The following is a 72,089-nucleotide window of genomic DNA, read 5'->3' on the forward strand; positions in this document are numbered from 1 at the left end:
ATAATAATGATAATCTGTGTATAATATGATACGAAATCGGACGCACTACTGAATGGTAGGTTGCCAGAGTACGATAATGACAACCTCAGAGTCGTGCGCCGCGACTATGGTAGTAAAGTCCCATCCATGTAAGAGCTGCCTACCATGGGTCGACTGGCATACTGCAGTTATACTCTCTTCTTATGTTCTTAAAACAGTATATGGAAAATTACGTCGTGCTGTATATGAAAATAGTAAACCTTTGAACTCTGAGCTGGCTCAGAGCTAAGAGTTGAGTGATGTACAGTCAGAGAAGCACGTATCTTCCCTAGGTTTGACGAATACATAGCGGAAAAGTCGAACCATACGAAAACACATATTAGCTGAGACAGGACTTTCGTTGTCTCGGCACCTCTAAATTATCTTCAGACAGAAAAGGGAAATTGTTTGTCTTTGCTGTACTGTACAAAAATTAAATACACCACTAACACTGGAGGAGAACAATCCACATTTTAAACTAGGTAGCTTAGATAAAGTAGAGGAACTAGGGACCTTTCTCGACTTATACAAATACACCCCTGAATCAACATATTGTGGGTCGTATTATTGATGGCACAGGGGGCTTCGTAGCACCTTCTTCTTGACGATATAATGTATACGTAACTTCACATTCTCTTGGATGCTATTTTTATTGTTTGAATATCGACATTGTCACCATAAATACCATACAAGAGGATAATATGGTGTAATGTTCAGAATAAATCGTTGAGGAAGAAGTGTTACGAAATCTTCAAATCCACACATTAGAAGGTTTTAGCCAGTTTGTTCTCATCTACCAATACTGGGGTATTCTCAACTCTAGAATACTAAGTCGTGGTTGCGTGAAATTTGCCGAGCTTTATTTATGAGGTAGGGCTTTTAGTTTCCTTGTTTACTAGTCAGATTTAACCTCCAATCTGATTACATATGGCCATCAAGCGAACAGAAAGGCGTTACGGATCCTTGTCAGACCATACTGATTAGCGGGAAGAGTAATATCGATGTAAAGAAGATACTGCTCAGCAGATTATTATTATTATTATTATTACTTGCAGTCAACACATTCGTATTCTAAGTGGCTTTGAGCATTTCGCAACACTTCTTCCTTATCAAATTGCACCTCAGCATCCACTTACTCGTATATTTTATTGAGGCAAATTATGTCCACATTAAAAGAACATAAATGATTTGCGAGAAAATGTTTGAGTGTAATGTGCAAAATGTATCGATAAGTAGCATAAAAAGAGCATGGGAGGCACAGGAGTTTCGTTGCACCTCCTATGCTCTTTTTACTCTACTTTGGCCTAAAACTGCCATCTCTCCATCTTGAATGCCGAGCTGCACTAGTGTTAGTCACGAAGATGTGTTATGGAGAGTATTTTGAGCCGTAGTATTATCGTAATCTGTTGAGTTGCAACAACAGATTTACACTAGGATATGGCGACTGAAGAGGGACGCCTTCACGTGGTGGCACTGATATAACCGAGTGGAGAGCTGCCTGGTTATACGAACGTCCCACAACTCACTCCCTTTCCTCTCAAAAAAAGGTGGTGGATTGAAAGACAAGGGCAGGTTCAGTCTGCAGTACACCTTGTTCACATTACTAATGAACCTAGGGTTAATAACAACAACAACTGCGACTACTACTACTACTACCACCACCATCACCACCACTACTACTAATACTGTTCCCACCGCCACCACCACCATCACCACTACTATAGTACTTAGCTGGAGTCAATCCGGTACAATCCAGTTTTCACCTCGTTCAAGGGTAGCGATACGTTTGCTGTTGACTGTTCTTTTTCTTATTCACTTATTGATTTATATATTTATTAATTTGTTTATTTAAAGGATAATACGCGTTTAAGTATGGCCCTGGTGGCTATCACATTAAGGTTAATGTCACGGCAGTCCATAAGTACCTGTTTGTTGTGATTCCCTGTGTTGTGTTTAGGTGGTAGTGAAGATTTCGGCACACCTCTTCCTCGGCGATTTATTTTGTACATTGGGCATAAAAGTTCCTCTTATATGTTACTGATGCAAACTGTGTCGATATTAAGACGATATTAATAGCATACAGAAGAATATTAAGGTGTAACAAGCAGATTAATCGCCCTGGAGGAGGTGCTACGAAACCTCTTATGCCACCTAGAATACGTCTCTGCTGTATGAGTGACAGACAACTCCGCCATTTTGTATTTCAGATAGTCTTCGCAGTACCTGTTCCTTAGCGTAATACTCTGCTTAATACATCTTAATGATCCTTATGTATATTATTTTATAAATTCTGTGGATATTAGAGACCAAAATGACATACAAGAGAATATCAAGGCGTACTGAGTAAACCACTTAAGAAGATGTATTACGAAACCTTCCAAGCACTTAATTATGCACCCGAATCTACAGCATTTCTGAGTAAATTACAACGGTCATTGCACTGTAATATGAAAATGTATCCTATTATTCGTCTCTGTAAGTAAATGTACCATGCTAAAATGATCCCAGAAAGAATGAATGAATGAACAATCTAGCGTCAGGCAACAAAAGCCATGTGGCACTAGAGCAGAAAAATATGAAGGCTGAAAGGAAAGTGATGATACGAAAGGTTAATTAAATGCGATAAACGAAGGCGATGGGTATCCTAGAGAGAGAGAAAATAAAGCTTACTAAGATCAACCTGAGGAACAAGTGTAATTCAGAACAGTTCAGATAGTCTGCTTGCATCCCTCCCTGCTGTGGTGGGCACACAACATTTGTCTATCTTCCTACTAACACCCTTTCTGTAATGTATGCAACTGTCAACTCGGGAACAGTTTTCCTCAGTCTGTCTTTCCCACTGCCTGTGACCTCATTTCTGATAATCGCACTGCGTCCAGGCTTCTCAGAAATGAATGGATCGTTTTTATATATATATATATATATATATATATATATATATATATATATATATATATATATATAGCTGGGACAAGTTCTGTAGTTTCTCAGCCTTAGGTTTCTCCTGCATAAAAATAAAAACTAATTGGTACCAAAATAAGGGGCATGTCCAGTCTCTCAAACCACAGGGTGTCAAGTCTGTTACTGTTATTGACCACGAATCCGTTCTCAGATCTCGATTTTGGCAGGTATCTGCGAACGGGTAGATGGCTACATTTTGAAAGACGCTTCATCTTACATAAATTAGCGTAAGGATAGTTTATATTAGACTGTATTATAAGGGGGAGAGATCATACTATTTATTTATTTGTGCCACTGTCCCGTCCCTTGTGCCTTGTTCAACGTTGTCTTTCATCGTGTTGTGATTTGTGCTAAAATATATTGTTGATTTTTGCATGACTGTCTTTTAATCTTAATCTTTTCTCATGTACCGTCGCGTTCAGGAGAAATGATACACGTATACTTGTTTGGTGTACTATGGTATTCATTGCTGGTAAGATTTGGAACTAATTCCCTCACTTATTGACGCTACCAGGCAGTAAGTGAAACGGTTCCACTCTTCACCAATTGTAGACTCTACTGTAGATAATGATTATGAGCAGATGTGTATCCCTACTTATGAACACGGCTGTACACTATTAATTTATGATTTTATTTGTCTACATATTCTGGTATTGCATTATATATATATATATACACTCAAGAGAAGACTGTATGATTTAAATGAATACCGGTATGTGATACTGTTCAGCCTTCTACAAGACTGTCCATACAGTTTGAGAATAAAAATATATGAACACTGCTTTGAAAAATAACCAGAAGTAGTCAAGAGATAAAAAAAAATTAACCTCTTTAGTCCGATGACGTATCTTATATTCTATTTTTGTTGCGACAAGAGTATCAAATTCAGTTAAGTTTTTCTCGCACTGAAGGGATTAGTGAAACCTGAGTCTACACCCAATCTGATCTCCAGATTTTAATAGAATTGTCTAGTTAATAATTAAATAAAACTACGTCCTCTGACTGAAGGGTTTAAAAGCGACGATAAATGACAGACTGACTGTTGCCTACTGGGTTTATTTCACCTGATGGAACTGGACCTCTCCCACAACGAATACAAAACTGTTGTTGCATGAAACTCTTTGCGTCTTGGTCATGAGTTAGGTATGAGTGTCCTTGGTTATTAGTCAAATCATCCCACCAATCTGACTACATTTGGTCATCAACTGATCTGAAATGGGTTGGAGATCTTTGTCAGGTTAGAGTAAATGCACTATAGGAGAGTGTATGAGTGAACTGGATGGGCGAAGGATAGGGAGACCGAGAATGAGGTGGAGAGATAATGTGTTGCATTCTAAGTAGCTTTGGAGGATTCGCAACCTCTTCCTTTGCGAATTATTTTGAATATTACACCTCAGAATCATCTTACACGAAACTGGTGCAAACTGCATTGATACTGAAACGATAAAAATGAAATACAATAGAATGTCAAGATGTAGCAATTTATCCTTATTATCTTGTTCGTAGCTGTATTAGTTGTGGCCCAAGGTTCATCTAAGCGTGAACCCGGTGCACTGCAGACTGAAGCTGCCCTCACCCTGCAGTCCACCATTCTCCCTCTGGGGTATAGGGAGGGAGATGAGGAACGTCTGCACAGGGCAGAGGAGTCACTTAGTTGTACAAGTGCCACCACGTGAAGGCGTCCATCTTGTATGTTACTCGTGTTGATGAAAACTGTGTTGATAATAAACGACAGAAGTAGCACACAAGAGAATGTCAAGGTGTAAGATGCAAAGTAAATAGCTAAGGAAGAGGTGCTACTAAGCCTCTTATACCACCTAGAATACGGCTTTGCAATCAAGGGTGGTAGTGCGTAAAACACGAGGACAATAGGTGTAGTGTACAGCATACCATGAATAGTTGTAATATACTCTATGCCACATTTCAATCTACAGTATCTTTGTGTAATGGTGTGGCAGTTGCTACAGTCAAATGCGAACATATGTTCATCTTTCCGGCCTCTCTCTCACCGCTGAATTCATAGACACTTCGATGTGACGTAGTACAGCAAATCAGCTTTCATCTGTGGGTCATAATATACACCTTTGACCACTCCGTAAATAATCAAGCGTTTGTGAATCCAGCAGTGAGAAGTGGCAGGAGAGGTGAACGGACTTCCGCATCTGAAAGTACACTTGACAACCTTGACAGAACCACATTGTTATCAGTAGCAGCTCTCTGAAAGGATGGATTTATTATTATTATTATTATTATTATTATTATTATTATTATTTACTACTACTACTACTGCTACCACCACCACCACCACTACTACTACTACTATTATTATTATTATTATCATCATTATTATTATTATTATTATTATTATCATCATTATTATTATTATTATTATTATTATTATTACTGAAATTAATGTAACATGCGTGAATGTCGATTAGAGTAGCTAAATCTCCACTTCCCACTGATGCCTCCCCAAGTCCAAATATGGCAGACTGCATAATAAATCGCTGAGGAAGAGACGCCACGAAGTCTGCTAAGCCATTACTTTTATACCTGGCATTTTATATATATTTTTTTCTTTCCATATCGCCATTGCTTCTCTTAGTGCTGGGGCTTGTATTGAACTGTGCCATGTAGAATATATTACCGGTATGATGATGATGATAATAATGATACTGATTATGATGATTTGATGACGATGATGATAATAATAATGATACTGATTATGATGATTTGATGATGATGATGATAATAATAATGATACTGATTATGATGATTTGATGATGATGATGATAATAATAATGATACTGATTATGCTGATTACACTAGTGGTAGTAGTAGTAGTAGTAGTAATACATCGCCCTCTCCTTTGATGGCCTTTCAGAAACGTATGGATGTTGATGATGATGATGATACAACAGCAACATGAACACAGCGAGTGTAACACCCGCGACAACCAATGGATCTAAGGGCCGAACATTTGACTTATCCTGTGACCCTGAGCTTCGACAGCTTGGTCTGAAACTCGAATTACTCCATTCTTGCATGACCCTTAATCCTTCCACCAAATTTAGTCTAAATTAGACCGATTGAGTTAACCTTGCCATGTGGCCTCGAATCATCACCCTTCCTTGTCCTTTAACTGATTGTTCTAAAATCAAGTCCATTTATCTTTACCTTTCTCGGAACCCTTCTACGAAGTGTGGTATAGATCGGATAAAAACTGCTGAAGTTGACCTTGGCATGGAACCTTGAACTATAATCAGTTGTGTGTGTGTATTGATTCGTCCACCTTACTGAGAAGAGTGGACACGGGAAGATGGTGGAAGCCCGTCACATATAATCAGTTGTTTTCAAACCAGTAAGTGAACCCCGTGACTGAAGTAGTCACGGTCATCTCTCCATCTTGAAAGCTAAGTTGCATCAAAACATTAACACTAGAATGCGTTGTTAATCATGAAGAACTGTTATGGAATGCATGTAGAGCAGCATGTCTTTTCTGTTATTCAGCTACGTGACACAAGCTGCAGAGACAAAAATCTGGGCCAAGTCAATATAAAAGAACTACGGTAGATCCTTCCCCATTCGCACAAAGTCGCCTGGCAATAACAGCTATGCAGCAGAATATGAAAGTCGTTCTCAAGACGATGGGGTTAACGTTACGTAACTAAAAGTCTTTAGTCGATATGCTCTACGTTTCTTGTGATGGAAACTTTCATTCATGTTCCAGCCTTAATCTACTAACTTAACCTGTCTGGAAGGCACCTCTATATTCCTTATGATGCTGATGCAAAAGACGTGTTGCGCAATCATGTGTTCGGTCTGCTAATTTTCACAGTTACGCAATGGTAAGCATAGTGCAGCAAATACAGCAGTAACCTAACGTAGCAACAAGTAATGTATCTCAGGGGGAGAAAGGCACACTAGTGGCACCACTGATTCAAGGTTAAGACGATACTGGACGAGAGAGAGAGAAAAAAAAAAAAACTCAAGGCCTGATACGTCAACGCGGAGTCGCGGACGCGCGGCCATTCCCAGTTGCGCCGTCGGGGTGGGTGGATGTTAAGGCGAGGTCTCCAAAATTTCCTCACGTTTTCCCACCCAAATACCTGTGTCTGGGGATTCTAAGTGTGTGGTGAGTGACGTGTGGTGTTGGGGCAGCGTATGGCGTCACCCTAGAATGCTGTGAGTTATTGATTGAGAGTGAATTGTGTATTTTTGGCGAGGAAACACTGCATGTATACAAGAATCAACAGTCGATGAGTAAGAAAGAAAACGGTTGTCTCAAATTTCAGTAAAGGGGAAACTACGGTTCCCTTTGAAAATCAAATTTTTGAGTGCAGTGAAGTGTTTGTCGTGTATGTACATACGTACTGTTTTTTATTGACAAGATTACATAATTGTGCATATGGTGACGTCAGAGGTTTAATGTGTACATAGAAGACGTAAAAAGTATATTTTTAGCGTAGAAACTGATGTAAGAGACGTGAAGGCGATCTTGTCGAATCAATTGAATACGAACTCGCCGGCAAAGAAGCACGTCGCAAAGATTTTCTTAAGCAGGGAGTGGAGACGAATGTGGTTTTTTTTTTTTTTTTTTTTTTTAAGTACATATAGCTAACTGTACTTCAGTTTCTGTCACTGAAGGAGCATCGTTTATAGCAACGGTAAATCCAGTGTAAAACTAGGGTCAGTGTCACAATTAACCTCCAAAATTGAGGGGGCCTCGGTAGAACAGAGAGACGGTAAGGTATGGCACACCAGTCTGATCAGCAATGGCCTTACACTTTAGGGGACCCTGGGCATGAGTCACATGGGGCCCCCAACCATAAAGTGATTTTCATATCCTGACATTAATATACCAGTATCTTTTCTGCAAAACAGCCCAGGTTCTGAAATACAGTAATTAACTGCAATGTTAAGTGAAATAAAAACTAAAATCGAATGCAAATATCTTTTATTAATATATTAGCTAAACTTGGGGTCCCCCTTTATGAGAGGGGGGAGGGGCCTGGGCAGTTGCCTATTTGCCCAGCCAGAAGCCGCCACTGAATGACTAAATTTGCTGTATGAGGAGGGGGGCTTAAAGTCACGGGTGTAGCCAGGAAAACGAATTGAGGGGGGGGAGGGAGGGCAAAAAATTTCCACTGGTAACTTTGCAACACTGGATGATTTATTGGCAAAATAAAATGAGAAATACCATATAAGGCTACAGGCGTGAACATTATTTCTAATAAATTTTGCGGAAATAAAAATCTAGATTTAACTCAGGTAGAGACAGCTTCGATAATGTATAGCCTTTACCAGCATTAATGTCGACGGCTGTACATCATGAAATGCACCATTTTACATATATTACACTATCTGTACCATTACGATTAACCAATATAGCCTACCTGCTTTACTGCTCTTTTTTTTTTTTTTTTTTTTTTACCCACTGTAAGCTGCCAGTTTTTACCCAAATATATATAAGATGATCACTAATTAGAAACTGACCCGCCACAGTAGTTCGACAAGAAAAAAATACACAACTTCGATAATTATGTTATCATATTATCGCTGTAGTGCCGAACACTGGTAAAAAGGTTACAATGTGTCCTCCCTGTACTAATCTACGGCTCAGAAAATTGGAGTGTAACAAAATGTCTATAACGTAAGCTTAGGAATGCCCAAAGAGGAACGGCGACGATAAACAGTAAATGCTAGGCATAACTTGGAGGAACAGGAAGAGAGGCTCTTGGATATGAGAGCAAGCAAAAGTAGAAGATAATCACATTCCTATTTAAAAAAAAAAAAAAAAAAAAAAAAAAAAAAGATGGTCCTGGGCACGTCATGTATTTAGAAGGCATGATAACAGATGAACTACTAGAGCAATACAATGGGAACCTAGAGATGGAGCTAGAAGAAGGGGTACACAGAGAACCAGGTGGAGGGATGAGATAAATTTTGCAGGTGTGGGGTGGAACAAGCTAAGGTATGACCAGCTGGTGTGGAAAAGTTTGGGAGATTCAGGCTCTGATCGTTGCTTAGTGGTGTTTTCTTGCATTTGGAAAAAATAAATGGAAATATAAGACTGGATAATTCTTTTCTTTTGCTCTTAGGCTCAGACATCATTAATCTGTCAAAAACAAATGTGAAACGGTGAAATTTGAACATTTTCCTGAATAATATTGATATATAAGCATCAGTTATCTAAATAACCTTAACCTAGCTAACCAAACTTACTCTTAGTATTATTATTGGGGGGATATTATATCAAGTTAGCTTAAAACCAGTATAACAACTTTATAATGGGATTATCCTGTGTAATACAATTGTTGACGTCCAGGCGATTTTATTAAGCTGAAGGTTGATTCGTCAGACTAAGCTGAAGAGTGATTCGTCAAACGAATTTATTGAACCGAGATTGAGCTTGTATGGGGGAATACAGGAATTTTTCTTAAAGGGGTATACGGGCATTTTTAAGTATACAGGCATTTTTCGTAAGGGGATATGTATATGCCTGTATACCTCTTAAAAAATGTCTGCATACTCCCTTAACAAAAATGCCTGTATACTCCAAGAAAAATGCCTGTATACTTAAAATGGGGGCTGCCATAGTCTGCATTTTCTTAGCATTTGAGAGAATAATAATCTCGGCTGGAATGGAAATGTGAAAATTCATGCTCTTAGATACCGGTACGTTGTATTGCATAAAAAGAGCTTCGTAACTGGTCATTTGAGTATAATAGAACAAACTCGTTGGATTATTTGAATAATATCATTGGAAAATAATGCATTTCTGAGTCATTATGTGGTAGCTAATAAATTAAAGAGAACAATTTTAAGAACAAAACAATTGCCGTCCGAAAAAAAATAAAAAATAAAATGACACTCTACTACTAAACCATTAGGCTATATATATTTTAAAATCATTTAGGAGAGTGGATGATGAATTTGGGAGGAACCTGAGTGAGAAGTGGAGGGAATGCACGAAATTGTTTTGGAAGGAGTCTAGAAAGTGAGACAGGGTATTAAGGGAAGTGAGAGATAGGAATGGTAGGGTGTTGGTGGAGAAGAGTGAAAAAGTGAACAGATGGAAAGAACATTTTTAGGAATTGCTGAATGCAAAGAGTGAAAGAAATGCAAGTATCAATGGCTGGGGAATGACTGGGAGAAGGAGAGGTGAGGAGGAAGTAATTAGCAGGATGGAAGTAGTTGAAGCAATGAAGATGATCAAGATGGGGAAAACCCCAGGAACTGATGGAGTTTATGGTGAGATGTTGAAATACGAGGAAGAGTTAGTGGTGGACTGGATGTGGAAAATGTGTAGATTAGCTTGGGAGGAAGGTAGGATTCCAGAGGATTGTAAGTCTGGAATAATTGTCCCCTTATACAAAGGTAAAGGGGAAAGAGAAGTATGTGGTATCATAGGGGTATATGTCTCCTTAGGAAAGATGTATGGCAGGATACTTATTAAGAGAGTGAGAGAAACAACAGAAGAATTGGTTGGAAAAGAACAGAGTGGGTTTAGGAGGGGAAAAGGTTGTGCAGATCAGATAACCGTGTTGAGATGTATAGCTTGGACCCTGCAACTTCTGCAAGGAGGATACAAGTCTAGGGGGATAGCAATGGAAATGAGTTATCTGAGAGGTGCGTGTGGAATTACATGGAGAGACAGACTAACAAATGAGAAAGTGAAAGAGCGTTGTGGTGTTGATGTAGGTGTGACTGAAAAGGTTAAGAGGAATACCGGTACTCTAAGGTGGTTTGGCCGTGTGGGGAGAATGAAGATTAACCAGGAAGGTGTATGTGAGTGAGGTGGATGGGGATAGGGAGAGGGGCAGACCGAGGCTGAGATGGAGGGATGGAGTGGAGAGGTATATGAGAGAGGGGGTTGTGAGGTGGGAGGAGGGCAACCGGATGACGGGGGATATGGTGACATGGAGGCGATTTGTTTGGGGCCACCCCTTACAAGACTGAGGCGTCAGGCAATAGATAGACAGATAGATTTAGCCTACTCAAATTTCAAACGACAGAGGTTACACCATCATGTTCCTTAAATGTATCAATGGCCGAAGTTTATTTCAAAGGCCCCCCACAGACTGTGGACCGTCAAGCATAACTAACAATCATGACCGACATAAAAACATCTACACCTATCTAATACACTGGTCCATTCTGTTGTGCAAATGATAATACGGTAAATTTTTAGAAGTAACCAACGTTTTCGTTTATTATTATTTTTATGGTTTCCAATGCAAAATACCGTGTTTTAATTAGTTTTGACCTTCATTTTTTGGGGAAAATCCCCCTTTTGTAATTCTGAGTAAGATTTCCAAAAGTGGGTTTATCCCCCCAAATCAAGATCAAAATTAATTGAAAACACACTAATCTGCATTAAACTAACCTAACCTAACCTAACCTAACCTAGGGCCTGACATAGACTGAGTCCAAATGCCTGCACCAGCCAATATGGCGCGACATTCATCCGCTACTGAGAGATAACCTAACCAAAGCCACTACATGACAACCCCTACAAAATTAGCTCCCCCAACTCAAACTGGGCTTAAAAGGTAAGTCTTGGTTAGAATAGTTCAGGGACGTAATATAACGAAAATCGGTAACGTTGGTTACTTCTAAAGTTATACCGATAATACAGTACCAATCCACAAGGTCCGAGAAATACCAAGCATGAGCACCGATTTGGAGCCAAAATCAGAGACCAAACAATATAACTGACCGTCTACGGTAACGGTAGATAAATCCGAGACATAAAAGAGTTAATATGTTTACCTCCTCGTCCTAAATTAGGTCTTGATCTCACGCAGCGCCGTCACAGCAACAACAACAATGAAGTATAAACGCTCGTGCCGAACATTTGAATAAGAATAAATTTATAAAAATGATTTAATTGTCTTGTTGGTCTCTTATATAGTAAAGTAATAAGTATCAAAATGCTTTATTATTTACTAATTGGTAAGATGAGATATTATCCAGATATTAACAACATATACAATATTCAAAATTGAAAAAAAAAAAAGTGGTTTTGAAAGAAAACCACCCAGATATAAGGGTAACTATACTGTTTAGGCAATAGTAGATTGGCATGCAAAAATTCCTGAATACTTAAGCAACATTGACATTAATCGTATTACTGTGTGTGTATATATATATATATATATATATATATATATATATATATATATATATATATATACACACCGTAGTGCAACGATGAATTATTTTGATGTAGGAAGTGATTATTGAATTGTATTAGATATCTGGAATTTGCTTGTAATAAGTTGTGAATATGCAAGGAAATTTCAGTGCCGGTAGCAGTTAGTACACACGATAGTACCATATACAAATACTGCTATGAATAAGATAATACAGTATATTTTCTAGAATGCGACGAATTACCATTTTCTTATCAACACCAGGAAGTCCCGAGATTCTGGGGAAAAAAACGTATCCCCCACCCCTCCGAAGTCCCGAGATTTTGAAAACACCCGGGAAGAATAAACCCCCACCAGCACCCCACCACGGATGAGGAAGAGTGGTGACCTCATTCATTTGCCCGCAACTGTGCTGTGCGTCCTCCAGTTGCTGGAGTTAAGGGAAAAAAAAAAATGTAAGTTTTAAACCCCCAGAATGTGAAATGCAGTCGACACTCCAGAATTCAGCAAAGTATAGAAGGAAATATAAAAGAATACTGGCTGTAAAAAAATAAATAAAATAATGTCGCACAAGGTCTCCAACGCCGACTAGCTGATTTAATGGTTGACGTCACTTAAGTGCCCCATCATGAAGTGACGCCACACCCCGCAGTGAATGAATAAAAAGGTGATATAATGGCGAAAGTACCCACTTTTGGTCGCTTTTAAACATAGATACTTTTGGAAATATCTTCGTTCTTCTATCCCCAACAGTGTGAAATCGTTGCAAATACCCTGTCGGTGGTGTGGTAATTTGTAATCGTAAGTCCCCGGTCAGTACTTCCCTGTCAGATTATGGTAGTGTTCTTAGTATGTTTAGAGACGTCGTACCGCCTCTTCCCTAGCGAATTATCCTGCACATTTCACCTCAAAATCCTCTTGTATGGTGTTGATGCAAACTGTGCTGATATTTAAACGATACAATTAACATCAGGAGAATGTTAAGGTGCAATATCAAATAAAGCGCTTAGGAAGAGGTGCTGCGGAGTCTCATACGCCACCCAATATACGATCTCATAGGTCTCTGAAACTCTTACTGGCAGTGGCGGTGGTTAATGGAGTGAGGTGGCTTAGAAATTCGTTGCGGCAGGGAAATGCTGGATAGTTTTAAGATCCTTTCAGCTTAGTTTGGGCCAGAATTCCGCCCTTTTGCTGCTTATTTCATGTAGCTCGATGAGATAAAAAGACAATAATACAACTGTAGATCCATTCACCCAAACCTGGCCATGACTTTCGCCCCTTTGCAGCTTATATCACGTAGCTTAGTAGTAGGAAAAGACAGTTATTCGACTTTGCATTCTTTTCAAAGCATTTCGTAATCAGCTCCAGATTCTGGCGTTAATCTATTGTAAAAACTCGGCATTCAAGATGGAGAGGTGGCAGTTTTTAGGCCAAGTTGGCCAATGGCCAAATATAATTAAGTAATCATCGATGCAGGTATGTATCCTTAAACAGATTTCGAAATATTTGTATTTGATCATAGAATAACATAGGGAACCACAAGCGCAACTCAAGTGTTAAGAATTTAACTTACTGTGTTGCAGGATTAGGCCTATATTCCTGCTTCTGTGTGTGTGTGTGTGTGTGTGTGTGTGTGTGTGTGTGAGAGAGAGAGAGAGAGAGAGAGAGAGAGAGAGAGAGAGAGAGAGAGAGAGATTATTCAGCACGAAGTGACCTTACATCGCTTTAACCTCTCCATCTCTCCTTCACGAGGCAGACAGTGTGGATTGTGAGCTTGTTATTATCTCATTGGTGGCTGGTGACGTCACAGGGCCTCCTCGCACAGTGGTTTGGTGTCTTGGGTATGTGGAGGGACAGGCCACGGTGACGAAGCAGTATTAGTATAGCCATCCACCCTGTAATATAACATTACATGTGATTCACTTTGATCAGCCAGAAATTTCCTACATTTCGCAGCCTGTTTCACTTGTATTATGTTACAGTCAGGTTGTGAAATCAGCCGTTTCGTGGAATGGCTAGTCATGCGATATAAGGTTAGGTTAGGCAGGGTTTATTTAGATTAAGTTAATTCAGAATAAGGTTAGGTTGGGTTCGCTTAGGTTAAAATAGACTAAGTTAGGTAATGTTAGGTCAATTTAGATTGAGGCAAGGTGAAGTTATCCTAAAAGATCGTAATCACAATTAACCAAGCCTCGCCAAACCACCTAGCCTTAATCTAAATTGACCTAACTCGACCTAACACGTGTAACTTAACCTCACCTTATCCTAAACTTAGCTAACCCATATAAAATCAGTCTAAAATAATCGTATTTCACGAAATGACTAGTCATTTTACGAAATGACTCATTTCATAAATGGCCTGTAACATACTGTAATACCTCCGTGAAAGTGAGATAGTACTACGGCTCAGCATCCTTTTCATTGCACCTTTTCTTGACTAGCACTTTAATATAGTGTTGATCTTCTCAAGCTCAGCATTCCAGGCCGAGATGTGACGATTTCAGACGCTGTTAGTGATGAGAGTATAGTAAACATACATATTTTTTGTAATCTAATAATTTTATTTATTGAATTCAGTACTTTAATGCCAGGTCGTTTTACCAGAGATACTTTAACAAAATTATAATAAAATGTATAATATAAGCTTTTGAATAATTAAGTACTACACAAATTGCCAAAGAAAGTCTTCATTTACTGTAATTAGTATACAATGTGTCTCGTACCGGTATACCTCGAAAGGGGTCGATTGTAATTCCTCACAGTTAATCTTTGGGACCTTAAAAATAACTTAGGGAAACTTTGGTGGAGTGGTTTAGTGTGAGGTTAAGAGGATTTGTGGTAGTAGTAATAGTACCGTAGTAGTAGTAGTTGCAGTCCCGGTAGTAGTAGTGGTTGTAGCGGCAGTTGTTGTTTTTCGTTTTTGTTGTTATAGCCCCAGGTTCATCTGAATGTGGAAATAGGGGAGAAATTGAAGGACATTTTTATAACTGGACCGTGGAGCTGCTCGGCTATATCGGTGCCACCACGGGAAGGCGTCTCTCTCCAGCACCATAGGGTTTGATGGGGTGGCTTGTTTGTGTGGGTTAGTGTGCGTGTTGGGGTTAGTGATTATGACAGGCCATGGTGACGGAGCGAAATTTGTGTGTGTGTGTGTGTGTGTGTGTGTGTGTGTGTGTGTGTGTGTGTGTGTGTGTGTGTGTGTGTGTGTTATTGTGAACGCACGAACACATGCAAGGGTATATGAATATGGATAAGTACACGAGGAATGCATACATACGTATACATAATAAGGCGAAAGATACATACACACACAGTGAGAGAGAGAGAGAGAGAGAGAGAGAGAGAGAGAGAGAGAGAGAGAGAGAGAGAGACAGACAGACAGACAGACAGAGACAGAGAGATCCACAGTTACAGCGAGACAAACTCACACAAAGAGGTCCATTGTTACACACACACACACACACACACACACACACACACACACACACACACACACACACGCACGCACGCGCGCGCACGACCCATAACCCTTCCCACCACAAAACACCACCCACCCTACGTCACCTCATTTTCTTCCAACCTCGCCACCCGCTTGCTCAATTTCTGACCCTTCTCCTTCCACTAGTGTTCTCATTACTAGGGTGCTGTTACTCCTTTCGCTTAAACTCGGCATCAAATTGACATCTCTCCACCTTGAGAACCTAGCTGAATCAAAGAGACGCTTAAAGCAATGACTTGAAAGTATGTAATTTCCTGTATTTACCCCTCTAAAGCCATAGCCTCCAGATCTAAAGTCTCTCAGCATACTTCTCAAGACATGAGAGCCCTCTAGCTTGGCAATCAGTCAGATATACACTAATCAGTCAGATATACAGCTGTACCCCCTCCACAATATGTCTACCCCCGATGTATATATGTCCCCCCCAATGCATACATGCCCCCACTAAACTTGCTAGGTCAGCATGCTTTCCCACGCCTGAAGACGGCGTTATTGCATCAGTTGATAGCAGGCAGCCTAGTCGGGCAGACTATTTTACTGTGAGCTTGTAATAAACTCCTTATCTAGCTGTTTGTACACGGAGTTTCTATCACCAAAGTATTGCAAGTTACACAGCTTTCAGTGCTTTTTTCAATGTTTCCATAAAAGCTGATTCATAGATATATATAGGCTATGGGGCCTTCACCATTTATCATCATACGGTGCAGAGTTGGGATTAAATATGATTTTTGGTTATGTTGAAGTCTATACTACGTGATTATAACAAAATAAAATACATTTACATCCATAATTCGGCCTTTGTACGGTACAGGGATATGGTGCCAGTCACGACGGGATTAACACTAGAATATGGTACTAGTCATGAAGAAGTGCTTTGGACTGGATGGGCAGCTTTAGTATTGTCTTATTCTGCTATTAAGTTTCGGGAAATAAGGAGCAAAAAAGACGAAAATCCCCGCCAAGTTAAGGTAAACGAACTGTATTTATTTGATATAGGATTACCAGCAAGCGTGTCAGGTGGCCGAAGCAGTGGTCTGTTGTCAGAAACGAGCACAAGGTCAATCTCAAGCTGTGGCTGGGAATAATTTGATGATCTGACCTTTCTTAAAAACTGACTTCCTTGATCTTCTACAAAACCCACTGATACGACATAACGCCATCGCAGTGCCATCACACCAGTCCTGAATGATGCGGCCTAAGCATGTATTCAGTATGTTGCTTAAATAACGTGTAAATGATTATGTAGCCCACTCCATTGGGGATGCCGTAGATATAGCCCAGTTTCATACTTTCCATGTGTCTAGATCCTACCACACCCCATCCTTAGGTGGGTAAAAGGTAGGCTACAGGATTGTGATGATGATGGCAGTGGTGATGGATCCTAACCTCATCCCATCTTGAAGTGGGAAAATCGTCACGATAATGATGATGATGATGATGGGGATGATGATGATGATGAATCCTAACCTCACCCCATCTTTAGGTGGGAAAATCGGTCATGAGAAAGTTGATGGTGGTGATGACTATGATGATGATGATAATGGATCAGCATCATTACCTCACCCGATTTTGAGATGGAAAGAAAATGGGCCACGATGACGATGATGATGTAACTTTACGGGTGAGCTCTTCACCTCCGCAATCTTTATCTCGTTAAAGTACGACATTGTGCAAGGCGAGCTGAAAGGAGTTACGAAACAGGGTTACTGCTTCTTAAGGGGAATTGCTCTTTGTTATAAGAGAGAGAGAAAGAGAGAGAGAGAGAGTAGATGTAGCCTTCATTACCCTCTCATTTCCACTATGTCATTTATATTCTTGCTACCTCCAGACGATGTTGTACTATTAAAGGGCGACTCATGCACTAGACTAAAGGGACATCATTATATACTCGCAGACTTCAATTATCCCCATCACTATAAGATATACCAATGTTTCTGAAGTTAAATGGTGTTGGGGAGGGACGCCTTCGCGTGGTGGCTGCTTCACTGCCCTATTATACATACGTCCCTCAGCTCCGTCTCCTGAAAGAAGGATGGTGGGCTGCCGGGGACTGACACCTTCAGCCTGCAGTCTACTGGGTTCACGCTTGAGAAGATCCCGAGGTTACATTTACCACTTAATTTGGATAGAATCGACTGAAAGTAGGCATAATTAAAATGACGTTCTCGAGCTGAAAGGATAAATATATAGTTCTCTGGGTCTACCAAGAATAAAATACACTCTCTCTCTCTCTCTCTCTCTCTCAGTCACTGGTAATAGCGGAGTGTAATAAAAGCGAGTGGGCTAAGGAGAGAGCATGACTTGCGTATGTTTTTAACGCTATTAGCCTTATCTCTGTGGCAGCTGACGCACGCGGAATCCCTTAATCTCTCTCTCTCTCTCTCTCTCTCTCTCACACACACACACACACACACACACACACATTGAAATCTTTGTCCGGTGTCGTGTTTAAATTCTTCCATCCGAGGGCGTATTTTCTGTTGTCCTCTCTCTCTCTCTCTCTCTCTCTCTCTCTCTCTCTCTCACACACACACACACACACACACACACATTGAAATCTTTGTCCGGTGTCGTGTTTAAATTCTTCCATCCGAGGGCGTATTTTCTGTTGTCCTATATTTTTTTCGATATCTGCAGACGATTATCTTTTGTCCTGAAGAGATTTTTCGAACTAGGCGGATTAAATATGTATTGCTTTATTATTTTAGAGTGAGAGTTATTTCCTAAGTAGTGTGGTAGTGTGAGGTGTGGTAGTATGTAGGGTGATGTGGTATGTGGGTGGGGTAGTACTGTGAGGTGTGCTGTGGTAGTGTGAAGTGTGATAGTACTATGAGGTGTGGTGTAGTAGTGTGAAGTGTGGTAGTACAGTTAGGTGTGGTGTGGTAGTTTGGAGTGATGTGACAGTTTGAAGTGTGATAGTATGTGGGGTGATGTGGTAATGTGTGGGGACGGTGTGACAGTGTGAGGTGTGATGGTATGTGGGGTGATGTGGTACAGTGAGGTGGTGTGGCAGTGTGAGGTGTGATAGTATGTGGGGTGGGATGGCAGTGTGAGGTGAGGAAGTATGTGGGATGGTGTGGTAGTGTGAGGTGCAGTAGTGTGCGGGGTAGTGTGGTAGTGTGGGGTGATGTGGAAGTATGAGGTGTGGTAGTATGTGGGGTGGTGTGAGGTGTGGTAGTATGTGGTGTGGTGTGGTAGTGTGGAGAAGTGATGTGGCAGTGTGAGGTTTGGTAGTAACGTGCGGTGATGTGGCAGCGTGAGGTGTGGTAGTAACGTGGGGTGATGTGGCAGTGTGAGGTGTGGTAGTATGTGGGATGGTGTGGTAGTATGAGATGATGTAGCATTGTAAAGTGCCTTAGTGTATGAAGTGGTGTAGCAGGGTGAGGTGTAGCTGTGTGTAGGGTGGTGTGGTAGTGTGATATGTAGTGTGTAGGGTGGTATGGCAGTTTGAAATGAAGTGTGTGGGGTTTGACAGTCTGTGTGGAGTTTGACAGTCTGAGGTGTGGTAGTGTGTAGGGTGGAGTGGCAGTGTGAGATGTGGTAGTGTGTGGGGTTGGGTAGCAGTGTGAGATGTGGTAGTGTGTGGGGTTGGGTAGCAGTGTGAGATGTGGTAGTGTGTCGGGTTGGGTAGCAGTGTGAAGGTGATGTGGCTGTGTGAGATGTGGTAGTGTGTCGGGTTGGGTAGCAGAGTAAAGGTGATGTGGCAGTGTGAGATGTGGTAGTGTGAGTGGCAGGGGAGCAGTATGAGGGGTGATGTGGCAGTGTGAAATATGGTAGTGTGTGGGATGTGTGAGTCTGTGGTGTGGTATTGTGTGGGGCGGTATGGCAGTGTGAGGTGCGGTAGTGTGTAGGATGGTGTGGTATTGTGAGGATTGTGAAATGTGGTAGTGTGTGGGGTTGTGTGGTAGTGCGAGGTGTGGTGTGGCAGTGTGAGATGTGGTAGTGTGTGTGGAGAGGTGTGGCACTGTGAGGTGTAGTGTGGGGGGTGGTGGTCTGGCAGCGTGAAGTGTCGCACTGTGGAGGATGATGTGACAGTGTGAGGTGCGGCAGTGTGTGGCACTGTATAGCAGTGTAAGGAGTGTTACCAGTTACTGCACATTGACTACGAAGACCTCTCACATATCAGACCACTTCCAAGCAGTGAATTTGAGTTCGCTGTAAGTTACTTGCAAAGTAGGGGTAGTGCGACGTGCGTTGAAGTGATATTTTTCTTATTTCTTCTAAAGAGGGTAGGGCCAGTAGATGTGTGTGTGTGTGTGTGTGTGTGTGTGTGTGTGTGTGTGTGTGTGTGTGTGTGTGTGTGTGTGTGTGTGTGTGTGTGTGTGTGTGTGTGTGTGTGTGTGTGTGTGTGTGTGTGTGTGTGTGTGTGCGTGCGTGCGTGCGTGCGTGTGTTTAGGTAGGCGATATTGGGAGATGCTTGCCAACATCTACCATACTTGAGCCTAAAATAAAACACTGCAATGCGGTGATGCATTTTATTTCTTATTATTTGCTAGCATCAAATTATTAGATTTAGCTGTTGAGAGATTTTCCCCTTTGGAGGAGTCAGATGTGGCCATGATTACTAGAGGTGCATCCTCAGATCAATAAAAGCGTCTGATGGCAGGAACAGTAAAGTATATAGCTTAGCCTAATAATCACCGGACTGAAGAGTGGAAAATAAAGAAACTGGTCGACAGTAGGTACAGACGCACTCTTTGCATTCTCCTCTCCCCGTTTCTCTTCCATCTCCCGGTCCCTTCTTCCCCACCCCTCTCCTTCTCCTCCTCTTTGTTCCCCGGCCTCTGCCTCCTCTCCTCCCTCTTCCCACCTCTCTCCCCCTCTCTTTCCTCCTCCTACTTCCTCTGTTCCTCCCTCTTCCCCACGGCTTCTCTCTCCTTTTTCCAACTTCCTCTTCCACAGTCTCCACTACTTCTCCCTCTCCCTCATCTTCATCCCCTCTCTCCCTCCCTCTTCTTCCCCCTCCCTCCCTCTTCCCTATTTCCTCTTCCTTCTTCCTCACCCCTACCCACTTTCTTCCCTCCCTCTCTCTCTCTTTCCTTCGTCCCCACCCCTTCTCCATCTTCGTCTTCCACATCCTCTGTTCATTTCCCCTTCCCTCCCTCCCTTTCCCACCCCCTTTCTTCTTCCCAGTTCCCTCTCCCTCCCTCCCTTTCCTACCTCCTTTCTTCCTCCCAGTTCCCCCTCCCTCCCTTCCTTCCCCGCCCCCTCTCTTCCTCCCAGTTCCCCCTCCCTCCCTCTTTCCCTTCCCCAGCTCCTCTCCATCGTAAGCGACGGCCACTTGTAGAGCTGAGAGGGTATAAGGATGTTTGTTTGACCTGTACGCGTCCTTCCCACATCTGATCACCCACACTTGCATGCAGTATCTAAATGAAAGTGGAAAAAAGGGGATTTGTAACAGATTAACCCTCTCGTTCTTCGTCTTTGAATTTCGTCTTTCGCACATCTCATCACCCACGCTTGCCTTCCCATTCTTTGCATATCTCGAGTAGTGTATTCCGACTAACACCACACCACTTTATTTTTTATTAATTTTTTTCATGCAAAGAAGAAAGCTAAAAGCCATATTGCCCTCTCATGGTCTGATCAAGTCTGGTGTTCTGTTCTAGATAACAGCATTCGATTTTATTCTGCTGAAGTATAGGAACTTGAGTGTTAATACTGTCACCACTAACCCTCTCATTCCGTGGACTCTTCAGTGCTGGGGGCTACTGTATTCCGACTAACTGCTGTATGCCAAGTTGGTGTATTCCGACAGACTACTGAATTCCAACTAGGTACTATATTCCAAGCAGCTACTGTACTCCGACTAACTACTGTATTCCAACTAGCTACTGTATTCCAACTAGCCACTGTATTCCAACTAGCCACTGTATTCCGACTGACTAATGTATTCCGACAAGCCTGACACCATGCGATTTCATTCTGCCGAGAGTGAGTTATGGTGCCTGTGAGAGCCAATACCGTCAACATTAACCCTCTCATGGTTGGCACAGCTCTAGCATTCTGTTCGGGTTAACACTCTTTGATTTTATTTTGGTGAGTCCCCGGATCCAGGGTGTTGATTGCGTCACCATTTATCCTCTCATGCTGGGGACAATTTTTTTTTTTTTTTTTTTTTTTTTTTTAAATAAATCACACAGCGGCTTTATTCTGCTGGGAGTGAACTAGTGGAGCGTAAGTGTTAATACCAGGGTTTCATTTCTGGGATCCCGCGGGAAATAATACTATCTTCCTGTCTTGGGAAAACTGACCAGATTCCTTGTACCACTTTCCTTTATGAAGCTTCAAAAATTTTATAATGATTCAGACTAATTCCATATCATTCTCCTCCGAATATCCATCTTGTTCATACTGCATTACGCCTACTGCACCAAGTCTACGCCTTAAACTATCAACCCTCTCATGATCAGGGACAACTTTGGCATTCTATTTCAACTTATGGTAGACGCTTTTATTCAGGCGAGAGTGAGTTAAAGGAGTATGGCTATGGCTGTTAATTTGGACAATCCCAACAGGAGGGAAGTTACTTAGAATTAAAAATAAGAATTAAATAACGGCAGTAGCGTCGAAGACTAAAGAAAAAGTCAGAGAATTTATGTACTGCGAAGAAACTAAAAATGACAGAAAATAAAAGGCTTGCAGCAGATAAGTTGAGGAAAAGGTAGAGGAGGAGAGTTGGTGCAAGACAAAGTGCAGGATCGCTGGGCACCTTGGGAGTTGGATCGTGATACGGGAGGGTGGGTGGAAAGTGATCGTGGAGATGTGATAAAATGCACTATCCTTGCTTCGGTTTAAATAGGGACGCCCTCATGTGATGGCATCAACACAACAGCTGCCCGGTTAGCTTATACCAGTGGTTTCCAACCTTTTTGAGACCACAGCCTGCTGCTGGCGTTCCCAAATACTCATGGCCCACTGCCCTTCAGATTCAGAATAGGATTTTAATAAATTCATAATAATCCAAATTTATGATATTTTATTGCAAAAGGACAACCAAATGTGGTCAATCAAGTATTTCATTATCAAGTACGTTGATAAAATACGTTCTTGAAAACTAACATATTTTACTGACAGCTACGGTACTTACGACAGTTAATATATGCTATGCGCCACACCTTAAACCATACAAATGAAAGGTATGTGCCCCACCTTTACATTCACTCAGCAACTGAAAAACCGGGTTAAAAGAAATCACAAGGCTTGGAGTCACGTGCCCGGAAATGACATCAACAATCATATAAAAATGATCACGCAATCTCCTCTGATAACCACAATAACAAGAAAATAACAAAAAAACATACATTTTGATACAAAAACGTCCCACCAAATCACCAAATACAAGTGCTTGACGGTGGATCATTCAGCGCATCATTGTGCTTCCAAGAGCAGTCTGGAATAAAACCCTGACCTTGAACCTAACATCGCAGATGCCGCGTCGATACACACCACACATATTATCCCACGACAGTCCTTCCGCACTCAAATAGTTAGTTGCCTTCTTCATTATATCTTCACCTTTGGCAGTTTCAAATGGGGAACAAACAAGATATTCTTTAAATCTTCCATCATGAACATACCGAGCAAATACTCGTACAAGGAGCTGTGAACAAGGTGAAACTTAAGTTGACTCGTCTAACTGGAGTGAAAATAACCCGAATGGAGCAGCTTTTATCTCACTGCACGCATGTTCCTTAACATCCCCGGACATTTCAACAATGCGTCGCTCTTCGGTGTTGTCAGGGAGGGATATTTGCTGATTATTTTTTCTCACAGTCACCTCCAAGAACAAGGTTAACCATCTTCAAAGCACAAGGTTTTAACAGAGTTTCGTCAATGCTGTGTGTTTTTTTTCGTTTTAGCTGTTTCAAGTAACACTTCAGATGAAGCTCAGTACATTTTTACTTTGTGTTTGAAACGACCCACTCGAGTCCAGTATTCAAACTCTTCAGACTTTTTTCATGACGCTTGAAGTTCATATCTTATAACCTTGTGTTCAAGATGAGTCTTCAAGATGATTTTTCAGTTTTGAGGGTCTTAAGGATCATTTACGAGCACTCTCTTACACAAAACACACTGACCCTTCACAACTCCATTGTCAGATTACGAAGTAAAACCATAACTTATATAGTTATCACAAAAGGCTCGTTTACTCTTACTCCTACCAGCCACAATATGGAAGCCCCGAGGAGAGAGAAGTGAACAAAGCTTAATACACACACACACACACACACACACACACACACACACACACACACACACACACACACACACACACACAGGAGTAGGTACCAGCATAATGTCGATTCAAAGAAAGCATCTTAGCGGAATAACAGTTGCCGTACAAGGTGGATTATTCATTCTTGAGCCCATTAAAATCTTGTAACTGTGTCGAAAACAAAAATTAACCAATGCACAAGCCTGTCATGCCAGCTTATCATTTTTACAGCTTATATCACCCATTATATTACGAAAAGCAAATTAGCTGAATGCAGAATGGTAAAGTCATTAAAACAATAACTGCACTGTGTAACGAAGAAAACCATTTCTATAACTACTTTCCTACGTAATAGTCACTAGAGGACCATGTGGACCAGTTTCCACCCTCCAGTTTAAAATGATTATTGATGGTATATGCAATTAATTTTACAGGCAAAAAGAGTATGATCTGGTAATTGAATTAAAAGAAAAACGAGTCTAGTATTTCTGAGATGAAAACACAGCAGTAAAGCAATTAGTAAAGATATACATTTTCTCATTTCCCAACATACATCAATATTGACACTCTCTAACCCACCACCTATCTGAAAAATCCCGGTCATGCCCTTCCTCTCCAGTACATAACAAACTGGTATACTGCTTCTTGTTAACACACTTTATCTCTCCTAAAGTTAAAGGTTACGTCCTTCACACCAGCTCTGCTATTAGCTGAGGCTGAGTCAGCTGGCTGCGTAATCGGTGAGCAAGCTGTAACTCTGACATGTAATGACCTTGCGCAGTGGCACGATCCTGTCCTTCAGACTTCGTGGCGCCGATGCTCTCTCTCTCTCTCTCTCTCTCTCTCTCTCTCTCTCGTGGCTACCTAAACTTGTTATCTGTATAAATTTGAGTAATAAAAAGAAGCTGAAATGTTGGAACTGACGTGTTTGATAATAATGTAGCAGGCAGTCTGAGATTTCTTTTTTCTTTTTTTTTTTCTTTTTTTCATTTTACAATTGTGCATTACTTAACCTAAATGTCCCACACGCTGGGAACCATTGGCTTACATAAACGTTCCTCAACTTACTCTATCCTCCGAAAGGATTATGTACCTCAAGAAACGGGCAACTTCATTCTGCAGTTCACAAGACTCGCGTTCTGAGAAGCCGCCTGGGGCCAAGAAGATGAGGATGGTGATAATGATGATGATGATAATGATGGATGATGATGATGAAGAGGAAGGAAGAATAAAGAACAAGAACAGTATCGATAGTCACCATCTCTCGGCACTGTCCTTAATGTGTCTGATCACCATACCTTCGAAACTGATACGGAATCTGACTAGATATCACAGGTGCTTGATAAGTCTGTGTTGGGGCCTTGGGAAGAGGGAACGTATACAGGGATATATGAGATAGTGTCATTAGATGAATATTTGGAAAAGAGTAGAGGAAGAGGGACGGTAATGCTGGAAATAATATGAAAAGGTACGAACGAAATTTTACTGAATAGGCTGTAGTAAGAAAAGGCTGTTGATATGCCAGTTATGAATTCTGATCGTGTACATAATTCTGGCCTGTGTGTGTGTGTGTGTGTGTGTGTGTGTGTGTGTGTGTGTGTGTGTGTGTGTGTGTGTGTGTGTGTGATTATCGTTATGAGCGTTTGCGCCAGGAATACGAATAGGCCTAACACACACACACACACACACACAGGTACACGATAAGAATTCATAAGTGGTCTATCAACTGCAGTCACACGAATTCCAGTGTAGCTAGTCTGAACTGATAAGGTGATCATAGCGATAAAGGCAAGAAACACGCAGTGATAAGATATGAAGGATATTTGTGGATTTAAATATGACACTATCGTATTTGTGAACAGCTAAGACAAAAGTTCACCGACATTTCTTTGACGGCAGAAATACTCCCTGTCCTTTGGGGAAGAATTCAGTTCCCAGTCGTAGATGTTATTTGTTTTTCCCAGAAGGACAGAGTGCAGAATCTTCATTTTTCTCGTATTCATATTGCTTCTAAGTTGTGTGTGTGTGTGTGTGTGTGTGTGTGTGTGTGTGTGTGTGTGTGTGTGTGTGTATGTGTTGAATCACACCCCTTGGCGTCTACCTGGCAATTGTAAGTTTGAACCCGCAGGAAGAACTGGAGATACAGGAAGTTTCTACACTTGAATAATGACACAAGTTTAGGGCTGTATTGTTTTCTCGGCGGCTTATAGGCAACTCCCCGGATATCTGCTTCATCAGTGGTGACAGTATGAACACTCTGGCTGCTGTACACACTGTCAGTTGATTAAAATATGACTATGAGGAATAGTAAGATTAGGAACTCTCGATATTACTGTATCCTCACAGACTTTTAGCAGACATCCTGGCATCTGATTCCCTAAACAAAGTGTCAGCATACTCGCCTGAGTGTTAATAATATCATCATTAATATAACCATAGCAGGAACAGAATACTAAAGTTGTCTCAATATTATAAAATCCGCATGGTCTTGTAGGAGGCTTTCTTCCACCTGCTTCCTTAATGGTGGTTGTATGGTTGCTAAAACTCAGTCGGCTTAACATAAGGTGATCTGTGTGTAACGCTTCCCTTCCTTTCCTCAGCGGAATTTCTTGTGTGTTGTGGGGACGAGCCAGTAGGGATTATCCAACTCTATCCTACATAATTTCATCATTTCTTAGACCTACTACCATACCTACGTCCGGACTGGGCCGTCCCCACAACACACAAGATTCTGCCACCCTGTATAACCTCGTGGGCTTTGGAGGCTTTAAAGAACGTACTTAGCGATTTTTTTTTTTTTTCGGGAAGGACAAAAGACATGAGAGGTTTATGAACTCTCCTTATCCTTTCCTTATCTGTGAGAGTAGGGCGAGAGTGAGGAAGGTCAGTATTGGGGTGCATCAGGGCTGTGCGTTGTCTACCGGTGTCATAAGATATTAGAAGTGGGTTATCTTGAGAGCTTTTATATGCTGATGATTTATTTTTGATTGATAAGAACATGCAGGAGGCTAGAGTGAAATTTGACAAGCACAGGGAATTACTTAATACCGACAAAACAAAGTTCATAGTCAGTCGGTGTGAGGGCGGTAATGTCGTGGAACATGGTATATGGCCTTGTGCTGTGTGTAAAAAGGGAGTTGGGAGGAATCCTGTTTTGTGTATAGCTTGTAATAACTGGGTTCACAGGACATATAGCTGTGTTGGAGGTAGCGGCAAAATGCGAGAAATTTTCAGTGTGCGGTATGTAGCAGTTTTCGCGATGAAGATAGAAAGGAAAGTATTTGGGTTTACAAAAGTTTGGAATGCGTGAAGGGGTTCTCGTACCTGGGAGATATGCTGAGTGCAGGAGGAGGAGGAACAGAGGCTGGTTCCATTGCTAAAAGTAGAAGTGGATTTGCTAGAATCAGAATCGGATGGAAGAAGTTCGAGGAATTGTTGCCTCTCCTGACGTCCTTTCCTGCAAACAGGAAATAAAACGTGTGAGAAGTGTTATGCTGACGGCAGTGACGCTTTGGCAGTTAAAGAAAGGTTACGAGCATATTGGAACGCACTGAAATGGGAACGTCGAGATGGATGAAAGAAATAAGAATAGTTTCCTACGAAAGATATTCGGCATGAAAGATATTAGACAAGTGATGCAGACCGGTAGGCTAAGATGGTGTGGACATTTGAGAGGAAGGGGGGAGAGTGACTGACTGAGGAACACAGCTATGAATGTGAAGGGAAGAATGCTCGGAGAACGAGAATGAGTGTGACCCTACGCTGGAACCTTCGGGACTGGGATTTGAGATTGGAGGTGGCTCAGAACCGGGAAATATACTGTAGAGAACTGCCACTGGGCCAAACGTCCTTCACGTGCTGGCATGGTCAGTGGTCTTTAACCGTATTGTAACAGAACGTGAGAGTCAATCAGTGGAACAGGAGTGAACGTGAGAGTCAATCAGTGGAACAGGAGTGTCAGTGTCCCTCGGCATCATTGGCATAAATCAAAGCTTTGTTGTAATCCCAAAGTGCACAGTTAATACAGTGACCTTGCAATCCCCAAATACATAATTAACGCAGGACTTGACTTTCTTCACAGTGTGTGCTGTTTGAAATCCGAGTGTGACGTCACCACAACTGATGACGTCATGGCTATCACTATCAACAAAGACCTTCTGCCTCTGAAGGTTCACTACTTCTTCAAATATGGAGGTAAGCCATATCATTTATTTATTATTTATTCATTCTGTTTTATTTTTATGTGTGTCATTAACTCATCCTTCTGAAATTCGCTTCCTCACTAACTAATTCAGTGGTTTCCCTGATTACGTCTTTCCTGTTTTATTGTGGCTATTTTCTCGCGTTTATATTAAGTTCAGGAGAAACTTTCCGAGGTGGAAGAAGAACTGCGGCCAAGTTTACAGCCATGATCAAAACTTGGCCGACACTCAGTGACAAGGAAAGTGTTTGTGTGTGATAATATGAAGCACACAACAAGAGCATGAAAAAGAAGGGCACACTCCGCCGTTTGGGAATAATGAGAAATGTGGAGGGCAGGGCACAATTCTGGCAGAGAGTTGTCGGCGAACTTTTGCTCATGGCCGTACATATCTTACATTCCACACAGCCATTACGCCTCCTCCCCCCACATAACGCTTTTCACCAGCCTGTTTGTACCCATTCTCTCCATATGACTGAACCATCTAAGCACACTCACCAGCTCTTATGCCCACAAACCGTCCGTGCTCTACATCTTTCACGGATGACATTATTCTCATCCTTCCCACTCAACTTCGCACACATTTCACAATAACTACATCCCCACTACTTTAATCCTTGACTTCGTTTTCATGCCGCACCAAAGCATCACATCCATATGTTAACGTGGGCGCTAAAACTCCTTCAAGCAGGCATTTAGTAGCCGCAGCACTCTGACCTCTGTTCCGTATCAAGGCCTTCATAGCACCAGCCACTTTCCTTCTGTGTAGTATGATGCCTTTTTATTCCTTGGCACATATACCTCCTCTCTATCACTGGAGTCGGGTACATAAATTTCCACACCACTTCAAGTCTGTCCCAGTTCATCAGCACATCAAACCAAGAATCTCCATTAACCTTCACTTTACTCGTATTTACATATACTTTCACAAGGGCGCCGGAAGTGGTAGGGGGAGGAAAGGGGGGCATTTAACCCCCTGAATTTTTAGTGGGAGGCGAACGGGGGCTTTTTCAGCTATATGTGTCTGCCAGTGTCATATATACTGTATTCACAAGTTCATTTCCACACACACACACACACACACACACACACACACAAATATATATATATATATATATATATATATATATATATATATATATATATATTTTGCAGTGCTTCTGGGGCTACTTTGCTTTCAAAGCATGGCGTTCATAGACATCAACAAAGATCTATACCAGTAGTAGTAGTAGTAGTAATATCTACTTACTTCAGCATCGTTTCCCCCACAGGTATCGCTTTCTTCTCCATGTTGCCGGTGGTGTGTCGACAGAAGGGCATCCCGGCCGTTGGTGTGGGCTTGATTTGGTCCGTTACCCCTCTGTCCAGCTGTGCCATCAACCTTCTCAACAGTGCCATCGCCGACGCCTTCAAAATCTACCGCATCGTGTTTCTGGGAGGCCTTTTGGTCCTCAGTGCATCTTTTTTATCGATATTCTTGCTTCCCGATATCAATCCTCACAGTGTTGTGTTCAATGCGACTGTTGACCCACTTAGTCGATGCCTAACTAACGAATCATCCCTGCAGGGTTCTGGAACCACAGATTGGTCGGTTTTTCAAGACTGTGGGAACTGGAGCGCGTTTGAGTGGATGAAAGGTGGAGACGATGATTCATATTGCTTTTTACAGTGTAATTATTCGTCCTCTTTTGAACAAGAAATATCAAATCAAAGCAGAAAATTTTATTGGCCTGGATATCTAAATAAAACTTGGTTAACTGGTGAAAAGGGGTTGTATGACATATGCGAACATGGTGACTGGACATCAGTTGTCGAATCAGCTATGAAAACTGGCACCAACGTTCCAGACTTATGCCAGCAAGAATTCACAGATATTCCTTGTTACAGCAAATGTGAAAATTTTGATTCAGAAGCCTCGTCATCCATGACACTAACCCAGCTCCTCCGAACACCAATATTCTGGCTGGTGTTCCTCCTGCTAGTGCTCGTATATGGCGGGAATTCGACGTCAACAACAATGGCGGACACCATATGCTTCTCCTTGCTCGGTTCGGCGCGGCACAAATACGGCCGGCAGAGGATGTGGGGGAGCCTGGGATGGGGTCTGGTAGGTGCTTCGAGTGGGGCATTAGTGGATTTGTTCTCAAAAGGTCAACACAACGTAAATTACACTCCTGCTCTCATTATTGCAAGCTGTTTCCTGGGAATCAACTTCCTGGTGGCTCTTAGAATCCCGTTCAAAGTGCCGGATAGAGAGAAGCTGAAGGCGAGCAGAGTTGGACGGGTGTTGTGTTCGAGCAAGATGTTGATCTATTTGGTGAGTTATATATTTGCCTATTTATTTATTTATTTATTTTTTTATTTAGTATTGATGAGAAAGTTTTTGCATGCGACAACTGTGTGGTTGATCTTTATTGCTAGGGGGGAAAAAAAAAGTTTGTAGGATAACCATTATTTTTTAGCAGACTCACACAGATTATATTAAGAATATTTTTAAGGTTGGCATAACTGTATTTGTTAAGCGAACATCGAAAGTCTGGAGAAGAGGGTTCGTTACTGAGTAGGGGCAAATAGGGTACTTGTATCATTAGAGTTTACGAGAGGGGTGGGTGAAACAAGAGGAGGGAGATCGGTAACTGTACTCTTTTCACCTTAAGTTGGCCCAGATTTTTGTCCTGTTGCAGTTTATTTTACGTAACCCAGTGGCAGAATAATACAATATGGCTATGCTTCATTCCCATAACACGTCCTCATGATTACCCGTATATCATCGCTTTAATCTCACGTTACGACTCAGTATTCAGGGTCGAGAGATGGTAATTTTGAGTCAGGTTAGAGTAGAAAGGGGGTATGTGGAATTAGAGTATAGTAATGAGTGTTGGCAGAGAGAGAAGCCCTAAGATTCATGCCTGTCAACTGCACGAGGGGTCATTAAGGTGGGTAAGTTTTGCCATGGCCAGTTTTCCCCTCGAATAAAAGCAACAGTCGAAGTTACATCTAGGTCCCTAATTGTACTACTGGATGAACAGGGACACATCTATCAAAAGTCTGACAGGCCCGATGGAGGAAGCCGTGGAAGGAGAGATCGTTAATGTGTAAGGATAAAATAGGTACTCTGGTTAGGAGGCTGTGTGAAAGGGAAAAGGACGACAGAACAAGAGGTAGGCAGAGATCCAGGTGGAGGTAGGCTGTAGTCGGTTCGTTTTCACTTGACGGAACTGGGTTACTACCACAGCATGAATACTAAGTCGTGTTGGCATGCAAATTGATAAGCCCTTGTTATGTGACAGGAATGAGTCTCCTCGGTTACTAGTCAAATCAGGAATTTTGATGTGTCTTGGTTATGAGGTAGCAACGAGTCTCCTTAATTACTAGTAAAATCAAGACTTCAATCTGAATATACCTGAGCATGAACTGAGCCGAAGGGGGTTAGGGATGTTGGTAAAGTTAGAGTAAATGCGTTTTAGTAGAGTATAGAAGGTAGGGTAGGATGTTATAGGAGTTGTAGTTGCTGAGTAGGGACAGATGGAGGGAGGGTAGGATGTTATAGGAGGCATCGATACAGAGTAGGGAAAAAGTCTTTAAGGTCGTCATCTCATAGTTAAGGAGGGTATATGAGAGTGGAGTGAGAGAATGTGTGAAGATACGTCAAAAAATGCAAACCATTAATCAATTTCACTATTGCTATTAGTTAATTTCGTTTTTGTTATTAATTGATTGCATTGTTTTTAACTGCTTTCATTTATACTGATTTCACTGTTATTAATTTAATGTCAGTGATTAACCGATTTCTCTTATTATTTCACTGTTGGGATTTATTGAATTCACAGTCGTTATTGATTTCACTCTCGTTACCCTGACTACAGACGACGGTGGTGGTGGTGGGGGTGAACATGGGTCTGTATTGGACGTTCCTGTTTATGTTCGTGGAGGACATAGCCTTGGCATGGGACCCGGACTTCGAGCACATGAAACTTCTGCAGGGCATCTTGCTGGGCACCTCATGCTTCTTGGGGGAGGTGCCGTCGCTCTTCCTATCACGTGAGTCCAAATGCAGCCTGGTGGTCTATACATTTCGCACACAATTCTCGTGTGTTTCGGGGACGGCTTACTCTTCCCTGTCACGTGAGTTGAAATGCAGCTTGGTCCATGCAAGTATACTACGGATCACTTGAGTTGCAATGCAGCCGGATCCATATGACCGTATTACTCAACTCAGTCCCATGTGTTGCGAGAACGGCTCAGTAAGCACGCAAGTTGGAATACTTTCTGAGATATAGGGGGCATCTCATGTTTCCGTCACTTTCGTAGCGATTTATTTTACACTACCAGGGGTACCTGGCGTTGCCTGAGTAAAACCCTATGATCGTGCTGACCGGCATTGTCTGGGACTTTGGATAGACACTGACCCCCAGGTTCCAATTTTACCCACTGAACCTTTATTCCTTTTCGGGCCCATTTCCCCATCCGACGTTGTGATAATATGGTCGTAGCAGTAAAAATAATTCAGCGGTAATTGACTGCCATGCGTCCACCGTGTTGACTTCATTATTAGTTCTAATCTTGGCCATCAGAGGCGCCACTTTAGCAACTGTAATAAACACATTAAAATTCTTTGTAAAAAGTTACACCTCCTGTTAGGACTGTTTAGACAGTTCTGTAAGCATTCCCCTTGATTTCCATAGAGGACAAACACACACACACACACACACACACACACACACACACACACACGTCCTTTGTTCGATCCTTAGTCGTCACCTCTCTGTCAGTCCTAGTCCGAGGCTTCTTGTTCGTATTTTTATTTGTTTTCCGTGGAGGGGCACTAACCCTTCGTTAACCTACTTGTTGCCACGTAGGGAACACATGTTGGTTAGTTATATGGTTACCACCCAGCGTTGTAAATGATTTCCTGGTTTACAGGAAATCATTTGGCATGCCAGTTGATGTAGAGCTACCCTACAGAGTACCGCTACACTAAGTGGGTGGATGATGGGCTCCCCCACCTATCATCATCTATACATATCTGTGTCTGTCTGTCTATCTATATATCTAGCTAGCTAGCAATCTAGCTATCTGTCTATCTATCTGTCTATCTAGCTATCTATCTCTATATACATACATACATACATATATATATATATATATATATATATATATATATATATATATATATATATATATATGTATGTATAATATTACACACACACACACACACACACACACACACACGAATATTACCCTATAACATTCTTTTACATGCTGTTTACATAGTTCCATTATCGACACAGCTTGTATCAGTAACATAGAGAGGATCCAGAAGTGTAACGTGCAGAGTAAATCGCCAAGGAAGAGGTGTTACAAAATCTCCAAAGGCAGTGAGAATAAGACGCTCACTTTCATATTTTCAGCTCTTGCCCATGCATCAGTTCATTATCTCATTAGAATTGCCCTCATATTTAGACAACCACATAATCTGTAACAAAACAGTTTTCGTTTTACTCCACAAACAATTGTGAGAAGAGTAATTATCACTACCCTGTCCGTTTAACAAAAATAAATAAATAAATAATTAAATGTTCACATTATATTAACACTGTACTTGTAACACAGTAAGAATTGACCTAGCCCAGATTTTGACATGCTAATACAAATCACTAGCTTGTTGATCCAAAAAATTATCAGTTATACTGTCATTCATCACAGTCCTGTGATGATGATGATGACAGAGACGCATGATGATGTAAATGCTGCTGCTGATGATGATGAAGATAGTAACGATGATGAGGATGAAGATAACGATGATGAGGATGAGGATGAAGATAACGATGATGATGTTAATGATTAAAATACTACATTACCAAAATAACCGTGATAAGCATTCAGTACCGTAATATGTATATTTTTATCAACTTCATATCAGTAGCTATTATGAATATAACCAGTGGCGTCACCAGGGGTCAGATTTTGGGGGGCTGTGGCCCTGGTGTAGGTAGAAGGGGGGAGGGGGCCAGCGAAGCGAGCCTATGCAGCTAGGGGGTACGGGGGGGCGCTGTAAGCCCCCCCGGAAAATTTTTCGGAAATTGAGCAGTTTTAGGGGAATTTTTGAGGCCTATAGATGAAGAAAAAGTAAAATAAGGTCTCACAGGCTATTAATAAAAAACTTATAGGACACATGAATATTGATGGGCCTAATACTAGGTATCAGTAAACCTTATGATATAATGTGTACAAGGTACCGGGTAATTGTATAAAGCTTTTTTGCAGATAAGTTTTCCTTAAACTGCTAGTATTATGTGGTATCATAACGGTTTCTTAGACTTACCATATTAAATTTGATAATTCAAAGAAGCTCAATGTATATAGATATAATTGCCAAGATTTATCTTCCATTACCGGTACTGTGATAGGAAAACAAAGCCATTCACTTTCCCACTTTGTACATTTAGGACAATATATTTGCAACACTGAGAAATAGCCTAGGCCTAGCCAATTTAAAAATAAATCAGTTAAAAAAAATCCTGGCCTAAGCTTCATAAAATGACTACTGAAAAAGTTTGATATAGGGCTACTTACATGTCTGAATGGGTTCAGCTTTGGGGTTATCTGGGGTTGCTTCTGGCACCTCATTCCCAATAACAGCCACTTCTTGGCACTCATATGAGTCATCTTTGGAGGTGCAGGTGCGAAAGAATTTCCATATGTCACTCTGTCCCTGAGGATTTTTAGATGACCTTTTCATCACCTGAGTGGCTGATGGCTGATATCCGCAAATGTATTATTGTAGAATAGCCTATAAAAGGATAATCACATTCAGTTCTGAGTCGAGTGTCGACTGAACCAAGTACTGCCGACTCTTTGTATAAAGTATAGGCTAGATCTCATCCGTAAAAACAAAAATGAACTGGTAAAGTGAGGTGGCTAGCAATATGCCGGAACGTAGTAACGTCTATACAGCCACTGAAACCAATACATTCAAATAAAGCCGAAAACAACACAGGATTTAGCCACAGTTCACAGACACTTCTCAATGTAAACAAACATTCCTAGTTTCGATACTCTGAACATTCGAATTTGTGAAAAATTGCGTAGATCAGATATTTTAGACTGCATAATCCAATTTTAAAGCTCCGTGATTAATATATACCATATTATATATTGTAAATATATAATAATTTTGATAAATTTAATACAATCTTGCATTCTTTGTGCAATAAATATATTTCAAAGAAACCAAGCTTGGAAAAAGTATATGGGAAACTAATATATTATAACTATTATGATTTGAGTCATAGGTTTACGTAAAGTGTGAATAACTTATCACATTATATAGCTATAAATAATATTGTATTAAACCAATATGGATGCACGAATAAAAGTGGATTGGCGGTAGGGGGTTGGGGGAAAGCTAGGTGGGCCAATGCCGATCTGCAAGCATACTATGTAAGCTGGTGATTTTTTGTTATTATTATTTTGGGAGGCTGCAATTTTGGGGGGGTTGAGTCCTTGATTTGGGGGGGCTAAGCCCCCCCTAGCCCCTTCCTGGTGACGCTACTGAATATAACTGTTTTTCCTTTTTACAGTTATCCCTGTTACTGAGTGCCATATCAGGGCAGTATACAACCCTTACGTGCTCCCTACGTGTCAACAAGTGGGTTGGTGGAGGGTTAGTGCCCCTCCCTGTAAAACAAATAACTCAAAGTCAAATGGCCACCCCTTACGGAATTATGGCATCTGGCAATAGATAGATAGAAAAAATAATATTCCTGTCCCTCTTGACACAACGAACTTAGTGACGTCTTTTCTTCCATTCACTTTCTTATATTCATCGGTTCGTTCATTCATTCATTCACTCATTCGTTTGTTCATTCATTCGTTCGTTCGTTCATTCATTGTTTTCTGTCTGTGTGTTGGTTTGTCTGTCTCTTTCTCTCATTACTTCCTTGTTTCATTACTTCACGCATTCTTTCTTTCCACCCTTCTTTCTTTCGTTTACTACACCCAGAAAATTTTATTCACCCTGGGAGTGTTCGAAGTGTAAGGGTTAGATTTAGCGTCATTAATGGTCAGATGGTTTGAAAAATTACCCGTATACCTTCTTTTCGTAGTTCTTGTACAATATTGTTCTTGTATTCCATCTTTATTCCCTCTTGTCAGCATGTCAGATATATAGGTGATTTATTATTCCTTTTGCTTTTATTGTAGCCTACTTTGTTCTGCGTCAACAGCCTTAATAATAAACTAGGTAACATAAAGACATTCGCGCCGATACTGCTCGGTTTCATAATCCCAGTATTCCTGTATTCCTTCTTCATTCCTTCTCATAAAATACATAGCTGGTTTATTATTCCTTTTGCTTTATTCTGCCCCAACAGCATTAATCATAAAGAAGCTGGGGAACATCAAGACATTCGCTCTGGCACTAGTAGGCTTCACCATCCGAGTGTTCCTGTACTCATGCGTGGTGAACCCCTGGGTCTTCATCCCAATCGAGCTCACCCACGGCTTCTCCTTCGGCGTCTTCTACCCCAACATGATCTCCTACGCCAGTCTAATGGCGCCCAAGGGAGCCCAGGCCACCATACAGGGCATCGTCAAGAGCTTGTTCGTAGTCGGTAAGTACATTAAAACTAAATGGAGGTGAGGATCGGATCCCATTTTTTGGTGTGAGGGGGGAATTATACAGAAAGCTGTTGCCACTGTTGCAAGTGTAAGGATGAAGAATATATGAATCGTGATTCTGTTGTGCTATTGTATTACAGAGTACGTAGCTAGGTAATCGCATATATTAAAGCGGTAGTAAAGTGGTTTATCGAGTATTAAATATTCCATTATTAAATATTCCATATTAGACCTCAAAGCAGAATTTAAGAAAGTGAAGGATAGCCCCCTGAATACGACTCCAGCCGACCAGGCATTTCAAGTAGTAAGTTATAGCATGTTCCAATACCATTGAACAGAACAGCGGATCTTATCACCTATCGAATTCCGTGGCCAAATACGGTGTACTGTCAATAGGAAAGCTTCCTCCCCCCACCAAACTCAAAACATCACTCCTCCTTCCTTCCCATCCTTCCCCATCCCCTCTCCACCGAGCTTCTTGCCCACCTATACAAGACTTGTGTGCGCGCGCGCACACGCACGCACGCGCACATGCACGCACGCGCACACACACACACACACACACACACACACACACACACACACACACACACACACACACACACACACCTGTGGTGGGATCGGCAGTCCCTTTCCTCTTGTGACCTCTATTTCCTTACCCAACATTCCTTCCCTCTCCGTAAGGAATTTCCGCTTCACCTGTCCTTTTTTTTCTTTTATTTCTCTCCGTCCTTGTACCGTGATCTGCAATCCCTTTCCCCTGGGACCTCACCTTCCTTACCCTACCTGCCCCCACTACCACCCCCAGCCAATACATCACTCCCCTCACACCTACACTGTCTTCTGCTATATATCAGGAAATGTGTTGTATATTCTGCAACTGTATTCTTAGGAAACCATGAGGCGAAACGTTTATACACACGAAGGCCCACATCGGTGTTTCTCTCTCTCTCTTGTTTTATTCTTGCCATCTTCAGACGATTTCTGTCTGTCTGTCTCTCTCTCTCGTCAGACAATTTCACTTGACTCAGGATAGATTTTCGAACTGTAGGGATTAAATTGAGACTTCAGTGAGAGGGTGGGGGGTTTCCTAAATTGAATATAATCGTCTGGTAGTAGGAAGAAGCATGAACCAATAAATTAAGACATCTGACGCAAGGGGTTAATCACTCAGTCAAACATCAATCAGTCAGTCAGTTAATCAGTCAACCAGTCAGTCAGTTAGTCTATCAATCAAGCAGTCAGTCAGTCAGTTAATCATTCATTTAATTAATTCATTCATTCAGTTAATCTGTCAATCATTCAGCTAATCAATCCACCCCCACAGGAGTATCCCTGGGCGCGTTGTTGGGGGGGATCATGATGTCCAGCGTGGGCGGCTCAGTAATGTTCCTCCATGCGGGAAGCTTCGACGCTGCCTTCGTTGTTTTCTACTGCCTTGTCCAGTTCGCCATTCACAAGATGCAGACGAGAGGTGGGTATTTTATGATGAAAATGGAATAAGAGTAGAAATAAATTGGTGAAAGATAGGTGCAAATTGATGTGAAAAATTCGACAAGACCTTCACAGTCTTCTTCTTCCTCGTCCAGTTCACTGTGTTTAAGATGGAGACAAGAGGTAGGTTTTTAGATCAATGGAAAAACTAGTGTTTGAAGGCTAGCTTGTGAAACATCCGGCAATAAATAATACAAATATGGTCCAGTTTTTCGGTGCTAAGAGAATCCGACACGGCCTTCACCGCCCCCGCCCCCCTCCCGCCTCTCTCTCTCTCTTAAATCGTTCCGTACAAGATGGAAACCTGAGGCAGGTGTCTGAAGAAATAACAAAGTGTTATTTCTTCAGATCCTTGGGGGATGCCGTTTGTGAAGTTTCTGATGTTAGAAGACTGACCGGCAAATGCTACGTGTGCACATCTGCCTGCTAAGTAGTTTGCCAGCCATCTTTTTGAGTTATTGTGCATGTTTGTGTCGAGTATTTTGTTTGTGAGGTTGTGGCGGGGGATGGCATCAAAAGCTTTGCTAATGTCTAGTGTGATTAGGATTGTTCTGTGTGGTGGCCTAGCTGAATTCATGCCATCGAAAACTCTGTGTAAGGTCTGTAAGAAGGGTGTTTGTGGAGTGTAGTGGCCTAAAGCCATGTTGTGACTGGGCTAGGCATGGTAAGACAACTGTATGACACGATGAACCCATGTTTAAGGGTAGTAAAGGACAATTTGATCTGCATGACCGAGGAACAACACTTTCTTTCAGTGGAGAAGTGGCCCTCCCCTACGCAGTGCTTTACGCATGGGTGTAGGTGTGGAAGGCTTCTAGAGAGGAGGGTGACAAGTATATTAGGAAATTGTGTTGGAGTGGCCGTTAGCCATGATCAGGATTCATAAGCACCCTTAGGTTCATTTGCCTGTTTGAAATTAAGATTTGTGGAATGATCACCATACGTAACAAGTTTCTGTTCCATTTTTCGTTGTTCTTCGTGGGAAAAATAGCGGAGTTTCTGTACGGGGGGATTTGATGTTAGAATTTTGTGAATCTCATTCGCCATGTAGCTGGAATTATTTACATAACAATAATTTGGCAAAACATGATGTGGATACCGGTAATGTGGATTGTACAGTACAGTAAGGTTATTCATTCATTTCAGTAACGGAAACAGAATCGTACCTCTTATATTATAATGAACCAGTCTCGTCCAAGTACTGGAGATGAATTGATTCAGACCTTTACATAAACATTTATTTGACATTTTGACGAAATTTCAGAGGAAATAAAAGCATTTTGACTGTAAGTTTGCTTCTTCACTCCGATGATACCTTTTTCTAGTTTATTCTTGCAATCCCCAGACGATTTTATTAAACTTAGTGAACACCTCTTATTGAAGGGGTCAAAGGAGGGCTGTGGCAAACTCTTTCAGTTTGAGCGTATGTGAGGAAAATCGCTTTAAGGGAGGAAGGTAAAACGAGAAAAAACAGTCGTCATCGGATTGAGGGGATTAATCTATCATTTTTTAAACAGTGTTTACATTCTGTAAAATTCCATAGTTATTTGCTTATATATTTGCAGCATTCTGACATTTGGAGGAACTGAATGTTTTGGTTTATTTTAGCAACCAGCTTCCAAAGCAACTCACGGTGTTGATTTTAAAACTCATCAGTAATTTTCCTCGTTTCATTTTTCCAACCAGTTTTGACTACTCATTTTCACAACTTGCTCTGAATATTGTTTCTTTTTGCAGCACTAAGGACTGACCGCTTTTTGCATCTCACTCATAATATTAGCGATTTTTGTAGAACTCCGAATATTTTCTGATTTTTACAACTCTGTCTTAATATTGGGTTGTTATTGTTGACACTGGCTCATTTTTGCTCTTCAGTCTAAACATTAGAGCTCACTTATGCAACTTCCTCTATATTTCTCTGTTTTACAGCACGCTCAGAATATTTTGAAAGCATTTAAATTGTCTCTCATTTTCAGATAGCCGACATGTTTTTGGAATTCTGTGAATACGAAATCATTTTTGCACTTCAGAATATTGGTCCATGTTTGTAACTCATTAATTATCTAACATTCTCACATCGGACTCTGAATACTGGCTCGTTTTTGTTTTATGAACATTTTTCACTTACTGTATCTAACTCACTGATCCTATAATAAGTATTACAGTATATTGCTTCTTTCTGATTCTGTAACATTACACTGTTTCAGTTCTGTGCAGTAATTCATTCTGTAACATTATACTGTCTTATTTTTGTAACTCACTGGTTCTGTCACATAATATTGTCTTATTTCTGTAACATTATATCGTCACATTTCTGTAAATTACCAGTGTGTAACATTATTGTCTCATTCCAGTAGCTCATAATTCGTGTAATTCCAGATGGGCAAGGTGAGTACGCCTCAACACCCGAAGGCCTGAATGGAGAAATCGGAAAGCTGAAGAAGAGAGGACTGGCGGCAGAGTTGGCCATGGAGGAACAGGGTAGCATGTGTGACTTGCAGGTGATCACGCCTTACCCGGAGGTGACTGAGGAGGAAGAAGAAAAGCTGAAGGAGGAGATGGTCGCCTAAGGGGAACAAGTGGGAGAGATACAATGTAACAAAGAATCTGAGAGCAGTTGAAAGTGCCTGGACAAGAAAGTGTTAAAAGTTGAAGGAAAATTGTTAAAATTTGAATTAAAAACCACTTGAATGTAGGTGTTGAAAGGAAGTTGAAAAAGGGTCACTGAAATAGCTGAAACAAGACTATATTTAGCAATGGAGGAATAAAGTATGTGACCTGCAGATATACCACACGTGGAAATGACTGAGGACTAAGAGAAGCTGAAGGAGACGCTGATCACATGAGAGAAGGTGCAAGAAGAAGTTGTTGAGAATGTTGAAGGGAGGAAGCATTTGGGAGGAAAGTTGAAAAATGTTGAATGTTGTACAAAGCAACTGAAAGGATGTCTAAAAGTTTCACAGCTGAATAATTGTAAAAGCGGCAAGTTAAAGCTGAAAGAAAAAGTGATTCAAAGAAAGCAGAGAAGAAACAACTGAAAGTGTCGAAAAAAGAATGGCCTGAGCAGAGTTAGGTGTGGAGGAATGGGGCAGTATGTATGACCTGTAGGTGATTTCGGCATGACCGGAGGTGACCGAGAACCAGGAGATCAGAGAGGTGTTAGTTGCCTGAGAAGAGGAAGCTGGATGGGGAAGTTGAAAATTTTAAAAAATATATGAATGAAGTAATTATAAGTGCTGAGGAGAGGAGTTGAAAATTGAAAGTAAAAACAACTACAATCAAATTTTAACAACCAATGAATAAAAATAAAAATCATTTGAAGAGGAGTTGACAAGGTGCTATTGAACATAATTGGACATAGTGAGTTGGGCCTCCTGAAAAAGATATGATCGCCAGGGAGGAGAAAGTGGAAAAAAAAGTTATTGAAAACAGGAAGAATTAATTAATGCTGTCAAAAGCAGGGCAGTTGAAGAATGTTTTAAAACAGTGAAGCAAGCTGAAAGTAGGAAGAAAAAAACTGAAAAAGATGCACTTTCAGAATGTTGGAAGCAGCAGCAAGAAAGAAAAAAAGTGTAAGAAATCCAGCAGAGAGGTACCAAAAGAACTGAATTGATATTAAAAAAAAAGTTTAGGTGCAGTTGGAGGAATGTTTTTTATAAAAGGATAATTAGAAGTGACTAAACGTTGAATAGCGCTTGATAGAGTGGAGAGAAAAGCACGAAGTTGGAAGACTAAGCCATAGAATAAAATGTTGAGAGAAGAGGCAGTTGGAATAAAGAAAATTCAGATGGCAGAAAGATGGATTCGAGCTAGAATTAGAAGTAGAGGGGAAAGGCATTATGAACCGAATTCTCGTTAGCTTAGGAGTCTCTCTAGCACGTCATCCATAGTGAATTTTTTCGTATATTACATTTTCTTGCTTGCATGTATGTTATTCGTCTTTTTCATTATCAACATCCATTGAGCAACATACAGGAATATATTGACGTGCCAGATAGAAAAATATTCAGGTAAGGTAGAGATGCCTGGGAGCCCTCATAACAATTCATTGATGTACCGGTATTTTTTTTTTTTTTTCTTTCCCACCAGACGATTTTAGTCAGCTTTAGAGACTTGTGGAGCTGGAGGGATTACATGTAGCTTTCATCAACCCCTTCACCAATATAGGTCTGCCATGAGTTGAAGAAGATCGTGTGGTGGTAGCAAAACTAACATAAGAAAATACATCGAGATATTGAAGGGATTAATGAACGATAATATGGACCTATGCGTAACCTGTGAACGTCTGAAAGAAAAAAAAAAATGCAGTGATAAGAGAGCTGTTCAGAGACAAGTACTTTGTTATAAGTGAAGACAAAATGTTGAAAAGAAAACTTCATAAGCATATTTACACAGTTAATGGACTAAAGCCTGTATGTAATTGACAGACAAAAACTGATGGTTTTAATGGGATTCTCTCTCTCTCTCTCTCTCTCTCTCTCTCTCTCTCTCTCTCAGATGCGAATGGGGATGCACACTGCTCCTCCTCCTCCCTATCCCCTCCCCTTGATATTGTATAATTAATGACATACATCAGTACGAAAAAATTATTTCTAAGTCGTTTGGTCATGTCTTTAGGAGGGTCCAGCAAATACAGTGAACACTGTTCTGGTTCATCTTCTGTCATCATACCAAGTGAAAACCAGTATTTTTTTCCTGAGCCATTCACATTAAATCAGAATAAATATGCTGCTTAACAAATGAAGAGATGGAAGGCTACCTAACAGCTGACATACGGAAACCAGATTCATGTTTGTTACGTCACATGAGCTCATTTCAGACCCAGAGGTGCCTTGCCTTATACATGAATCCCTGTAACACTGTAGGTTATACCATTTTGCATCATTGGACACTCCTGTTTAATTTGTGACTTACATGCCTTGCGGTATAATTACTCAGGCTGTAAAAAAAAAGTACGGTACTAGTTTCCAATGCCGACTACTTTCTGAACAGCTTTCTTACATTATTGTAATGCTTTTTCGTAATGTAGAAGTATGCTGTTTTAGTGCATGAATGATATTGATGGATGCTTATTGATGAACTCTGATTTCATGCACGAATTTGTCTCTGTAACAGACCTTTAAGAGGTCTCGAATGATATTATAAAAAGCACATTTTGAATGATATTATAAAAAGTACATATTGAATGATATAATACAAAGTACATATTGAATAGTTTTGTGCAAAGTACATGTTGAATCGTATTATGGGAAGTACATATTGAGTCATATTCCTTCGTCTTTTTCTCGCTGTCAGGTGAGTACCCACGTATGGCGTCAGCAGCAGTTAGAATACTCGTGCTAGAGTTGTCCTAGCCATAAGAGGGTCAGTGGCACCAATATTAAAACTCAAGCCTCGTATGACGCACTCATCGTTGAATAAATTCTTCTGGCGTTAACCGGAGTAGAATACGAGAGGAGATGTGTTCATGAGAAGATTATTAATGCCAGCAGCAGTCGCGTATGTTCACTCAGCAAACTAAAATCGCCTGACGTTAGCTGGAATAGAAGACACTAACATTCTTAGGGTCTTAAATTAACTTTTGCAGTCACGACATTGGACATCATACTTCTGTCTTGCTGCCACCAGTTATTTTATCATCAGTGGCATAGCAACAAGGGAGCCTGGGGGGGTACCCCCTCCCTCGTAATACATCGGCTTCCCCATTGGGAATTTCCATTTAATTTTTAATGTGTGCACATTGTGTAACAGTGGGCCTTCTTGAATAGGGTTTGGCTCCACCTTGTCCCCAACCCATTTGGCATAGGGGGCTAGGCCACTACGCAGTAGAGAGGTGATTAGGACTTAGCTAACGCCTTCAGTATGAAAAGTCTCGTAGGTTGAATAAGGCCTTAAAATACAAATGACAGTGAAAGGGTTAAAGGGACAAAATACCAAAAATCAAGTCGCCTAGAAAGATGCAGCGAAATTTCCAAAGCAAAGTTGAGTGCCGCTTTGGAGATCTCGTAGCACATCTTCCTCGACTATTTACGCTGCAGTATTTCACCCGTGGCACCTTAACATCCGCTTTTACGTCACTGGTGCAAACCATGTTGATATCAGAAAGACATTTGGAGGTTTGTATAGATAATGATTCGCAAAAATAAAAAAGGCCATTGGCACCCTCTTTTAGGTTATGCTGATGTTAAGACTACGTAAATAACATAGAAGAGAATATTAGGCTGTGAAATGAAAATATTTCGCTAAGAGAGAGAGAGAGTTAGTTTGGTAACCTCCAGTACCACCGACACTACGGCTTATAGTCCAGCCGAATCTCATGGACTTATAGATTTAGGGAAAGAAAAACTATAGTACAGTTATTTGTATGCATGTATGAACTGTATTGATAGGTGTGTATTGTATCTATAGCAAGTGTATACTGTTAATTCAACGTGTTCGGCTCAGTGACATATTTTTGTTTTATTTTTGCTACCTCCAGACAGTTTGATATAACTAAGGGTAGAGTTTTTCGAAATGTTAAGAGATAGATCCAGCCTTTGTTAATCTCTTCACGACCAGAGGTCAGTCCTCAGCTGAATAAAATCGTCTGGAGGTAGCAAGACTGAATTAAAGAAAACGTCATCGTACTGAAATGGCCAGAATACAGTTGGCAGCAATTTATTTTACTTACTGTATAAGCGATTAATTTTAATTATTAGCTATTTATTTTTATATTATACCTGCAATATATATTGGTATATTATTTATATAGTCATAATTTGTATATATCCCTCAAACTCTTTTTTTCTTTTACCAGTATATATTTTTGCTACCTTGTGTATTTTATTCAGTTTCGGAAGCATACTCCAGTTCGGAATGTTTCACCTAAGCTGAGTAAAATCGTCAGCAATTAAAAAGTGTAATATAGAAAGAATGCCATCGGATTCGGGGTCCTATTCTAAGTGGCTTTGGAAATTTCGTTAAATATGTTCCTCAGCGACTTATTGTCCACATTGCACCTTAGTATCCTCTTGTAGCTATTAACGTAAACTATGTCGTTATTAAAACGAATAGATAGCATACAAGAAAATGTTAAAGTGTAGTAGATGTGTGGAAAATAAATCGTCAAGGAAGGCGTGCTACTAAGCCTATGTCGCTTAGAATGGATAGAGCATTAGATGGATTACAAACGTGCAATACAAACTTCATTAAGAGCCAGTTATTTTCCATTAGCTGAATAAAAAAAATCGTGTGGCGGTAGTGGGAATAAAAAGGAAAACGCAGTGGAGTCCGAATCGGATATTCAGAAATAAATTCTATGAAAGGGATCAGTAGCCCCTCTCAGTGTGATGACGTATCCCTGTCTTACTTCCAGATCATTTTGTGGATTACGAGAAAATCTGATACTGGAGGGGTTAATGAACGTTATACAGAATGTAACCCCCTACAGTTCGAGAAGTTTCACAAAACCTGAATAAAAAACAAGAAAACCAAAAATAAGTTTTCGAGTTGAAAGGGTACTCGTGCCATATTTAGAAGTTAATATAAACGATACGATAAAAATGAAGTTAAGAAAGAAAGAATGAAGTGCAAGAGATCCTTAATTCCCGATAATACGGCCCCATTACCTTAAGCCCTTCCGCCGATTAAGTATTTTTATATAGTGCAAGCACCTGGGACGTTACCTGGCTGTTCAGCACTTGTCCACATGAGAGCCGCTTCTGAACAGCTGCCACCACCTCCACTACTACCACCACCTGAACAGCTGCCACCACCTCCACTACTACCACCACCACCATCGTCATCACAGCTACCACCACTAACATATCATGATCATCATACCAACCACTACCACCACCACCACCACACCTATCATCACAGTTACCATCATTTTCTTCTGAATAAATCGTCTGTTTGTAGCGTCAGTGAAGTAATAACCATCAGACTGTAGATGTGTGACCCCCCCCCCCTCTCTCTCTCTCAATATGCTGAGATGTATGCAGCCCCACGGAAGTACCCGCCGTATTTTTCCGCATATGCGATATGTAACACCAGTGGGGACGGTAATTAAAAGCCAGACCACCCCTTCAGAAAATTTCAGTCAATATGATATTAAAACAGTCCCAGCTGGGGCCATGTTCCAACCATTCTGCCAAGTTTCATTAACATCTTTTTTCCAGTTTTGGCTGCATTACACAGATACGCACACACGCGAGCGCCAGGGATTGTACTATACAGTATTAGATTCTTGTTGCTACCAGATATTATTCATGGTATACGTCTTGTTGTAAACGGGTAAGTGAAGGCTGTACCTTCCCCCTGCATTTCTAAGTCTCACGTAAGCCGAATAAAAGCATCTGAAAATAGCAGAAATATAACAAAATACGTCATCAGAGTGAAGGTGTGTGTGTGTGTGAATATATATATATATATATATATATATATATATATATATATATATATATATATATATATATATATATATATATATATATATATATATGACTACTTATTTCCATAGTACTTCTGTAGTGCAATATATCACAAGTTGTACTTATTTTTTTGCTTGGTGCATAACAAAATATGTATATGTAATATTTTGTGTATGTATTTGCTAATAAAAACAATGGATAACAATTGTCTACTTTCTTTTTTGTTAACCCCTAGCTGTGGTGGGCGTCTCTGAGCTTGATAATATCGGCATATGTTCGCTAGAATATAATACAAAGTTATGAATCTCTCGGTCAAAACATTAAACGTGATACTACTCTTCAAGGACAATGACGCATTTTCATTTAGTTCCAGCTGTCTACAATCGATTTTATTCTGCTTGGGAGGAGTTACCTGCCATCCACTCACGATGTAGTGCTACCTTTATGTGACTACACTGAGTAACAAGCTAGATGGTGTCTGTTAACCTTATAAATCAAATGAACGCTAAGTTATTTGTAGTCGTAACCGGATGTAGCTAATCGAATTTACAGTACTCCTCTCTTCCTATTTCTGCTATACTTTCTGTCACTATTTTTACTCTTCCTTTTCAGGTGATTTCACTCCGAATGACAAGTAAAATTGTTTCCTGTAAATCAGGAAACCATTTACGACGTTGGATGGCAACCACTTAACCAAATAACGGGGTCATGACGTGGAGCTTACCGTGGTGTCCTCGTTAACTGGGTGAAAAGACGCATATGTGGAATCTGTTCAGGAACCAAACCTTCATATTAATCCCCATCCCTCGCCACTGTCTGCTGCAAGAAAACATTGGTTCACAGCACGAGATGGCCCAGGAGGGACGATTGCTTGCCTGCTGTTGATGGCTCTGCTCGAGCAGACAGACAGGAGTAACGCAACAACAATATCCAACTGGTAGTTAGGATTTGTTGCTTAAATAGTATCGCTCAGGGCCGAGCATCTGGTCACTTACTTTAGGTATTGAAAAAGCAGCCTAGCTCCTGGGTTCTATGCTCGCGATGAAGCAATATAGGATTGAATGCTGGACAGATAATGACAGCAAGAGACCTTAAACTGAGTGCGTTAGTTCTAGCCTCCACTCACCCCTTGACTCCCAGACGTCTTCCCTATGCTACACAAAAGTGTATGGTAGCAGAAGACGTCATCGTATTGAACAGGATAATGTGGTGTTGTTCTTGGAGAAAACTTTCAAGCCATCTCTTCTGTACCGACCCATAGACAATGCCCACTTTTGCAGAGTGCACTCCTCCCGTCCTGCCCCCACCACTCACTCTCAGTTCAGAAAGAGTTAATTGCTTGACAGTAACAAGATTAAAATGCACAAGACGTCAATGCAAAACACAGTATTGAAGGATTTAACGTCTTTATCTAACCCATCTCTTTTGAAAAGTCTATCCTTATGTGAATTAAGTTGTCAGTAGATGGCACTGCATTGGTTCCCTAGGACTCCAGTTTCCCTGTGAAAGCTGAACTTCATATAGCCTACAGAATAATGTTCAAGAACACTTTGGTATCCCCTGACCAACGTGACCTTGAACCTTAAGACATCAGTATTGGCTCCTGTTCATCGTACCAGCCCTGCAGGTAGTGTAAAGGACTTACTGGGTACAAACCAAACACCTATAGTCGGTTTATTATCACCTGAAAGAACTAGACCACTCCCACAACTGTAACACTATGTCGTCATTACACGAAATTTGATGAAACTCAGATGTGAAATGAGTGAGTCTCCCTGGTTACTGGTTAAATGGATGGTCCAGTATGACTGCACTTCAAGACGAACAGGCCTGAAAGGAGTTACAGATCTTTGTCAGGTAAGAGTGAACGCACTATAACTCTCAGACAATGTGGTTATTGTTCTTGACAAGGTAAAGGAAACGGTTTTTAACTGAAAAGAACCTATTATGAGCCCCGTCACATGGTGAGAGAGCTGTAGACATAGCCAAATGATGAAGCTGAGCTGACCTTCGGAAGAAGATGAGCAGAATGTACTGTACGTGTGCAGATCAACAATGGACCACGTATCTATACTCATTTTTTTTTATCGAGGCGAAGATGCACTTGAAAGATTGGTGATTATTGGCTGAATGCAACATTACTTCATAATCTAGCATTATTAACTGACAACAAATATCTGAGAGGGAAATTTGGGTTAGTAAATATTTTTTGGACATGTTGCATTCAGTCAATCATCATCAACCTGTCAAGTGCATCTTCGCCTAACATTCGACGACATACCCAGACTAGTAAACTACTCAAAGTTAATATTTTTACAGCAATAAATATTTCAATTCAGTAAAATCACTCAAACTGTCGTGAATGTACCTTCAGAGAGGAGACAGGGTTTGTACTAGAACTTTATGTCACATACACGATGCCAGTGTCTCTTCTTTCTTGTAAAGTACATAAAGAATAAACAAGACATGACTCAGTGATAAGTGGACACTCAAACGGCAGATAAGATGATATATATATATGGGTCGTGTTCTCTGTATATAGCACCCGTCGTAGAGGTGGAGAGATGCAAGAAGACAGTTCAGAGGAGCAGGACCATTGAAGTAGCAATAGAAAAGAGACAAAGATGCAACAGTGTGGCAAAGAGACAGAGGTTGAAGGGAGCCAGTAAGAGGAGGATAATTAATGAGATGAAAGCCTTTGACTCCACCCTACTGAGAAGAGTTGTATGTGGTTAGCGTCCCCATACATGAGAACTGTACTCTACACTGGGGCGAATAAAACCCGTGTATAAAGTACACAACTGTGCAGGAGTAAAGAGGTATGGAGTCAGCTTAGCACAAATAATCTCTTGGAAGCACAAAAGATGCAATATGATCTTTCCAAGATAAGTTCCGAGTGAATGAAACCCCCTAAGCATGTTCAAGAATGATGCAGGATTGAGCTTGGTATTATTAAATAATAATGGGTACTCCTGTGGAAGATTTTGTCAGGTTGATAGGTGTAAAAACTGTGTCTTTGATGCATTAAAAACAACAAGATTATTTTTACCCCGTCAGAGATACGAGCCAAGTCAGACATTAGGTATGCCACAGCCTCATCCCTTGTCTGTTGAAGTAGCTGCTGAGACGGACGTTGCGGGAACTGAATGGAAAGGTGAAGGGTGGAATCATCAGTGTACGAGTGGATAGGGTTAGATGTACAGCTTAAAAGGTCATTGATGAATAAAAGGAAGACAGTTGGTGATAGAACAGAGCCCTGAGGAGCACCACTGTTGATAAATCTCGATGAACGATGGCCTTCTACAACAGACCTTTTTCCTGTTGCGTCACAGAAATCACGTGGTTTTGTTTACGACTCCATACTGGACGGCAAAATTCTCGCAGTAATGGCTGTCCAGACAGGGATGTCAGAGATGAAATGTCAGATATGTGCAGAAATCTGAATCAGCGCCACCAAGATCTGTACAGGAACAAGATAAATTGTTTGGGGCTAAATCCTTACACCATATCTAGGGAGAAATTCACCAGTTTCAAGGACTTGGGGGCCGAAACCAGATCTCAGATGTGGAGCTCTCTATCACTGTTTGGTAAACACTCAAAGTTCACCGGGGCATCCTTCAAGTTAAACAGACAAGTCATATTGTATATGTGCAATATACATAGCTGGAATTAACATACGGTACATGTAAATCGTATTGGTAATCAACATATTACTGACGAGGGGTCAAGGGGGTAGGGATTATAATATTATACACTGAATGGCAATCGAGTAATTGATAAATGGAATAAGTTTCACAGTGATGTAGGCTACCGTAGTTGCTGCCCCCTACTTAGAAAGTTTCAAGCATAGAGTAGGCATGTGTTACATGCAAAACTTGTCATTCTTGTAGACACACTCCTGTGAGAGCTGCCTAGCAGGAGCCTGCAAGGGCTATTGTAGGCAGGGTACATTAGTCACATTCTTCCGGGAGCTGTCTAGCTCCTACTGCAGTTATCCTTTCTTCTTAATCTTCATGTTAGGTCTTAAGTTAGGTTAGGTTAGGTTAGGTTAAGTTAGCTTGGTTTGGCAATAAAAAAAAAATCCGACACAAATGCATATCAGATTCAAATTAGTCACACAACAAAACATTAACAAATGAAAATTTTAAGCGTCAAGGTGAGTTGGGTGTAATTCAGGAAATTTACCCGAAAATTTGCTTATTTTCGAAGTTTCAGTAATTATAGGCCTAAAAGCATACACACAGCCTATATATTGTGTTTTAAAAAGTTTTACATAAAATGTATAATTGACAGTATATGCCAAAACTGTCAATATTACTGTTGAAGTTAACTTTTACATTTCAACTGAAACATAACGCTGGCACATATTTAAATTAAGGTTATTTATTTCATGCTGATGAGTACCAAAACATAAAACAATATAATTTTAATAATTTTACATTATACATTAACAAAAGAATCTTAGTAGCTACAAACGTGGTAAAAGATAAAGATAGGGGGCTATTGATTAAGTACATTATTTTTTCCTCTCATTTGTAATTAAAGTATTTTTGTACTAAGTGAGAAATGTATATTTTAATTGGAGAATCTATTGACAGTTTTGCTTTCTGCAGAGCAACATTCATTTCTACGTAAAACAGAAAATTAAACATAGTAGTACTAATTATGACTCAGTTATAATTGTAACAATGTTTAGCACACAGGCTCACAGTGATATAACCTATAACAGTTTTATACTGGTGTTGAACAATGTTCTGTACTGCACTATTGTTGAAATGATCCACCATGACACAAATATCAGTTTCAAATGAATCACACTGAAAAACATTGGAAAAATAAAAATATACGCTTTAACCTAATCTAAGCTAACCTAACCTCCTTACCTAACCTAACCTAACTTAAAGTATGACCTAACCTGTAATTTAATCGGTTTTACTTACGCATCTAACATTCTTGATCACCACTGCCATGTCCGATTTCGTTTGGGTGAAACTTTGAATAACAAAACAAGGCCTGTGACATGGACCCTCCCTTTCTTTTCCCACGCACACACATGGCCGTGTGGGTCGTGTTCTCTGTAACATTAACATAATTAGGATATCCCATGAGACCTACAACTGCTAAGAATGGTAAATATGCCCGTACCTACTCACAAATCATCGGCTCACCTGATATGAAATGCTTGCTACAGAGGCTGGAATAGGCCGTCGGGTGCAAATTCTCCCTCTTCACGGCAGCTATCCACTTCTGTCGCCTTTCCTCATTGGCTAGAATCCGGTAGAAGTGTACCCACAGTTTTCTGCCTTGTCTTACAGCCGAAGGCACAACAGTAAAATACCATTGTGGATTCAACAGTTCTCTCTCTCTAGACATCCGACAATTTGCCGTCCAATGTGGCGCCGTAAATAAAAGTCACATGACTCGTGACGTCACGTGGGAAAGATCTGACCAGAAAGGAAGCTATTGATGAGGGCACAGATTGAAGGATAGAAATCGTAAGAGGGCAGTTTGGAAATTAAAGATTTTATGCCAGACTCGATCGAAAGCCTGTGAGATGTCAAGTGCAATGGCAAAGCTTTCGCCGAAGTCCCGAAAGAAGGATGACCAGGAGTCTGAAAGGTAGTTGAGACGATCGCCAGTGGAGCGTCCCTGGCAGAACCCATACTGACGATCAGAAAGAAGGTTGTGAGAGGAAAGATGCTTTAAAATTTTTCTGTTAAGAATAGACCCAAAAACTTTTGAGACACTGGATGTTAAAGCAATTAGACGATATTTAGAGGGTTGGGAATGGTCATTCTTTGGGACTGGCTGAATGAGAGCAAACTTCCAGCAAGAAGAAAAGGTACAAGTTGAAAGCCAAAGGCGAAAGAGTTTACCTAGGCAGGGTGTAAGCACAGTTCTTGAGGACTACAGGAGGGACTCCATCAGGCCCAAATGCTTTGTTAGTAATAATGTCAGTGATGGCAGAAAATACATCAGCTGAAGGAATTTTAATGTCATCCATGAGGAAGTCAGAGGGGGAAAGTGATTGAGGAACAGCACCGGAATCGTCTAAGGTGAAATTGGAGGAGAAAGTCTGAGCAAAGAGACTGCTTTTTCAGTAGAAGAAATAGCTATCGATACAGAGCCATCAGAGGAGAAAAGAAGAGGGAAGGATGACGAGGTAAAGTTGCTGGGAAGGTTTTAGGCAAGGTGCCAGGAGCGGGAAGAATTCGAGTTGTAGAATTTAGAGCTTTTAGTACGGATGAAATTATTTTCAGCAGAGTGAAGAACAGACTTGGCACGATTCCGTGCAGAAACCTAAAAAAAAAAAATATATATGTGATTCAGGGGTGGGTTGGCTCTGGTACCTTTTATAGGCCTTCTTGTTGCGGACAGCATTAGAACAAGCGTGATTAAACCAAGGCTTTCTTGCATGAATCAGAGGATATGAGAAGGGAATTTATGCTTCCATTTACCCCATATATCTTAGAAACACTAAACATTTGAATTCATTTGTATTATGCTCATCCATTCACTAAAATTCCCAGCAAAAACTGGACTCTGCAGTAGTATTGCATCAGCCCGTGTGCTAGAATTTCCAAAGAATAATGACAAAAAAACTTGGGGTAGTGCCGCGTTAAGATTAGTTCTTTTACTCTAACTATAATACATTGTATACGAAAATATAATTTTTATAGGAAACAATCGTCACAGGTAAGTCTCGGTTGGGAGGTGAATTTTGCCTAAATTTTTATTATTATTGTTGATGAGTGTTCCGTTCCGCATCCCACTGGACACAGCGAGCGTGAGGCCGGTGCTGGCGCAGATGTACAATTTCAGAATGTAAGGAGGTTTATTTTGACATTTTTTGTACCTCATAGGAAGAGAGTAATTGTCTATGTTGACGGAGGGATTATAGATGTGACCCTCAGATGAGTGAGGGGTGCGTGGAGATGGCCACGTGTGTAGGGTGTGTTGGTCACCTGGGTTGGGTCAGGTTTAGAAAGCTGGGAATATTTTTTTTTTTTTTTTTTCAGTTGTGGGAATTATGGTACAGGTATGGTTATCAGCTTACTAGTCAGCCAAATAACACATGGATTCCCAGACATTAATACAGATATCAGGCTATTTATCTCTTTTAATGTGTGTTTGGGTGTTTTGACAGTTTGCATGGACCAGTCTGTAATGTCAGATTTGCCGGTGATTAATGCTGATAATGTAGAATTTTGATGCCGTTTTATGACCTGAGGAACTGAAATTGTTTCACTTGTGTGGTCCCACAACAATGAGTGCTCTTTGTTTGTTTTTTTGTATATATTTAATTCACATAAACCTAACCAGATGGAACCTGTGTTAACTCAGGTTTTACACTCTTTCTTTGATATTAACATTGTGTGGTTTATACCTTGTCGTTGGCAGTATTATTATGGAGAAAGTCAGTTTAGTGATTGTAATAACTTAGTTTAGGCCCACTACTTTGATGTCAGTAGCCAGTTGGCCATAATACTCTTCTGTGTAAATATCTTTTTCACAATGTTATAGGCAGCTTCGTGCTGAGATCTCATCACAGCCATAATATAAAATGAGTGTGGGATGTAGAGGGAGAAATTACCAGCAAATACTTCAGTGGAAAGATATATTAGAATTACTACCACACTGTAGCAGGAGGGTTGAATTTCAGAGTAGATAAGTGGAACAAATATACTGTATTTGCCTTAACAGTACCATTTCTGGTGGTGATTGTGAGTGAGGAATGAAACTGGAACTAGTAGCAAGGTTTTAATGTTCCTTTGTTTACAGAATTGATTTTAACATCACAGATTGTTTGCTATCTCCTAAGAATCACCTGACAAGGGGTTAGTAGTATATCCTCTCTTTGAGTACATATTCTACACCTTCCCTCCCTAGTAAACACCTCCTTTGATATATGCACCTTCAACTTTGTGTCATACCGGGTATGTTTTCCCTCACTTGCATGATCATGGTACAATATCAGTAATTTACTATACCAAAACAAGTGACTTTTACTCTTCACTTGTTGCTGCATCCAGACTGTTGCAGTTCACACTCTAAGCTGTTCTTCCTGTCTCTCCCCTCACATTTAATCCTCTTACTTCCTTCACAGCCTTGTAATTCGCCTTATTAGTCCAATACTGAACTTCCATATAGCCTAGTGCTGGATGTTAGAAATAACGATAGGAAGTGTGTGAACTTTAGTGTTGGAGTGGTTAGGACTGTAGGCTGTCTATGTTAACTGTATCTTGGTGCTGTGCTTATGAGAATGCTTTTGACATTTTTGGAAAACAGTGCTTCTAAGAGGTAAATAAAATCTTTTTGATAATACACAGTGTAGCTTTTTCATTGTGCCTTGTGTAAAACTGGGATGATAACTAAGGAAAGCAATCCATATGTCTTATCCTTTTGCCTGTTTTTAAAATCTGGGTCTTGGCTTCCTGTCCCTCCCATCTTGGTTCTTGGTGTTGTGTTAAGACAGACTTACTGACCATAAGTCTGTATCTGCTCTCCCTGAGTCTCATGAAAAGAACCAATGTACTGTATATACTGTATAAACTAGATGTGGTGCAGTTGCCCAGATCTTTTTAAGAAAACACACAAGTAAACAAATAGTAGACATATAGCACAATGATGTAGCAGCTGACCTGAGCCCACATCACCAAGAAGAGTTGGAAACGTGAAGTCATTGATTCCAAGGGCTTCTAGAGACCCCGCAAGAGAGTGTGAATGCATGCTGAGTAGAACCATGGGCAGTGCAGGAAGAAGTGGGCCACAGTTTCCTCCCGGACTGTGCATGACTGACAATATGGGTCTGGAACCAGCTGCAGACAATGAATGTGAGACATCAGGCCTGTGTGTCCAATATGTGGGTGGGTGAGGACCATATCCAGGACATTTGAGGTAGCACAAACCTAAGGGTAAGGTGAAGAGTCCAATCTGTTTAACTTCAACTTGGTGGTGGGGAGGTCGACTCCAAGGTCTGCATCTCAGGCCATCTGGCAAGCATGAGCCAAGAGTCGATGATGTATGACCTCCATGAGGGTGAAGGGCTCCATGGATGACAAGGACAGGGCCATCTATGTTGCTGTGTTGACAGTCTTGTTATGGTGCCACGTATCTCCACATGGGAAGGGATCCATTGAAGGTGGATCACCCAGCCCCCTTGGATGAGATGCCCAGGCAGGGCCTGGAATATTGTAGACCAAATGTTGTGCAGTGTGAGGACTGGAAGACATGATGAAGTGGAGAGCCACTGTCAGGCTGAGTAGACAACTGCTCACTGGAAGTGTAAACAAGTGCTGAGGTACTCCAAGGCATTGAGGACAACAAAGAGCTCAGTTGAGGTGGTATCATGGAAAGTGTTCAGTCACCAGGTTTGGTAGAGATACTCAAGAAATGTTACTGCTGCAGGGGCTGTGGCGTAGAAGCCATCTTTGAACACTGCAAAGAACCCAGCATAGGTGATGGCCACTGTCCCCCCCATCTTATTTGGACTGAAGGAAACCAAGCACTAAACACTGGAATGTGTTTGTATATTTGAAGTGAAATTGTACTTCCTAGACATGATACATCAGTTACTCAGTATTAATATTTTCCAGAGTACTGTACTGTATTATCATCCTCTTTTTGATATTTTTGCTTTTAGTGGCAGATGCTTAGCCTATCTTAGTTGTGCTTAGCTTGAAGGTTCATTGGCTGTTTGCTGAACTCATTATTGGTTAGGAGATTGGGTAGCTCTAACTTCCAGGTGATGTAATTGTTTAATCTTTTCACAATGATGATGTTATATTCTTACCTCCACTTAATTTTAATCAGCTTTGATAGATGTTTCAAGCTGGAGGGTTGAAATGCTGCCTTCATTTACTCCTTCTCTAAGGAGGCTCACCTAAACTGAATATGTACTATACTGGCACTGGATATACGGTACTGGTATTTTTTGTATTTGACAGTGAGCATAGACTTGGCAGTCCATTCCCTGTGGCTGATAGCCACACACCTTGACATGTGAACAGTTTGACACTTATACCCTTGTGGCTGATCGCCACACACCTTGACGTGTGAATAGTTTAGCACTTACATCCTTGTGGCTTGATAGCCACACACCTTGACATGTGAACAGTTTGGCACTTACATCCTCGTGGTTGATCGCCACACACCTTAACGTGCGAATAGTTTAGCACTTACATCCTTGCGGCTGATAGCCACACACCTTGACATATGAAGAGTTTGGCACTTATATCTTTGTGGCTGATAGCCACACACCTTGACATGTGAATGCTTTGGCTCATATACCTACCATTTATGTGGGGGTATCCAGTACTTACTAGGGCTGTCTCACTCAGGACTGGTATTATGATACTATTGGGGTTATTATTATTTCATGTTGGTGGGTCTTGTGGAAGAGAAGTAAAGTCTTTTACTGTGAAATACTGCGGTACTGTATTCATAAAACTTCCCCCAGCCTGGGATAAAAAATCCTTTCAAACAGCAGACAACTTGTCAAACCACTTGATGTTGGCTAGAGGAAATGAAGATGTCTTTGGGATGAAGGGTAAGGAGCTAATGTGGAATACTATATCATGTATAATCATTTGGGTACATGTGAAATTAATACTATTAGCACTTTTTTCAGAGTGTGAAATAAAACAAATCAGACAAGATGCCGCTGTTTTGCCGCTACTATGCACAGAAGTATCCCGAGGTGGATGACGTAGTGATGGTGACAGTGAGAAGTATCGCAGAGATGGGCGCGTATGTCCACCTTTTGGAGTACAACAACATAGAGGGCATGATCCTTCTCTCAGAACTGTCAAGGCGACGTATCCGCTCCATGAATAAGTTGATCCGAGTAGGCAAGACGGAACCTGTGGTAGTCATTAGAGTGGACAAAGATAAAGGTGATTGTAAGGTTGTGTAGCCTACCTGTGCAGGTAGTCCTTATTTTGTAAATGTAGGATGAGTTCTAATATATTACAAAATGACAACAACACTCCTTCACTTCCTCATTTGTCAGTCTGTCTCTCCATGTAACTCCACAGGCACCTCACTCACATACACTCTCCTCGTCAGTCTCTCGCTCTCCATCCTCTCCACATGACCAAACCACCTCAGTGTGTTTCTCCTAACACTTCCTATCACATCCACATCCACACCACAACACTCCTTCACTTCCTCATTTGTCAGTTTGTCTCTCCATGTAACTCGACATGCTCCTCACTCACATACACTCTCCTCATCAGTCTCTCACTCTCCATCCTCTCCACATGGCCAAACCACCTCAGTGTGTTTCTCCTAATGCTTCCTATCACATAATAACATAATAATGATATGATGATGCTGGTAATGAGGAAGTGCAGTGGAGAGGATGTAGAGTCACAGTATTGTATTTTCCTCCCATTGAACGTCTTGAAATACTCTCCTCAAGGGTAACAGTTTGGGCCAAGTTAAGGTAAAAAGACAACACTGGTCCCTCACATTTAGCGATTGTCTTATGCATTTAGCGACGTGGGGCCTGACGTTACACCATGCCCCTGACCTAATCCCATAATGCCTTGTCCAACCGCCACCAGACCGCCATTGTCATCATTGTTGTCAGCATCTGGTCACCTTGGGTTCTTTTTTCTCTCACAGTGTAAAGCATTTGGCATCTTTCACTGGTGAGTAGATGTATAACATACAGTACTGTATCTGTATAATGTATTGCTAATACAGTACACTGTGTTTCACCTTCAGCACTTAAAGTAGGAAATCGGGGATCAAAAGGGTGACATGGAGGATGAGTGCAGACTGATATTTTTCCCATATAAAGCAACGTTGGGTCTGGTTAGTACTTGGATGGGTGACCGCCTGGGAACACCAGATGCTGTTGGCATCCCTACGTGTCAAGTGGGGTTGGTGGAGGATTAGTGCCCCTCCCTGTAAAACAATTAACTCTAAGCCCTTGGCCACCCTGTTTGGGATACATGGCGTCTGGCAATGAATGAATGACAATTTTTTTTTTTATATAAAATCACCAGTGTATATTGGGAGAAACTAACAAATGAACATCATAGGTAGCAATAGAACAAATTATAAATTACTGTAGTTTTTAATTATCTGTTGAAGCAGTCGCTAAAAAGGATGGCAAATGCTACATATTAAAAGAACTGATTGTCACAACTTTCCTTTAGAGTATGTAAGTCGTTCTGGAGCTAATTTGTTCAAGACACTTGAAATTGAGGGGATAGGAACTCATTAACTTTTTTTATTTTCCAGAATTATTTAGCTTGGTTTGGGGGTTGGGATGTCACATACTTTTGTGGGATGGAATGGGAAGTTAACATGGGAGGTGTGGTTTGGGTTAATGTAATCTAATGTCAGCTGCAGTTATGTGGGACATAAACAGTACAGTAGTTTTATAATAGTGCAAGACATTGATGTGCAGTATGAAAGATGTGATTAGTTCCTAGCATTGATTTGAAATCTCATTCCACAGGTTACATCGATCTGTCCAAGCGAAGAGTATCAAAAGAGGATGTAGAGCGATGTACAGAAAAGTTTGCCAAGGCTAAGGCGGTGAACTCTATCATCCGTCACGTAGGGGAACTACTGGGGTACACATCCGAGGACCAGGTAGAGGAGCTTTACCAAAAGACAGCGTGGCACTTCGAGGACAAATACAAGAAGCAAGCTTGTGCCTATGATGTTTTCAAACAAGCAGTCATGTGAGTATTGTTTGGTCCTCTTCTTGCTAATAATGTTTATGTCTGCAGTTTTTAACCCTGCAAATTCAAACAGTGATGAATGGATAGAAGTATACTATACAGGTGGATTCCTGTTTTTTCCCTCTTGTGTTTAACATATGTGTTATTGTTCTGTTCACTCTGTTATACGAGTCACCATGAAATTTTTGTTGGGTTTTCTTATATTGATTCCTCTGTAGTAACAACTTTTCTGTTGCTAGCAACATTCCATTTATTCCACTTGGGGGAGACCACTCATAGTTTTGGGGCTAGCATTAGTGTTCATTAACTCCAGCCACTATGAATCTTACTTCTGCCAGAGTATTTTATTCAGCTTAAAAGGTTGTGGTAGGTGGGGAGCTGGGGGCACTCACCATCCACTCACTTGATGTAGTGCTGATCTTGGGTGTCTGCCCTGTCCTCTCCTCCCTCTTTTCCTTCCTTCCTCTTCTGTCTTTCTGTACTTTATTCTTTCCTTGTCCTTCTGCCTACGGGTGACTTTACACGCCCTCTTTTGTCTTTCTTTCCTTCAGTCTTTCCTGTTCCTTCTGGCTGTGGGTGACTGTGCACTGAGTGCCAAACCAAATGGTTTCCTGTACACCAGGAAACCATTTACTACGCTGGGTGGTAACCATATAACCAACTTATGGCGTCTGGGGCAAATAAAATACATGGAAATGTTTTCCTTTGTGTTCGAATCCAGCCTGTCCTCGTGGCAATTTCTCTGATCATGTCACACACACTTACAGAAAACGTACGGTGTGCATGGGGGTTAATGGTGTGTTTTGTAGCTAATCATTAGAATTACTGCCAATCTGAATGGTTATTATCCATGCTCTATTACACTGCATGACATGTTCATGTGTTACCATATCCAGGTCCTTTTCCCACTTAATGATAGGATTAACTAGGGTCCAGAAAATTAGGAAAGATATTTGTTTTGTTTAATGCTTTCGTGGTATAGTTCTTTTCTCTATACCGGTACAGAACTTTGTCAGTGATTTAAGTTGTATAATGTATTCTCGGCTCATAGTATCCTTCATATACCCACAGTGACCCAAACATCTTGGATGAGTGCAACCTTGATGCAGAGACGCGAACAGTGCTACTCACACAGATCCAGCGCAAACTTCAGTCACAGGCGGTCAAAATCCGTGCTGACATTGAGGTGTCCTGCTTTGAGTACGAGGGCATTGATGCTGTGAAGAGTGCTCTCAGGAGTGGCATTGAGGAATCCACAAACGAGATCCCAATCAGAATAAATCTCATCGCTCCACCCTTATATGGTAAGAATGCTTATTAGTCCCTTCTGTTAACAAGGGGGTTAATGTAAGTTGGTTAACCTGAACACTTTGGAAAGTTTCTCTTTAGTTGGATAAAGTCATGTGGATGTAACAAAAATAATATAAAAACCATGTCGTCATGTTCAAGGGGTTTATGACATCATTTGCAGGCAATGTCTGATACTGTGATTGTGCTTTTTCAGTTTTCCATGGTGATAGGGAAGGTAGGATAAAAACCATATACTCCATCCATCCATCCATCATCCAGTCCTACGTTGCCCCATAAGGGGCGTAGGAGCCCGGGGCTAGGGAAGTTGGTCCTGACATTTAAGATGAGAAGGACCAACCTCACTCATCCTGAGTGGCATTACATGAGCAATAACCTCAACCACCCCATGGATATAAACCTTCACTGGCATAATCCAATTGGAGTGCCATAATTACCCACTAAACCACCATATGCTGTGCATAAAAATGATACCATGTCTTAAGGAGATTTGTGACTTTGTGAGAAACTCAGCTTGGACTCCGACATTTGGACATGTGATTGACTGTTTCCTGCCTGAGAATGTTCATTGGGTGACTGGTTACCAAACTTGTCGCCACACCACTCCTTGGTCAGTACCTTCCAGAGTCAGTGGTAGCCGCTCATCGACTACAGATAAAAATGAGAATAATAATAGGTAGCTTAAGAAATGTCAGTCACGTTCCCAGTGAAACTAGCCATGCATCCATGCAGCCACATCCATCCGTCATCCAATCCTTTATTGCCCCTTTCCATCAGGATCTGTTTTACTAAGTCTAGACATTTAAGTTGAAAATGAATGGTCACTTGCTCTTGAGTGACATTATGTGAGCAGTTAACACCAACCATTTCTCAAACTTAGACCCACAGAAATTGCATCTGGTTGAAGTAGTTTCCTGGGTTACAGGCATTCAGTCACTGTTTTCAGAATTCTCAGGTCTGTCTATCTGTCTGTCTATTGCCAGAACCTCAATCCCATAACTATATACATCTCCACTCCATCCCTCCATCTCACCCTTGGCCTCCCCCTCCCTCTTCCCCCCCTCCACCTCACGCATATACACTCTCCTCGTCATTCTCTTGCTTTCCATCCTCTCCATGTGGCCAAACCACCTCTGTATACCAGGTATTTCTCCTAACGCTTTCTCTCATATCCACATCCACACCATAATGCTCCTTCACTTCCTCATGTGTCAATCTGTCTCTTCATATGATTCCATATTCTCCTTTCAAAGAACTCATTTCCACTGCTCTCACTCTTGACTTGTGTCCCTCCAACAAGGTCCAAGCTTCACTTTCATACGTTAGAGTTGGTATCAAAATTCTGTACTGTCATGCAGTGACTTCTATATTTCCATGCTTACTTCCATGTTTCTTATCACTGCTTTCAGAGAACCAACAGCCTTTCTTCCTTGTACCCTCTCAAGCACTTCACCCTCTAAACTTCAATCCTTACTCCTTGCACTACCCAAGTACTTAAATGCACTCATATTTTCCATTTCCTCCTCATCTAACCTCACTGTACATTCAGTGACTTCATTTCTCTTGAAGACCATCACTTTATTCTCAGGTCCTTCCCACATATTTTTCTGTTTTGTCATCATCATCATTTTATAATCATCCAGACCTCCTTGCCCACCCTAGGGCAGGGTGGGGAGTAACAATGTCCAGACAGCCCAAGCTTGCACTGTCCAATGGGCCACACCTCCATTCACTCATCATTCAAGCCCCCAGAATATTGGGTCTATCTGATGTGCCAGAAACATTCACCACATTCTGTTGCTTTCACCAAGCATGATGCTTTTTAGTTACTTTTTTTTTTTTTTTTTTTTTTTGATGGATGAACATTGTATTATTAGTAGTGTGGAGAAGTGTAAGCATTTTGGTGACTAAGAATAGAGCAACAGACTAGAGAATGACAGCCTGACTGGAAGAGTGTATGTGAGTGAGGAGAAGGGGAAGACCAAGGATGGGATGGAGTGGAGAGATATATGAAAGAGGGGTGTGTGAGTTGGAGGGAGGGCAGGCAAATGACAGAGGACAGGGCAGTGTGGAGGCAATTTGTTTGTAGCCATCCCTTACAGGATTAATTTAGATAAAACAGTGTTGTGCTCACCATCCACTCACTCGATGTAGTGCTGCTCTGGTGCCTGCCCTTTCCTCATTTCCTTCCTTCTTGACTTCCTTCCTCTTCAGTCTTGCTTTCCTTCATTCTTTCCTCTTCCTTCTGCTTGTGGGTGACCCTACACTGAGTGACAAGCCAAATGGTTTCCTGTACACCAGGAAACCATTTACAGTGATAGGTAGTAACAATATAACCAAATTATGGCGCCTGGTGGGTAATTATGTAAGGCACTCCAATCGGATTGAGCCAGTGTAGGTTTATATCCAAGGAATGGTTGGGGTTTGTTGCTCATGTAATGCCATTCAGGGATAAGTGAGGCTGGTCACTCTCATCTTAAATGTCAGGACCAACTTGCCTAGCCCTGGGCTCCTATGCTTTTCATGGGGCAATGCAGAATTGGATGAGATGATGATGATGGATTTCTTTCTTAAGAATACAAGTTGACCATTATTGTTGTGTCACTTTTCAGTTATGACAACCCAGACAACTGAAAAGCAGGATGGGCTAAAGGCATTGGAAGTAGCCATTGATAAAGTAACTTCGAAAATTACCAGCTTTGGTGGAACACTCACAGTTAAAATGGCCCCCAAGGTAAGTTCAGCATTTTTAGTGTGCTTTTCTCACTTCTCTGCATTCTTTCTTTGTCTCTCTGTCCTATCTCACAGTATCTTTATATGGCAAAAAAGTTCAGGATGGAGATGATGACGATGACGACAGTGACCATCACCACCACCGTCTGGACCTCCTTTCCCACTCTAGGGCAGAGTGAGGAGTAGCAACATCCAGACAGTCTAAGTTTTCCCAATCCAATGGACCTTGCTTCCATTCATTCATCATTCAAGCCCCTGGAATGATTTTCTGAATTCATCTGTCACTGAAAGTTAACGGAAACTATTTTTTCCACTCTCCCTCCCCCCCCATCAGCCCATTTGCATGGTTACATGAAAAACTGATGATACAAAATTAAATTTTGTGAGAATGTTTTTGTGGATTATAAGGTACAGTATTTTAATACTGATGACAGTTTGTAAGAGCATAAAGACACAATAAGGAAGCCCGTCCATCCATCATCCAATCCTACATTGCCCCATGAGGAGCATAGGAGCCCTGGGCTAGGCAGCTGGTCCCAACATTTAAGATGAGAGTGACCAGCCTCACTCATCCAGAGGGTGGTTGGGGTTTATTGCTTATGTAATGCCACTCAGGGATGAGTGAGGCTGGTCACTCTCATCTTGAATGTTGGGACCAACTTGCCCAGCCCCGAGCTCCAGCACTCCTCATGGGGCAATGGAGGATTGGATAATGGATGGATAATTTGAAGAAGCTGTAAAGTGAAAACTGTACTTTACTTTTATATTGCAAAAATGTTAAGACATTAATAATTAAAAGTGACATCTTTGCTACAGGCCAAAAAAGGAAACAACATAATGCACATACAGTAACTCTGTGCTTCCCTAAAAGAATCCAATTCTCAGCCAGTTGACAAAAGAGTAAACATGTAACAATTTAGTGTCCAAGCCTTGGTAATTAACAATACGGGCAGCCCACCACATTCTTGAAATCAACTTTTGCAGGTCTCACAGATTCACAAGACTGTGGAGCCAAGACTGAATTTAATGGTTATGGTTGTAAGAAGTTGGGGTAAATACAGTAATCCCTCTACTTTCCGGACGCCCAGTTTCTGGACATCCCCACTTACCGGACATTGTGGGCCTGGACCATCGGAACCAAAAAATGGCCAGAAAAAGGAAAAAATCCCCCCAAAATCCGAATTTTTTCCCACCTGTAATTTGAAATTGCCGCGCGGCATCAAACAGCTGCTTACACCATGGCCCCTTCACCCCTTCCTTCCTCCCCCCTCCCCCCTTCCCTGTCAGGGTTGCAGTTTGTTATTTTTCATTACCAAATGTGGGCCAATTTGATAATGAATCAGAATAATGCATTACCAAATGGATTTTTCACATGTATGAGGATACACAGGATGAAGATGGTGGATTGTTTGCTGTCTCTGATTAATCTGCTACCCTACATAGCGTGAAAATAATCAACATGCTGTTAATTATAAGGAGAGTGATTACATGTATTTCCACTTGTATATATAATTAGTGAAGAATAAATGCTAGCTTTACGAATTTGTTAATGAAAAGTTAAATTTGTTAATGAAAATGGAGGAGTTTGGTAATGTGGCTGTTGCGATCTGGCAACTGTGTTTCCCCATCAACAGCAGTGACTGCTTAACTTCAGTGGTGAGTGGATGTTTATCGTAGTGGATGCCAAACGTACTCGTTTTATTTTGTAAATATACTGTACTGCAATACCTCGCCTCTAGACCACATGGGAATTTACAGTGTTGTGCAGTGTTAAGAAATTTGAACTTAGAGTGCAAAGGAACAACTGTGGAGTGCAAATTGGCAGTTTATCTGGCGGTTAGAACTTCAGTGGTGCAGTTAAGAACAATGTGCAGTGTTAAACAATTATAACTCACAGTGCAAAGAATTAATCCCTACGTCAAGTGGGGTTGGTGGAGGATTAGTGCCCCTCCCTGTAAAACAATGAACTCTAAGCCCTTGGCCACCCCGTCTGGGATACATGGTGTCTGGCAATGAATGAATGAATGAAACAACACTGGATTACTGTACGTGCTTCAAGAGCATTTTCACCACTGCCAAAACCTTAGAAAGGCAGCCACAAATGTGATGTAAGTACCCTGGCTGAGGTACAGTCACTTCTAATTCCTCATTCTTTGGTTCCTTTTCATTTATTTCATGCTTTATGTCCATTATTGGTGTGAATAGGGTCTTAAATAGGTTTAAGTAGGTGCTATGCATGTCCGGTAGGGAGTTATTTAGATGGCTTTCAAAGTTAGGCTGGGTTAGGGTCTATAAGTACCAGTCCAGGAGGCTGGTGTCCACTATCCGGACAGGACCACTTTCTGGACGTGCCTTTGGCTCTATTATGTCGGATAGTGGAGGGATTACTGTATGTAGCTGATGACTTGCCCACACGTGAGAGTGGGCAAATCATCATCTTTTTCAGATATTTTATGCTGCTTTCAGGTCCCAGATATGGTTTATTAGGTACAGTATGTGCACACTTGCTCACAGGGGGTGATTTGTGGCTGTAGAGGTATTTACAGGAGGGTACACCAAGCATTCGCGGAAAACCCACACTTGCGGGGGTCTGTGCCACCTAACCCTGGCAAATGTGGAGGACTGCCTATTGTATATACGGGTATGCCCCAGTTCAGTGATGCAGTTGATTAAGTAAAGACCCATCGTTAGGCAGGGTATCGTCTCGCAGGGTAGATTTAACATATAAAGGACTGTATAGGGATGCCTTTTTGAGCCTTGGGTTTCCCCCAAACCAAGTCCTAAACCCATCCTAATGAGTCCAAAAACAAGTTTAAAGCCAATCTAAATGGCCTATCAGCTGTAAAAGAAGCTAACCCAAGCCTAACATCTGTAAATAACTCACTAAAACCACCAAATGAAATATGAAAATTATCAAATTTAAGTCTGGAAAAAATCAAGTTTAGTAAACTGTACCCCAAAATAACAGTTTTCACCTCATCTATGGCTAAAACACAGTCATCTATGTCAAAAGCAGTTTATAAATCAACTTAAACACAAATTTAGTCTGTCATCAAAATTGGTCAAAGAAATCAAAACCCATCATTAAACCTGGGTGTGGCCATTGCTAGGCTGGGTATGGTGGTATTTCTACCCCCATCGTTAAGCTGGGTATCGCATTTATGGGTATATATATTTTCCTAACTAGAAACTTGAATGCCAGAACTGGCTAATTATCTGCCATCATTTGCTGGAAACTGTGGGGAAAAAAGAAATTTGAAAAATGTATTAAGATTTGTAACAATGTGAGAAGCTTATGGTTGTATGTTTAAGCAAAAATGTGAAATCTGTGGGTCACACTCGTCATTGACTGGTATATTTAGCTGAATTATAGATTCCACATTTGTTGGATGCCACTTTTTTTTTTTTTTTTTTTTTTTTTTATAATGCAAAAATTGCTGGTAAAAATGTGAAAGGCATGAAGATTCTTGAAAATCATTCTTAGACACAAATAATTAGACACCATAGGATTGCTCTTCTTATACTGTTATGCATACTTATCTCACCCCATGCTGCAGTTGTGACTAAGTTTACTGTCCAATTGTGGAATCCATATGTGGAGTATACAGATTGCACTAATGTAAAATGCCACAATATTTAATTATTTAAGCTTACGACCATCAGTGTGGCCTTTGACACTTCTCAGTTTGGACTTTGGGTCTGTTTACTTGTGGCTGAGTGTTTATGTTGTGTTATTGTCAGTTATCATTTTACAGTGATAGGTGAAGCAAATCTTTTCACATTTTTACATGTCTTAAACATTTTTTTTTCCGTTAAGTTTCCTCCAATTGTTGAGAAGTAATTAAGCTGGCATTGGCATTTGGTGTAGCTTCCAGTCCACAAAAATTCAGCTGTACCAATGCCAGCCTCATTTTGAGAATTCTTTAACAGTCTTTAACCCACATGTTTCACTGGTGTATCATCACCAACACTGAGAGGCCCACTTTGAAATCTAACAACATCTTACTGACACAGACAAGCACCATGTTCCATGAAGCAGCAGAAGATACCACGACTCATCTCTACACCAGACATTGCACACCTCATAAAACATTGCAGCTCAGTCAAGTACAACTTCTGTCTCTCACACACACAAGACACCATTTCAAGGTTTCAGCAGTTAAACATAAAAATTGTCAATATAATTAATGCAGAGAGTACACAAAACTGGAAAGCCTTTGTAACAACACTCAGCCACTTCACAGATCTTTCACAGCCTTGCAAAACACGTAGTAGTATCACTGAATCATGAGTTGGTAGGTGGGGATGCCCATCATCCACTCACCTGATGTAGTGCTGCCTACTTCTTTATGTTTACTATTCTGTTTTCTGTGTCTGCCTTCCTTTATTCTTAGTTCTCCCTTTCCATTCTACCACTTTTTATTCTTTCCGTCCCAGGTGGCTCTATACTGAGTGACAAAGCTAATGATTGTCTATAACCCAGGAAACCATTTATGATGCCATGTGGTTACCATATAACCCAAATTTGGGTGGAGTGGAGCCTACTATGGTGCCCCTGCTAACAGGGTGGAGAAATGAAAATGTGACATTCATCCAGGAACCAAACCTCCACACTTATCCCTACACTTCATTGTTGACTGCAAAGGAACATCAATTCACTGCACAGGTCAGCACTGCTGGGGTGGTTTCTTGCCTGTAGTTGATGGGTATGCTTGGCCAGACAGGCTGGGTTGGAAAGACAGACTTGGGTTTATCAACAACAATTGAATCATAAACAGGCACCTCCAAGACCACTCCAACACCCAACATATCCCTTTTTACAGAGAAAAATCAGGTTTACTTGTGGATCATTATGTAAACATTGGTCACCTTACACAACACACACTGGGTCTGAAAAACGGTCTTCTTAGCATACACAGTTCTTTCCACTTGACCACAACATAGCCCTCTTCACTCCAGAACAAACATGTAACATTATCAAGAAAACAAAGAACTCTATAAGCACAGGGCCTTATGGCATCAGCAAGCTACACCAGCTGGCATTCCAACTGGATTTGGCCTATAAGGGTTAACATCAAGGGATGGTTGGGGTTTATTGTTCAACTTAATGCTGCATATGGACAGTCAACAGGCCATCCTTGCCTTGACTGTCAAAACTGAGAAGGCTAGCCCTGGGCAATACTATACTGAGATGAATGAAAGATCAATATATATATATATATATATATATATATATATTATATATACAAGCAACGTTGGGTCTGGTTAGTACTTGGATGGGTGACCGCCTGGGAACACCAGATGCTGTGGCATCCCTACGTGTCAAGTGGGGTTGGTGGAGGATTAGTGCCCCTCCCTGTAAAACAATTAACTCTAAGCCCTTGGCCACCCCGTCCGGGATACATGGCGTCTGGCAATGAATGAATATACATACATACAGTACCCTTGCATCCAACACGGTAATATTGTCATGCACGGGTCCCGTGTTGGACAAACAACAGAGCTTATGAGGAAAAATGAATTATATCAGCAACCCTAGGAAAACTCACCCTAAATACCTACCATAATCCTGTACATATATTGGTACTACTGTAATTTTAATAAATGGTACTGTACTATGAATGATTAACCTTTTAGGATCTACAGAACACCCTCTGCCTCCTTCCTCCTTACGTACATACTGAGGTACCACTCCATTATGATGATTGCTGGGTCAGTAGACCTGCACTTGGAGTCAAGTGGCCCGCCTCCGTAAGCCTTCACTGCTGCCAGGATCTTGTCTTGGTTTTTTATTATGGTCCTCTCGCTGGCTTCATTCACGTTGTAGGCCTTGGCGATGTCCACATTCCTCTCCTCTTTCTTCTTCCTCTCAATGATTTCTAGCTTGGTGGCCCGAGGGAGGTGCCACCACTTCTTGGGGTTCTCAGAAGGCTAACTGACTGGCACTGTGGCGGGAGAAATTTAAACAAAACATCACGTGAGAGCAGAAGCGTTTTTAATTGGGCGACATCACGATCACGTCACGATAGTGGTTGGGGGAGGCTACTTGATCAGAAGTTTTGATTGGCTGTCAGCATCACAGGAACGTTTAGTATGACCGTGTTGGACCGGGGCGAAGTCTGCGGATTTTGCCCACTTCTTGGAGCTCCGTTCGTGTTATGCTAACACACCCATGTTACAGTAATTAAATCATATTAAATCAAACTAATTTTTTGCTCTCCGTGCTGGACGCAAATTGTGCTGCAAACGCGTGTTGGACGCGAGGGTACTGTATATATAAACAGTATCTATCTATATATATATATATATATATATATATATATATATGTACAGTATATATATATCTGTACAGTATATATATATATATATATATATATATATATATATATATATATATATATATATATATATATATATATATCTGTACAGTATATATATATATATATAGAGAGAGAGAGAGAGAGCAGTAGTTATATAGTTATTCAGCACCAGGCACCTCATGTGTATCAGACCTCTCATGGCCTGACCTTTCCACTTCCCCCTCTCCAGATTGTGACAGATGTGGAGGAAGCAGACCTAGCACGCCAGCTGGAGAAGGCTGAGGAGGAAAACAGGGAGGTGGCCGGAGATGATGATGAAGAGGAGGAGGAAGTGGGCATGGGAGACATTGATGTGGGCAGTGAAGGAGAGGACAATAAGGATGATAAAGAAGAAGAAGAAGAAGAAGAAGAGTAAATTGTAGGATGATTGAGTAGGCATGTGAATTAGTATAAGGAGTAGGGAATTGGTGAGTAATGGAAGTGAAAGTGTAAAAGCAAAAAGCGAATAGTTAAGTGAAAAGAAGAAGGAATAAAGAGTGGGATGCTAGGGACTGACAGAAATGGAAGAGTAAGAGCTAAGATTATTAAAACAAGAAGGAGAAGAAATCTTGAGTGAGATAATGGAACATAATGGAAATGGAAGAGAATGAGATAGATTGAAAAAGTGAAAATAAAATTGAAGATTGGGTTAAATGAGATGAGGTAGAAATCTTGAAATACTAGTGAGGGAAAGGGTGAATAATTTGAGCGATAAACATGATGGAATGAGGAGTAAATTCATGAGGACTAATGTGAGTGGAAGAGTAAGAGTGAAGATTGAAATTATTGGATATTAAACAGAATATTGTGTCAAATATTACATAATTTTTTTTTACCCTTTGATTGAAAGGCTTCATTTCAGCTGAATGAAATCATATGGTGTTAGTCTAATTAAGGTTCCTAGGTGCACCAGTAGCAAAAAAAAGGGCTAATTGCAATGGTTTTTGAAGCTTTTAACTGCTTGGATTTCTCACAGTTGAACAGTCTCCTGGTTTTAGCCTGCATAAAATTATCCAGGTGCACTAACTAAAGTAATGGTATTGAATACCAGTGAAGGGTTGAATGATATATTCAGGCTAGTGAGAAATGGAGAAACTGGTTAATTGTGAACTTATCTGACATTATTAATATGCTGTGTGTATTTAAATGGACTTAAGTATGAGCATGTAACAATATATGATGAATGTTGAATAAGTTTTCTGTTAGTATGAAGTTATGAATGTGAAATAAGTAGAACCATTTGATTAAAGGTGATTCTGATAGAAGGAAATTCAAGAGAGCAGTTAAAACATTAATTTTAGGTAATTGGTCAATATAGTGTGGAGGTAACCATGAATAACACCCTCAGTATCATGACATCTCTTATTTTGTGCACCATAGGAAAGAAATTGACGTAGTGCTCTGCTCAGGTGACTTCACTGAATGACAAACTAAAGTGTTTCCTGTAACCCAAGAAACCATTTACCATGTTGGGAGGTAACCATATAACCATCATATGGATATCTGATGGTCAGTGATTTAAGGTACTATACTCAGTTTTTTCTGTCGAGGCAAAGATGCACTTGACAGATTGGTGATGATTGGCTGAATGCAACATTACTTTATAATCTGTGTATTCTTTAGCATTATTAATTGACAGTATATATCTGAGGGGGAAATTTAGGTTAGTAAATATTATTCGGTCATGTTGCATTCAGCCAGTCATCACCAACCAGTCGAGTGCATCTTCGCCTCAATAAAAAAAACAGAGTATACAATGGGATGTGATCCATAAGGATTTAAATCTGAGGGTTGCATGGGTAATACAATGGAATCTCCTAAATCGCGCATTTCTGAACAGCGAATTCATAGTACATGGCAACATCATGCAACAGTTTACAATATCAGTTTACCAACCACCAGGCTGACTGGATGTGTCAGTGTATCACGCATTGTAAATCCTCATTTATAACTTTCAGAGGTATGTTTATAATACTGCCCAGTAGCAGTGGAAATCCAGGAATAATAAAAAGTGGCCTGTGAAAGACTCATTTCAATAGAAAATATGGAAAGGCCGTGCCTGTTTGGTAAGCTCAATGAATTAATGACTTACAATGACACAGAGGCAGCTGAGGGCGACAACGACACCGCTTCCGTTGCCTCCAGACTAAACTTTGAGGGGTTGCTGAAGGAGGTTAATGAGGAGGAAGCAGCGTAGAGGCGGCAGCATGAGGCAGCTGCACACTCACTTCGTGCTGAGAGGCCATAGTTCGCCTCAAGCCTTGGAACCCCTTCCCCCGTGCCACAGTCATTTTGGTTGTAAGCCAGTTTGGCTGTAGTGGCCTAAAGTGGCAAATGGCCGAATTGCCTTATGGCCAAAATATAGGTTAGAAATGGCCTAAATGTCTTCAGCCTAACTGGATCACG

General features: G+C 40.9%; 2 protein-coding genes across 2 annotated transcripts; both read left to right on the forward strand.

Moving 5' to 3' along the window:
- The first annotated feature begins 7,076 nt into the window (after positions 1-7,076).
- Positions 7,077-42,237, forward strand: LOC145408482 (major facilitator superfamily domain-containing protein 6-like). Its single transcript, XM_080279235.1, has 7 exons — positions 7,077-7,114; positions 27,936-28,048; positions 29,327-30,372; positions 31,922-32,096; positions 36,431-36,670; positions 38,005-38,151; positions 40,551-42,237. The coding sequence occupies exons 2-7, from the start codon at positions 27,985-27,987 to the stop codon at positions 40,739-40,741; spliced, it is 1,863 nt and encodes a 620-aa protein (XP_080135361.1). The 5' UTR covers positions 7,077-7,114; positions 27,936-27,984; the 3' UTR covers positions 40,742-42,237.
- Positions 42,238-53,339: 11,102 nt separating this feature from the next.
- On the forward strand, positions 53,340-70,498 carry eIF2alpha (eukaryotic translation initiation factor 2 subunit alpha). The gene is made up of 6 exons (XM_080279299.1): positions 53,340-53,407; positions 57,213-57,477; positions 59,055-59,283; positions 60,355-60,587; positions 63,204-63,325; positions 69,874-70,498. The coding sequence occupies exons 2-6, from the start codon at positions 57,240-57,242 to the stop codon at positions 70,057-70,059; spliced, it is 1,008 nt and encodes a 335-aa protein (XP_080135425.1). The 5' UTR covers positions 53,340-53,407; positions 57,213-57,239; the 3' UTR covers positions 70,060-70,498.
- The last annotated feature ends 1,591 nt before the right edge of the window (positions 70,499-72,089 follow it).

This window comes from Coenobita brevimanus, chromosome 1 (assembly GCF_032717465.1).
Source record: "Coenobita brevimanus isolate Jiangsu-jjx chromosome 1, ASM3271746v2, whole genome shotgun sequence".
NCBI lineage: Eukaryota > Metazoa > Arthropoda > Malacostraca > Decapoda > Coenobitidae > Coenobita > Coenobita brevimanus.

Excerpts from the sequence above, each read along its gene's own strand:
- LOC145408482 (XM_080279235.1), top strand. The coding sequence starts at position 27,985 with ATGGCTATCACTATCAACAAAGACCTTCTGCCTCTGAAGGTTCACTAC. Across the intron at positions 32,097-36,430 it reads GCCGTCGCTCTTCCTATCAC|CATTAATCATAAAGAAGCTG; the intron begins GTGAGTCCAAAT and ends CTGCCCCAACAG. Across the intron at positions 38,152-40,550 it reads TCACAAGATGCAGACGAGAG|ATGGGCAAGGTGAGTACGCC; the intron begins GTGGGTATTTTA and ends GTGTAATTCCAG.
- eIF2alpha (XM_080279299.1), top strand. The coding sequence starts at position 57,240 with ATGCCGCTGTTTTGCCGCTACTATGCACAGAAGTATCCCGAGGTGGAT. Across the intron at positions 57,478-59,054 it reads TAGAGTGGACAAAGATAAAG|GTTACATCGATCTGTCCAAG; the intron begins GTGATTGTAAGG and ends CTCATTCCACAG. Across the intron at positions 59,284-60,354 it reads GTTTTCAAACAAGCAGTCAT|TGACCCAAACATCTTGGATG; the intron begins GTGAGTATTGTT and ends ATATACCCACAG.